We start from the raw sequence: 72,089 nt of genomic DNA, 5'->3' as shown, positions 1-72,089 counted from the left end.
ATCCTATATTTGAAAACAGTAATGTGAAACTGGGAAATATTATCAGGTAGTTTCCATTTCAACTGAACTCAGAAATAAAAGCACTCTATGGGAAACACAAAGAACTTATTTTTCCACATCCTGAGCTTGCATGAATCACTAAAAATTTTCACACCATGTGGGTTGCAGAACTAGAATTGACTTTGCATGTTCTTTATCTTCTGTCCCTAACCCCAAACCAAATTTTGTCAGGTTTCAGCATTTGAATGACTTTGAAATTCATCCAATTTCATCTTTCCCAGACTCAGCATATGATGCGACTCAGTCAGACAGTTCACAGGAAATATTGAACAACAGGTGGCAATTTCCAAAATCTAAGAAACTGTCTAAACATGCATCTCCTTTAGGTTCTCTTTAGTTAAGTCTCCAAAGAATGGTCAATGGATAACACTTAAGCCCATTTTGCCAAGATCTGTTTATTGGTAATAAGAAACTAGGTAGCCAAATTGCAGTCCCCTAGAATGTAGTATGCTTGGAAGAGTAAAGATAATGGAATCATGGAAATTAGTACTTGTGCTGGTTTTAATCTGTTATGGACCCCAGAAGAGCCATGATCTTTTAATCTAACCTTGTGGGGTAAGACCTTTTTGATTAAATTATTTCCATGGGGGTGTGAACCTACCCATTCAGGATGGGTCTTTTTTTTTTTTTTTTTTTTTTTTTTGATTAGTTTTCTGGAGTCCTTTAAGAGAGCCCATGGAAAGAAGGAGCTCAGAGAAGCTAAGCGTGACATTTTGGAGAGAAGTTAAGATATGTAATTCAGAGTTTGCCCCCAGGAGAAGCTAAAAGCTAACACAGACCCAGATGCTTGAAGATGCTAAGCTAAGAGATGAAGCCCAGAGTTTGCCCCGGAGAAGATAAAAGAGGACCCCCAGACCCTTAGAGAGAAACACCCTAGGAGAACAAGCAAGGATGCACAGGAGCTGAGAGAGAGAAGCTAAGACAGACAAAGCCCAGAGACATTTTGGAGAAAGCCATTTTGAAACCAGAACCTGGGAGCAAAGGACCAGCAGACCCCAGCCACGTTCCTTCCCAGCTGATAGGGGTGTTCCAGACACCATCCGCCTTTCTTCACTGAAGGTAACCTCTTGTGAATGCCTTGGATTGGACACATTTATAGCCTTAGAACTGTAATAAATCCCCTTTATAAAAGCCAATCCATTTCTGGTATTTTGCATAATGGCATCTTTAGCAATCTGTATCAGTACTATAGATATTGAACATATCATTGCCATTGATATTCTCTTGAGAAAATTGCCTGGAAAGTATATACTTGTTATATCATTCAGGGTCCAAACAGGAAATGATTTCAATGGAACTATGTAGAAATTTGAACAGGGAAATTTTAACATAAAGAATTATTAACTATAAAAGAGGATTGACATCATGAGGGATTGGTTAGTAAGAAATAAAGAGAACTCAAAAGAATACAGGAGTAGCAGATATAATCTATCTGTAGGGCTGCGGTTACGCTACAGAAGATTCCCCTACTCCACAGCTTAGATCCAAACATCATTGTACAGGACATGACCATGGCTCGCCTGATGGCAGAGAATTTGCCAAAGTGCTGCACCAATCGGACGTTCTGAAAAGCTGTCCAAGGAGGTTCTGTGGGAAGCTTTTTATGGGAGGTCCCTAGGGAGGCACACCAGTGCAAAACCACCTGAAATAATGTCATGGAAAGCTATAGGCTGTTAGGTACTGTTAGCTGTCATAGGAGTTGGATGGTGGAGAATCCATATATAAAAAAGCTAGCAAAGCAACACACACTGCAGAAGCAGATGAGAGAAGCACACCAGAACCAGAACGGAAACTTCTTCTACTTCCAATGTCTCTGGCAAGCCCATTACTGGCAAAGCTTAATGTTGGGCTAGCTAATCAAGGAGAAATATTTACAGGGTCTGTCTCCATTACTGCAGAACAGGCAATGAAGGGTGGTTATGGCTCTAAAAGGTAATAGATTTATAACTGGTATAGTCTAGTCCGTTGGCTACTCAGCTTCCATGTACACTCATCTGCACACAGTTGAAATTTCATACAACAATGGAACAACTTTTAAATTTAATCCAATAAGACGCAATTATCCTTCTTACAAGTGAATATCTCACTCTCTTCCCCAAAATAAGGAGAAGCACAAACCCAAAAGTAATTGTATCCATTGTGAGCTATATTAGTTACTCCTGAAAGTCTGGTAGAATATTCTGTTATCTAAAGAGTAAACTGTAAAGTTAACCAAAAACTTATATGTAAAATAAAAATGGAAAGGAAATATATTAAGAAAATGGTTAACATATATGAAGAAATATATACATAAGCAAAGAGAAAATAGGTGTAGTTACTACAGTCCTTGTTTCTGAAGTTGATTATAGGGCTGAAATGGATATCCATAGCTTCCTTCTTACACTACTAATTCTGCACTTATCACTTACTCAACCAGAATCTCAACTGGCCCAGGTTCTTTAACTGGCAGAGTGAACTTCATTCCTAAAGGGTCTGATTTCTCAGCTGTCCTGTCATTTTATGGTTGCTGTACTTTCCTACTAACCTTTGCTATGGAACATGAAAGTACTAAGAAGCACCTCAGAGAATCTCCTGGGTCCTAGACCTAGTCATTGTTAGTCCCATTGTGTAGCAGCAACCTAATTTTTCTCTTTGGTAATCAGGATCAATAACTCCAGACAGTAGAGGAATATCTTTCTCACCTTTTCGGTTCATAAGAAGTCCAAATGACCAAGTAGCAATCTATCGTACACTCCCATTTAATGAAACCATTGTTGTGCCCCTGGTTGAAGCATTCCTCACTCTTTGGAACCAAGACCTTCAAACCAATAGATCTCAAGATTGTTATGGAATAAAGCAAGAATTCTGCAAGTGGGTTGTGTGTGTGTATTTAGAGAGAGAGAAAGAGAGAGAGTCACTTCTTGATTCCCAGACCTACTCTGGCTATGGAGATGATAACACCATATAATGGTCTCTGATTAGACAGATACTGTCCTTTTAGCATTCTGTCTTCCAGTCTTCAGTAAGCCTTTCTATACTTCAATTCAGCTACTTCTGAGTAATGGGCTGTGTGGTAATTCCATGAGCATGAGCCCATGATTGCACTTCCTTTGCTGTAAAATTGATTCCTTGATCAGAAGCATTGCTACGGGAGATGTCATAATGGTGTATAAAGCAAGCAATGAGTCTACCGATGGTGGTGTTGACAAGAGTATTACAGGCAGAAATGGCAAAGTCTTTTCAGAGTATGTTTCTGTTCTGGAAAGGATGAATCTGTCCCTCACGCCTTCCCCTCCCACTATAGAAGAGGTCTAATATAAGCAAACTGCCACTAGATGGCTGTCTGGAACTTTCGGAGACTAGTTCTAACAATGGGAGCCTAGTGTTGCTCTATGCGGGTGACAGATTAAAACTCTGCAGTGGCACTAGCCAGGCCAACCTTGATAAAGGTAACCCATACTTCTGGGTGACATGTGTAGCCTCCGTCCCTGCTACCGTGGTCACTTTGTCCCTGGGACCATTGAGCATGCACTGGGTGGCCAGGGAACGAGGCTAACTGATATTCACAGAACACATGTTTTTCCACCTGATTAATATGAGCCTCATCTGCAATGGATTTATTTTTGTGGACATTCATGTGGGATACAAATATATTCACAGTGTGTCCCAATTCTGAGAAGTCCATCTACATACTTCTTCCACAGACTTGTTTCTCAACAATCTTCTAATCCTGTTCCAAGTCCTGACTATCCAGCTGAACAATTACTAACTGCCCATGAAACAATGTAGATTTATACCTCTGGTCCTCCCTCTCTCCAGACATAGTGAATAATCAAAAGTACTACTCAAAGTTCTGCCCATGATGGTGGTGAATGGTTTTTGGGGTCACCCCTCAGTGGGAAGGTAGTGATACAGCTATCCACTTTTGCTTGATACCAGAATACCCTGTGGACTCATCTGTGAACCAAGCTATAGTTTTCATTTTCTACAGTCAACTAGTCACAAGGAGTACCCTAGGAAGTCAAAGTCATGAACTGAGGGAGAAGACACAATGAAATAGGAGTTAGTCTTAATGGAGTCTGAACCATTTACTTAGGCAACTTAGTTGTACCTTCAAGGTCAACCCAATTTTGGTCCCTTATATTCCATTTCCATTTTAGGACATATTGTTGCTGCACATATCCAGCCTGATTTTAGGAGCTTTCCAGTTCATGCTAAGTTCAGCTCAGGCTGCAGTCACTTGACATCCTATGCATAAGTGTTTAGTCTCTACCTAGGCGACTAAAAATGAGAATATCTACAGAAGGGAACATACATTTGCTCCAAAATCCTAAAGAATCCTGTGATTCTCCTATAGATGTTTACCACAGATTCCATACATCATACCTATTTGCCACAAATATTTTGAGTATTATTGGAGCGGTTGGATCCTAAGACCCAAATGGTAGATTGGATTGTACTACAGCCTAAACTTGCTGCAGAGCCTTCTCTTGCTTTTGCTACCACTTGAAGCTGGCAGCATAATGGATGACTCTATAGATGGACTGAAGCAGTTCTCTAAAATGTAGTATATATTACCTCCAAAATCCGGTAAGGCCTACCAAACATTGTTCCTCTTTTTTTCTTTTTTTTTTTTTTAGTAAGTGGTATGAGGTGTTTTGCTCACCTCATGAGAAGAGATACCTTAACTTGTTTCAGACTATTGAATCAAGTTAAGGTAAGTGTGTTCAAACCCCAGGTGGTAAACCACTGAGTTTTTGTGGGTTTTATCTTCCACCCTTTAGTTCTCATATATCTTAATAAGGTAATTAATGTACTTGCTACTTCCTACTTATCAGATGCAATCAGAAAAATGTTATCAAGCATTGGAGAATAAAAAGAAGACAATTGCCATAGCCCCAAGGCAAAACTTGATAAGTATACTGATGGCCCCACTAGGTTTAGAATTAAGGAATATATATAGAAGTGCCAATTCAACCTAAAGTGAGTAGGAAGAAATATATCAATGAAACAGAAAATGAATTAAAAATGGAGTAATTCTATTTTTAATAGAATATTAAATTTAGTAGAGGGGTAGCAATAGACAAGATAGAATTTGACAAAGGATTATGAATACTGAATCTCTATATAATTTTCTTTTTCTTAGTTGCTAGGGTATTAGAATAGCTAGAAGGAAAGAACTGAAATGGTGGAACTGTAACCCATAACATTATTTAAAATTTGCTATATAGTTATTTGTTAAATTGTAATTTGAAAGCTATCACCTTTCTGTACATATGTTATATTTCATAATAAGTAAATAAGTGAACCTATGGTACTGTAACCCATAACATTCTTGGAAATTTCCTATATAATTACTTGTTAAATCATACATTGAAAGTTTTCACCTTTTTGCATATATATATTTCACAGTAAGAAAATAACTGAAATTGTGGAACTGTAACCCATAATATTCTTTGAAATTTGCTAACTTTTGTTAAATTGCACTTGGAAAGTTCTTACCTCTATATAAATATGTTATATTCCACAATAAAAAAATAGAGGAATTCAAAGAAAACAAAAGGTGTCCCTTGGAATATTCTGTGAAATCAATAAAACCTTACATAGAATGATCAAGGAGAAAAAGAGAAAATACACATTACTGATATCAGGAATGAAGGAAGTGACATCATTACAGAGAAAATATAATCATCTAATTAAATGCAGGAAAGCATTAGACAACATTGAACATCCTTTCATGATAAAAACTCAGCAAATTAGAAATAGAAAAGAATTTCCTCAACCTGCTGAAAGGCATCTTTGAAAAAGCGACTTATAATATTATACTTAACAAAGAGAATTTGTATGCTGTAATCATTTCTATTTAACATTGTACTAGATGTACTAGCTAGTGCACTAAGTCAAGAAAAAGCAAAGAAAGACATAAACATTGGAAAGAAAGAAGTTAAATTATCTTTACTCTTAGATGCATAATTGAGTACACAGACAAAGCTAAGTAATCTAAAAAGCAACAACCAGAACCTTAAGTGGATTTGACAAGGTTACGGAATACGAAATCAAAATATAAAGAGTTGCTTCTATTTCTAAATACTAAAAATAAACTACCGTAAAATGTGATTTAAGTTTCCTTTTAAAATAAAAACTAAAAACATGTTTTGGGATAATTTTCTTATATAGGTGCAAGATCTGCACACTGAAATCTACAAAATATTGCTGAGAGAAATTAAAGAAAACCTTAATGAAGGCAATAGATACCACATTTATGGATTGGAAGACTCAGTATTCCAAAGATTCCATTTCTTCCCAAATGATTCAGTGCTATACTATTCAAAGATTTAATGCTATTCCACTGAATGTCCTAGCAGGTATTTTGTGTAGAAATAGACAAGCTGATTCTAAAATTTGTATGTAAATGTAAAAGGCCTATAGTACTGAAAAACATCTTAAAGAAGTAAAGCAAAGTTGGAGTACTTACTTTTCCTTTTTCAAGTCTATAAAGCTGTTATAATTAAGTCAGTGTGGTATTGCTGTAAACATAGACAAACAAATGAATGAAACAGTACAGAAAGTCAGTTGATTTTTAGTCAAGATTCCAAAGCAATTTAGTGGAAAGTTTTGGGAACAAATGATGCTTGAACAATTGGAAATACATATGGAAAGAATTAAATCTTGATTCATAACTCACACAGTGAAAAAATTATTTTGAAATATATGCTAAACATTAAAGATAAAACTATAACATTCTAGAAAAGCAAACTAGTAGTAATTTTCACAGTCTTTAGGTACGTGTAGATTTCTTAAAAAGGATACCAAAACCTCTAAACATTACATTGTAAAAGTGGTCAACTCAAGGATGTGAAGTTGAGGTACAGAGAGATGAAGGAACTTGTCCAAGGTTAAGTAAATTGTAGAGGGCCTCAACCCAGGCCTCCAGACTTCCACTCACATCCTAGACATACACAGACTAACCATGAGAACCCTCAACCTTGACACTTCAGGCTCCCCCAAAGTACTTTCCTCATGGACTAGGCAACCATATTTGTAGGATTTGGAAAGAAAAAGAGCAAAAGGGTAAGAATGTTTTTAAAATGACATTAATGTGGTATTTGAACATGAGCAATTTTTTATCACTTAGGTAAAAAATCATCCGCAATCTTTCTGTGGCAGGTGAGTATCACAGGGGCCACCTTAGAAACTGCCAACCACACAGGTTGAAGCTCAAATCCTCTTCAACTGATACTGATAGCTATTTGAGTCAGTATTAAGTTAATCTTTTAAGCTAGAGCTTTGATGTCTCTTCAGGCCAATTTCCAGCAATGGACATCTCCTGGGAGAAAGCTCCCACTATTGGGCCTTTGGGGTAAACAAGTCGTTTTATCATGATAAGCCTCCAGGAACATGAGTTTTTTTACCTGTTCTAGCACCCCATGATCAACAGCTAACATTGTCACAGCACATTTGTCATGATGGGGTCAATGCCAATCAATCCACCTTGCTTCCTCTCATTGTCAACTTTAGCACACAATCATTTAACTGCCTAAACCAAAGCTTAAAAAAATTTTCCACCTGTTTTCACTGCCCATTCAATTTTTTTTTTTTGACTTTTTTTTTTTAATCATCATTTTATTGAGATATATTCACATACCACGCAGTCATACAAAACAAATTGTACTTTCGATTGTTTACAGTACCATTACATAGTTGTACATTCATCACCTAAATCAATCCCTGACACCTTCATTAGCACACACACAAAAATAACAAGAATAATAATTAGAGTGAAAAAGAGGAATTGAAGTAAAAAAGAACACTGGGTGCCTTTGTCTGTTTGTTTCCTTCCCCTACTTTTCTACACATCCATCCATAAACTAGACAAAGTGGAGTTTGGTCCTTATGGCATTCCCAATCCCATTGTCACCCCTCATAAGCTACATTTTTATACAACTGTCTTCGAGATTCATGGGTTCTGGGTTGTAGTTTAATAGTTTCAGGTATCCACCACCAGCTACCCCAATTCTTTAGAACCTAAAAAAGGTTGTCTAAAGTGTGCGTAAGAGTGCCCACCAGAGTGATCTCTCGGCTCGTTTTGGAATCTCTCTGCCACTGAAGCTTATTTCATTTCCTTTCACATCCCCCTTTTGGTCAAGAAGATGTTCTCCGTCCCACGATGCCGGGTCTACATTCCTCCCCGGGAGTCATATTCCACGTTGCCAGGGAGATTCACTTCCCTGGGTGTCTGATCCCACGTAGGGGGGAGGGCAGTGATTTCACCTTTCAAGTTGGCTTAGCCAGAGAGAGAGGGCCACATCTGAGCAACAAAGAGGCATTCAGGAGGAGACTCTTAGGCACAAATACAGTGCCCATTCAATTTTACAATAAGACCCTGGCTCTGAAGGTGATTTAAAAAAAAAAGTGGTATGTCCATGTAATGTTATGTTTTCTTGCCAAGTTCTGTACATTGGGAGCACTGGAATTCATAGTTTTCTATATTCATAGAAGAAATATATTGAGGTGGGACCAATTGACAGAGAATCCACTCTTCTAAGCCTTAAATTGTATTCTTCAAAGTTTGCTTCTTTTTCAAAATAAGTGGAGTCTAGAATAAAATAATTGACAATCCTGTTTACCACTAACTTGTAGTCCCTTTGGGCTACTGCTAGAAATTCACTGTACTCTGTTTGCCAGGTAAGTCAGTCCCAGCCATTGTCCTCAGGAAATTTTATTCAACAGCTATTTTCAAACATTTCCTTTCCTGTTGACACCGTATTAGTTTCTTGTCACATTAGTAGGTTCATTGGGTACAAAAGAACATGTCACCTCCTAGATCACCAGTGCATGGCTTCAATGCCAGATATTGGCTCTAGTGATCCAACCAAGCCATTAGCTTTAGCCTTCTAATCCCCCACTGAGCCAGCAACTGGGATTATTTTTGCAGGGACAGGGTGGACATCCATATAACCCACCTTAATTCTTCTTTTAAATTGCCAAAGAGGTGTCTGTGCCCCAAAATGAGGTTGTTCCTTACTGCCCAGTCATTTAGGGCCCAGTTGCCATTGACTACAACCCAAAGTCTCTGAATACCCCAGAACTCCCCATGAACAGGAGACTAATTCTTTTACAGCTAAGTGATGCCTTCTCTCATCAAAAGCTTATCATCTACCTCTTTTGCCTATTTTCAAACAGTAACATGGCCCTAAATCTGAGAACTCTCTTCAGTGAAAGAGCCAGCTGATTTGCCCCTGATGAGAAAGAATAACAGGGCTTGGACAACAAAGTGATAGGGTAGGGAGGCTCTGCACATATATACGGTGGACTCCTTCAGAAATCCCTTTCTACATGTGCTCAAGAATATACCATTTTCTTGATGGGTTGAGCCCTCAACCACAGCACTTGCCCTTGGGAAGACTGTTGCTGCCAAGGAGAGGCTAGGCCTCCCTATAATTGTGCCTAAGAGCCTCCTCCCGAATGCCTCTTTGTTGCTCAGATGTGGCCCTCTCTCTCTAGCTAAGCCAACTTGGCAGTTAAAATCACTGCCCTCCCCCCTACGTGGGATCAGACACCCAGGGGAGTGAATCTCCCTGGCAACGTGGAATATGACTCCTGGGGAGGAATCTAGACCCAGCATCGTGGGATGGAGAACATCTTCTTGACCAAAAGAGGGATGTGAGAGGGAATGAAATAAGCTACAGTGGCAGAGAGACTCCAAAAGGAGCCGAGAGGTCACTCTGGTGGGCACTCTTATGCACAATATAGACAACCCTTTTTAGGTTCTAATGAATTGGAATAGCTAGCAGTAAATACCTGAAACTACCAAACTATAACCCAGAACCCATGAATCTTGAAGACAATTGTATAAAAATGTTATAAATGAGGGGCGACAATATGATTGGGAAAGCCATATGGACCACATTCCCCTTTGTCTAGTTTATGGATGGATGAGTAGAAAAATGGGGGAAGGAAAAACAAACAAACAAACAAACAAAGGCACCCAGTGTTCTTTTTTACTTTAATTGCTCTTTTTCACTTTAATTTTAATTTTTTTTATTTTTGTGTGTGTGGTAATGAAGGTGTCAGGGATTGATTTTGGTGATGAATGCACAACTATGTAATGGTGCTGTGAACAATTGAATGTACGCTTAGTTTTGTATGACTGCATGGTATGTGAATATATCTCAATAACATGAATTTAATAAAAAAAAAGAATATACCATTCCTACTTCATGAGGGAGCTGTGCTGTTCTGCCTCATTCCTAATTCTAATATCTTTCTATTTGATTGATATTTGGGGCCTCAGAATTATCACTGCCCTTCTGTGTTGTGGTGGTTTCGACAACTGCCCAGTAACAGTTCGCAATTGCCTTCCAAATGGGCTATATTTAGCACCCTCCTCAGACAGCTCATCTAAAACCGCAGAGGCCTTCACTGAGTAGCTCACTAGATTTCTACCAAAGATTCCAACCCACGTTGGATGCTTTTACATCATCTGGGCAGGTGGCTCATAAGGACCAAGTAGAGCAGCCTACGATACTGCTCTCTGCAAATACTTCAGTGCTTGTTTCTGCTCAGAACCCCACTCGAATTCAAGTTCCTTCTGTTGGCTTTGTATATAGGGGCTATAGGATTCCCAGATGAGGAACATGATTTTGTCAGAGCCTGAATGAGGCTGCCACTCTCTGAGCTTCTTATCAGTAAGGTCTATGAGAGATAATAACAAAGTTCTCAAAGTTTGGGATCTGTCTCCAGTTGTTTCAGCAAATGTAATCCCAAGGAATTTCACATTAGGATAAACAGTGAATTTTTGCTGGATTTTTCAGCCAGTAGTCCTTAACTCCTCTTGACCTTTTCCTCTGAAGTGGCCAGTGTTGTGATATCATCAATGTAATTTACCACCCTGATCTTAATGATTATCAAGTCCTAGTCCCGCCTCATTAGAATATGGCAATATTCTGGAAAACTCAAATAGCCTTGGTTTTCATTCCAAGAGAATGAAATTTGTGCTTCAAAAAGGAAATTGTGATCAAAACAAAGATTTTAGCCAGACATAAAAAAGCATTCTAGAGCAATTGGCCTGTAACACTTGCTATGAAAGGGCAATTGCCTCATAACATGAAATGCTGAAAATATCCTGTAGCTCCTATGAAGACAAACCCCACCAATTATCCTATTTAACAGATATTCCCTGAATGTCTACAGTGTAGTAGGCACTGTGCTATGGACACCGAGATTTACAGACACAGATCCACTCACAGACAATTTATATTCTGCAGAGGATGACAGATAAGTGTGCAGTGCTATGCACTATGGCCATGACAGGGACACACACGAGCTGTGGGAACACCCAGGAGGGGCTCCATCCCCAATACTGAGGGTCAGGAAGGGTGAGCGGGCATCTAAGGGCAGAACCAAAGGGCAAGAATTTAGGAGGCAAGCAGGAGGGAGGAGTCCGGAGAGAGGAAAACAAGAGTATTGGAAGGTGTTGGTCTAAAACAGCACCTCTTAAACCATTGCAGTGAAGGATCAGCTTCTTAACTTTCCAATTCATCACAGAAAATGCTTTTATAAAACACAGTAAAAAGGAATTACTGGGAAAAAGAAATGACATGAGACACTTTTTAATTGCCCAGTTCTAATGTTATTAGATTCAGTGGACAGAAATTACTTTATCTAATTTCTGTTAAAGTTTCTGAGAGAGTGTGCCAGTTTGGATGTGTTGTGTCCCCCCAAACGCCATTGCCTTCGATGTAACCTTGTGTGGGCAAACCCATCAGTGTTAATTAGATTGTAATTCTTTGAGTGTTTCCATGGAGATTCACCCCACCCAACTGTGGGTGACGACTCTGATTGGATAATTTCCATGGAGGTGTTAATCTGCCCATTCAGGGTGGGTCTGAATTAAATTACTAGAGCACTATATAAGATCAGACAGAAGGAGCAAGCTGCTATAGCCAAGAGGGACACTTTGAAGAAAGCACAGGACCTGCAGATAAGAGACAGTCTGAAGATGGCCGTTGAAAGTAGACTCGTGCTCCAGAGAAGCTAAGAGAGGACAAATACCCCAAGTGCAACTAACAGTGATATTTTTGAGGAGCAAGCTTGCTAGAGAGGAACGTCCTGGGAGAAAGCCATTTTGAAACCAGAACTTGGGAGCAGACACCAGCCACGTGCCTTCCCAGCTAACAGAGGTTTTCCGGACACCATTGGCCATCCTCCAGTGAAGGTACCCAATTGCTGATGTGTTATCTTGGACACTTTATGGCCTTAAGACTGTAACTGTGTAACCAAATAAACCCCCTTTATAAAAGCCAATCCATCTCTGGTGTTTCACATTCTGGCAGCATCAGCAAACTAGAACAGAGAGTATACTCTATTGTTGTACTTATCTCATCACAGACCAATAACAAACAGTTCATGGATCAGCACCAATTTCTGGACCACACTTTAAGGAGCACTGGCCTATATCATACAAGAAAAGATATATATTAAAGTCTGGGGTTTCCTGGATGTAAGCAGATGAGGAAAAGAAGAATCACAGAATTCTGTTAGCAAAAGCAATTTCTGGGTGTAGCTGGCAATCAAACTGCTGAGAGCTGCTTCCAGAAATTCATCATGCACTGGCTGAATTGCAACCTTTGAATTATCACCATGCCCACTGTCTAATATAAAGGAGTAGAGATGGAAAATGGGATACAGCAACTGGAGCAGTGGAATTGGGAAAATATGAAGGAGGAATTGGAGAAAACTAACCGTCCCTAATTACCCCACCTTCAAAGATTTAATTAGTGAGGTCCATGGAAATCCTCTTTTTCTGTACTATAAACACCTTTCATTTGTTTGCAATTCCTTCCAATTCAATGACTTTTGATGAAAAGGAAAAATAAAAATGGAAATACAAGCAATCAAGAAAACAAACATAAATAGCTTCCACAACAATACAATCTCTCACACCCACCCTTCTACCCCTGCTTGTTTTTTCAGGACCCAATACAGAGGTTACCTTCTCTGAGACACCCTCTCTTCCCTCCTGGACTGGGTTCCGTGTTCCTCCCATAGGTCCCCAAATCAGTGACTTACTGGGTATATACCACGTGCCAGTCTCTGTGCGCCTAACTGAGTTAGGGTAGAAGAACAAGAAAGAAGTCATGGTCTAATGTGGGAGAAATTTGCAGGAACATTTACAGTACAGAGGGATAAGTGCTGATTGGAGTGTGATTTGGGAATACAAAAGAGGGACATGCAACATAGCCCAGGAGGGTCCGAGAGGGCGTCTCAGAGAAGAGAACCTCAGCTCTGAGTCCCGAAAAGCAGAAGGGTTGCTAGGCAAAAAGGCTTGTACTCATCTTGAGTTGCTATGAGGACAGACATGATTAAACCCCACATAATCCCTGCAAAGTCAGTAGGAAACCCAACTTGTTCACTTCCTCCCTAGAGCAAAGGCATTGTGAGTGATGGGCCTGTCCCTTCTTGGAAGCCGGTTTGTAAATGATTATTAGTAAAAGTTTCCTAACCATATTAATGGGATAGTACTGCATTGTAATTAGCTAAACTCAAAAGGTGAGGAATGCATGATATGTGACTTCAGGGCATAATTTATCTAGCTTGAAAATTTGTCACCTCTGCAGTTGTTCTTAAATTCACATGGAGATGTCAGTGGTGAAGAAAACAATGATGATGATGATGATGATGATGCAGCAATATCTGCCCCTTCAGCAAAGCCCCTAAATCTGTAAAGGAAATGATTCAAATTGTAGGTTTATTATGTGCCTTCAGCAGAAAATATTGTTTTTTCTTTATTTTATCTCATTGCACAGCAACAATTTTTGTCAAGAGTCATTTCCTTTGGTAAGTTTAAATCATCTTCAAATGATCTCACCCTGCCCTTGAGCCACAGTCCCAATTGTTTTGCTCTCTAAAAAATAAAATGACTGAGAATTTCAAGGTCTCAGTTTCCTTGCCTCCAATGTAAGAAGGTTTAATGAGGTATTTTTAAAGGGATCTTTCAATTCTAAGAAGAAATAGCAAGCATTGAGCACTATGTGACAAGCATTGAAATAGATGTATATTACAGGCATTACTACATATAACTTTAATGAAAACTATTTTTAGAACATATTATTGTTATTATTCTGATTTTTTTTAGTGAAGGGAACTGATCCATACAGTGGTTAACATGGTTGAATCTATATATGTAGTAAGGAGCAGAATTAGGAGTCAAATCTTTATCTACCTGACAACAAAATCTTAATTTCACATGCTGTCTCCCATTCAACATCCCACTGAGTCCAAGATCATGAAATTATTTGGCATTTGCAATGAAGCTATTTAGAATGTCAATCACTTGGGGGTTGCATCATGCTGTCCTAGGTATTTGGTAGCTTGGTTTATATTCCCTCTTTTTAGAGCAGGAAGATGCTAACCACGAACCAAGGAAATGGGTTTCCATTTCCCTGACTCTCTATATTTACCATTTATTATCATATAATACCTGATAAGAGGGGAAATTTTTTTAATGTCAGAGAAATAATAATAATTTCCATTGTATTACTGTAATTTACAATACATTTGTCTCTATTAGTATACTTATAATAACTCAGTGGTCTGAATATTGTTATTTCTTTTCAACAAGTTAGTGTTATATAGGTTAAGAAATTTGTCCAAGGTTGCAAAGTTTTATTGGTGGAGCTGGGACTCAAACCCAGGTCCTTTGATTCTAATCTTATGCTTTTACAAACATGCTGTTGGAATGTTGAAAAGAACCACCTCCCACACATGTACACACTCTCCTCAGGCCCAACATCCTTATGTTTGGAAGTAAAACACAAATATTAGAAAGGACACTGTCTTTGAAATCAGTTAATCCTGGGCTTAAATCTGAGCTATGTCACCCCTGTCCTATCCTGGGGAGGCTAATCAAAGACCCAATTTTTCTTCATCTGCAAAGGAGATCAAATGATATCTTTCTTCTAGGGCTTTCGTGAGGGACTGACCTTCCTCAACAAGCTACAGATATCCTCAGAGATTTTGATTTCTCACAGGGTGCTGCCAATAAGCTGGAAAATGGAGGAAATTCCCAGCTATTATTGCTTGAAAGAAAAGAGAAAAAAAAAAAAAAAAGGTTAAATCTCAGTACGAACAGTGAGCTTTGTGGTGTTTTTCACTTGACCCATTGCCATCCTCCCCTCTCCAACTGCAGAGTAGCTTTCAAACCAATAGTCCATAATCACGGTGAGCACCACTAGCCTGGCACCACCGAAAGGGACGGAACAGGACTGGAGCTCATTCAAAGCCCTATTTCCATAGAACTGTCATTATTTGACCTTTCTGGTCATTCCTAGACCTATTACAAGGCTGTCTTTATATGACCCAACTCAGAGAAGTTCCAGGGTGAGCAGCCTTTCCCTGGGGTGTTCATAAAAAAAAAAAAAAGAAAAGAAAAAAAAAATCATAGGTAATTGTTTAACATCACAGATGCATGAGATGGTGGAAAACAGGTGGTGCTAACAACACGCTAACCATAAATCTAAAAACAAATGCAAAGGAATTAGATGGGCATAGGAAGCTTTGAAGAGCTCACTTAAGTCTTCTACTAATTATCGGTCTTCCCCTGCTACAGTGGAGGCTGTATGAGGGCAGGAGCCTTTGTGCTGTTTACTGATATAATTCAAGGGCCAACTAGGTACTCAATAATTATTTTTTAATAAATAATGCAGAATTAATGTCAGAGTCCATCAAAGATGGGAAAGCTGATAACAAAGAATGTAGTGAGTCTGACAAGCTTCTGAAGGATCCTTCCCTTCCTACCAGCTTGGAGGCTAGAAAAGTGCAGATATGGCAGCAGACCCCAGAAATGCTCAGAGACTGAGACAACACTCCTGAGAGATCCCTGAAGGGGAGCATCCACTGATGGGGATAAGGAGTGAGAATGGTTGAGTCCAGGTTGCATCAAGAGCCCCACTCTGAGGTGCCACAAATCTGCCCCAGTCCATAAACTCACAAAGCTGGGCGCAAACCAGGACCCAGGCCATCACCCCTCCCATAGCCAGAGAAATGGATAGTTTTATGGAAATGTGAGCTCACTGGGAAAATATGAATTTACAATACATGTATCTGACCAAGGACTTGTATCTGTAATATATAAAGAGATCCTACAAATCAATGATTAAAAGAAAAATTTCATATTATAAAGTGTACAGAAGTCTTGATTAGACTCTTTGCAAAGAAAGATGTATAAATAACCAATAAACACATGACCAATAAACACATGAAAAAGTACTCAACGATCATACAATGGCACACTACATAAATACAAAAGTGAATGATCTACTAGTGCACAAACAAAATAGATTAACCAGAATCACAGTGCTAGGCAAAGGATATTATTTATATGATGTTCAAGATTAGGCAAAAATAATCTATAAGGAAATAAATCAGAACACTAAGTGATTCTGGGGACAGATTAGGATTAACTGAGAAAGGGCACAGGGAACATTCCAGAATGATGGAAATGTTCTATTTCTTGATAGGATACAAATTACATTTGCATTTGTCAAAACTCACTGAACTGCACACTGAAGATCTATGCACTTCACTGTATGTCAATAATATCTCCAAAATATTGAACAGAAAAGGAATATAAAAGAAACAGGAAGTCTGAATCATTCTATAACTACTGAAACAATTAGAAATAAGTGATTTTAAAATCTTCCCATAAAGAAGACACTAGTTCCAGATGGTTTTACTGGTTTGTTTTGCTAAAATATCCATTTCAAGGACTAGGTTATTCCAGTCTTACACAAACTCTTTCAGATAATATAAAAAGAGGTCACATTCCACTGTCACTCTGTTGCACATATGGAGAAACTTTCCTATTAATTCTGGGATTATGGGAAAGATGTCTATCATCATTGCTACATGTTCAACATAGCCCTGGAGGGTCTGGCCAAAAAGTAAGACAAGAAAAATAACAATGGGTATAGGATGCAAGGGAAGAGTCCAAATTACCATTATTTCCAGATAATTTGATCACCTCACAGAAAATCCCCAAATAATCAAAACCCTTAGAACAAGAGATATTTCAACAGTTTCCAAATACATCAACATCAAAATTATTTATGTTTCTATACACTTGCAATTAAAAAGTAGGTTAAAAAAAGAAAATAAAATACAATCACAATAGCAAAATCTATGATCTATGTAGGCAACAATGTAGCAGAAACACAAGAAGACTCTAATAATAACATTTTAAAATGCTATTAAATATATATAAGAAAAACTGAATACCATTTTCATGTATGGGATGACAATACTGTAAAGATAGCAACTTTCCCAAATTAATTTATAGATTTAATGTAATTTCAGTTAAATCCTAATGGGATTATCTGAGACTCTTTACAAGCTCATTTTAAAGTTTTTATAAAGTATCTTAGTTTCCTGGCTGCTATGACAAATACCACACAATGTGTTGGCTTAAACAACCAGCATTTATTGGCTCACAGTTCTGGAGGCGAGAAGTCTTGCTTCCTCCTGAGGTTGGTGACATTCTGGCAATCCTTGGGTTCCTTAGCTTTCCGATAGCTGGTGGTGTCCTCTCCTTTCTCTTCCAGGTGCCCACTGACTTCTGGCTTCCAGCTCCTCCCTGTGCTTTCTCTTTCATAAGGCTCCAGTAACAGGTTTAAGACCCCTCCTGGTTCAGTTAGCCACACCTTCACTAAAAATAACATCTTCAAAAGGTCCTATTTACAATGGGTTCACATCCACAGGAATGGGATTAAGGTTAGGAGCAGGCTTTTTTTCCCTGGGGTACATAACTCAATCTGCCACATAAAGGAATAACTACACACAAGGAGCTAAGAATTTTTGACAAAGAGCAAAGGAGAAAGCCCTACCAGATAACATTGTACCAAGCCACGTGGTTCCAGTAGTGCAGAGTCGATGCAGGAGCAGAGATATAAACTGATGGAATAGAATGAGTCCAAAAATACACTCTTGATATGACGGAGGTGACATTACAAATTGGAGGGAAAAGAATGAGTTATTAAATAACATTTTGGAGAAAATTGGTGAACTATAGGGCAAAAAATAAAGAGGATTCAATCTTACATCAGTGTTAGTGACTAACATTGTTCAACAAACATTACCAGTTCTCCACCTCCTGGGCACATGGGAGGATTACACTTTCTGCCTCGCAGTGGGATCAGGCCACACGACTAGTTCTGGACAGTGAGTTGTGAGTGGAGGCGACATGAGGCTCTTTTGGGCTGGAACATTTAATTGTCACTATAAAACCCTTCATCTTTTTCCATCCAGCATCACAACCAAGAGCATTCAAGGTCATGGCTGATCTGGGAGTCTCTGCTCATCACAGCAGAGCCCCTTGCCAAAGCATGATGGACATGCAGAATTAGTAAGGAACTTCCATGGCCTTAAGAGTGATTAAAACAAGCAGGGCTTATTATCACAGCATAGTTTAGCTTATCCTCTTTGATACAAACCATGTACAAAATTAAACTTCCGACAGATTAAAGACCTCTGTGTGAACAGTAAAACTATAAAAATAACTGAAGAGAATAGAGGAGAATATTTTTGCCACTTTAAGGTGAAGAAGACTCTTTCAAACAATACTGAACCAGTACAAACCATAAGGGATAAGTTTAACTATATTAAAATTGTATTAGAGGAGGGAAATCAAAAACAAAAGCAAAGAAAAGCTGACAGAGAAGAAATTTGCCACATATGAAATTATGTAGTCCATACAAGGAATACCTTCAATTTAACATGAAAAATCTAAGTAATCCAAAAGAATTGCAGGTTAAGGATGAGTTGGCCCTTAATGGCAGGGAAAACTGGGTGGCTAAGAGGACTCAAATTGATATCCAATCTTACTAGTAATCAGGGAAATTCAAATCTAAACAAGATACCAATTTACACATCAAAATGGCAGCAATTCAAAGTTCTGATAATATTAAGCGCTAGTAAGAGCATGGAAAAATGAACTCGCATTCAGTGCTGGTGGAAGTGTTAATTGGTGTAACCATTGTGAAGCAGAACCTGGCTGTATTATAAGAATGCCCAGTAATCCCACTCCTGGGAATTAATTCTGACCATGGTTCCTAGGAGATTTGTAGGAGGATAACCATTACTATTTGTGAGAGCAGGGAACTAGCAGCAGCCTGGGTGTCTTTTGTTAGGTAACTGATTAATAGACTGTGTTTGATGTGTGTATATACATATACACCAGAATAGCATGCAGCAGTCTCTCAAAGAAAACAGTTGACCTGACAAAACAGTTCACTGCACAGACAGACTCTGGTACGTGTTAATTGAACAAATATTTATTCATCACGTTCTATGTGGATATTCTATTTTGGGCATTTGGGAGAATACTTAGTAAACAAAGTAATGACACTTGTCCTCATGAGGCCTACAATTCTATTCAGAATAGACAGACAACAAACAGTAAATATAATTAAGATATGAAGTATATAGAAAGATAATAAATGTTATGGTAAAAAGGGAACAGTAAACAGGATAAGGGGAATGAAGTGTGCCAGGGAGGAATGTTGACAGACTGCTGTAAAAGTAGGAGAGTTAAGTTAGGATTCGTTGAGAAATTGTCACCCAAGCAAAGGCTTGAAGGAGTGACAGTAATTGGCCGAGTGAATACTGGAGGAAGAGTGTTCAGCAGAGGCCAGTGCAAATCCCTAAGACAGAGCGTGCATGGTGTATTTAGGAAAAGGCAAGGTGGCCAGTGTGGCTGCAGTAGAGTGATGAAAGGGGTGGGTGGTAGCACTTGAGGTCAGAAGGTGACAGAGGGGCCAGATCAGAAAGGTCCTTGTAGGCCATTGCAAGGACTTTCACTTTCACCCTGGGTAAAATCAAAATCAGGAGCCATGGTAGGGTTTTGAGCAAAGAAATGTGTTATGTTGAGCATACTTGTAGAGAAGCAAGAATATAAATCAGAAGACCTCTGTTCTAGTTTGCTAATGCTGCTGTTAAGCAAAATACCAGAAATGGATTGGCTTTTATAAAGGGGTTTTATTTGGTTACACAGTTGCAGTCTTAAGGCCATAAAGTGTCCAAGGTAACACATCAACAATCGGGTACCTTCACTGGAGGATGGCCAATGGCGTCTAAAAAACCTCTGTTAGCTGGGAAGGCACATGGCTGGCGTCAGCTCCAAGTTCTGGTTTCATAATGGCTTTCTCCCAGGACATTCCTCTCTAGGCCACAGCTCCTCTTCAAAATGTTGCTCTCAGTTGCTCTTGGGGTGTTTGTCCTCTCTTAGCTTTTCCGGAGCAAGAGTCTGCTTTTAATGGCCATCTTCAAACTGTCTCTCATCTGCAGCTCCTCTCTCAGCTCCTGTGCGTTCTTCAAAGTGTCCCTCTTGGCTGTAGCAAGCTCGCTCCTTCTGTCTGAGCTTTTAGGGCTCCAGTGAACTAATCAAGGCCCACACTGAATGCGCAGGGCCAACCCTCCATGGAAATTATCTAATCAGAGTTATCACCTACAGTTGGGTGGGTCATATCTCCATGGAAACACTCAAAGAATTACAATCTAATCAACACTGATAAGTCTGCCCATACAAGATTGCATCAAAGATAAAGGCATTTAGGGGGACATAATACATCCAAACTGGCACAGCCTCTTATCACAGAAAGAGATGATGGTGGGTCACACCAGGGTAATAGTGGAGGAGATACATGATAGAAATCATTTCTGTTTCCTTCCATACTGTGCTCAAATGCTAATTATCTCCCGGGTTCTTCTGGACCTCTTTCCTGTTGAGGGCTGGTGGTCATCAATTAGGCCTCAAGCTCTTAAGATCTTCAACTGTTTGGCAGACTTAGTTTTGTTTTGTTTTTTCCTTTCACCATGCCCCAAAGCAAATTATGGCATGTTGCTGTCTGGACTTTGAGGAGCACCCCATCCCCCTCCCAAAACAGATTTATCTCCAACCCATTATCCATGGAATTTGTAGAGATGTTCTCAACTGAGAAGGCTTCATGTGTTGGCGCATGTCTGGCTGCCTTAAGACCACTCACAAATAGTTGTAGAACAAGCCCGAAGCATATTCAAGTGAATTGTGTGATGACTACCTGTGTGAAAACACATCAAGTGATCTAATATTGCCACCCACGACATGACATTAAGAAGATGCTCTTCTGTTAATGGAGGACAAACTCTCATGCTTAGGCCACTCTGTAGCATTTCTCATTCTATAATCTCACCTACAGAAAATAATCAGTTTTAATGAGCCTTGGCTGAGTTTCTAATGCCCAGTTCTCCAACTAACCTACCTCCCTCAACCTGTGGGCCCATCCTCACTAAAAGAGATAATGGCCTTTTTCTGCATTTACTTTTCCATTTCAAAGCAGACAATTGACCAGTTGAGAGAGTTCACTGTCCCAGTGGACTCTGGCGTCCCCTACTGGTTTTATATAGGCAAGACAGCTACCAGCATGACTAAGAGCTTGAGAGATTTAATCTTCCTTGATTTGAATAAGAACAATTGTTTCTTCCCCTCTATGCTAGCCTAACCTTTGAGTTTCTGAGTTGAGTTATACACTAGGGCTGCAATATAGTCCTAGAAACTTCTCCGACAGCTAATAATTTTTAACCTTTGGCAATAAGGCATAAAAAAATATTTGGACAGTTACACATCAAAATGTAAATGGTCACCTCTGGAGGCAGGGAATGAGATGGACTGAAGGGTTTAGGAAGCTTCACACTTTTTGTTCTTCTGATTGTTTGAAATTGGTTTTTGTTCTGTTTTACAAATTAGCATGTATTTCAGTTTTACTAGAGTATTTAAAAACAAATATTTAAAAAATAAAATAAACCCTTTGAGCAGCACTATAATTTATTAATTGCATTTTCACTTATCATCTCATGAGAACCCACATTGTCTCCTGTGAGGTTTCATATCCAAATGTCAGGAAACTATAAGTCCTATCTGTTGTTTTGCACTATGTGCTAGACCATGTACTAAACACATTCCATGCATATCCTCATTTAATATTTACCACATTCCTATGGTGTAGGTGCTATTGTTACCACCTTTTTATACATGAGGAAATTCACTTAGGGACATTAAGGGAATTGCCCAGGATCCCATATCATTAAGTGACCAGTCAGGGATGTGAAAATGAAGGGCAGAGAGATGAAGGAACTTGTCCAAGTTTGAGTAAATGGTAGAACAGGATCAAACCCCAGTCTCCAGACTTTAATCCACGTTAGAGATAGACTGGCTGCCTGTGAGGGTCCTCAAAGTTGCCAATTCAGGGTCTTCCAATATTCTTTCCTTGTGTTCTAGGAAACCACAGTTGGTAGAATTTGGAGGAAGTAGGATGAGAGAATCCCAATAATGACCTTAATGTGACATTTGAATTAAAGAAGCCACTAAGGCAAAAGGTCAACACCAGGTTTTTCATCACTTTGTTGAGCTTTAATGGAAAGACCTTTAAAGTCCAAGTTGGGAAATCTGATTTGGATCCTAAATACTCCACCTCACCTTAGACATCTGTTAGCTGTGTGACCTCAGACAATTCACAATCATTTCTAATCCCTACTTTGCGTATGCTTTAAAAAAAAGTGTTATCTATGTAGTGCGTAAGAATGTCCACCAGACTGACTGGGAGGGGTCTGATTCCCTTTTTTTAAAAGGTAAGTGTTGGCACTGCCCTCCCCCCTACCTGGGACCTGATGCCCAGGGGTATAAATCTCCCTGGCAACATGGGACATGACTCCTGGGGATGAATCTGGACCTGGCATCATGGGATTGAGAACATCTTCTTGACCTAAAGGGGGATGCAAAATGAAATGAAATAAAGCTTCAGTGGCTGAGAGATTCCAAATGGAGTCAAGAGGTCACTCTGGTGGACATTCTTATGCACTATAGAGATAACCCTTTTAGGTTTTAATGCATTGGAATAGCTAGAAGTAAATACCTGAAACTATCAAACTCCACTCCAGTAGCCTTGACTCTTGAAGACGATTGTATAACAATGTAGCTTACAAGGGATGACAGTGTGATTGTGAAAACCTTGTGGATCACACTCCCTTTATCCAGTGTATGGATGGATGAGTAGAAAACTGGGGAAAAAACTAAATGAAAAATAGGGTGGGATGGGGGGGATGATTTGGGTGTTCTTCTTTACTTTTATTTTTTATTCTTATTCTGATTCTTCCTGGTGTAAGGAAAATGTTCAAAAAATAGATAGGGGTGATGAATACAGAACTATATGATGGTGTTGTGAACAGTTGATTGCACACCACGGTGACTGTATGGTATGTGAATATATCTCAATAAAACTGAATTCAAAAAAAAGGAATCAGACCCTATGTACACATAATTTTCTATATTTTTACTACTTTTTGATGTAATTAATATATTCAGTGTATTTTTCCATGTAGATCTATTTATTCTTTGAATTATTTGCTTAAACAGAAAGGGCACATCTGTCAGCAAACTGATCTGAGCAGGAGGATGGAAAGGGGTGAGGGTGTGGAGGGCCCCCTGGAAGAAATGATCCTGTGTGTGGAGAGAGTCGAGGACATTCATCTGACCTTGGCAGGGTCCTCGGTCCCGTCTTCCCTGTGAAAGGAGACCCTGGAAATCCAGTATCACTCTCTGTGTGCAGAAGAGGAAGTGAGTAATGGAATAAGAGTCCCAAACAAACAAAAGCAACCAAGTCCAGGCTACCCAGAACCAAGCAAGTGCTCATGGGATGACAAAGGCAACATTTAAGTTGGGGTTTGGAGGATCCTGGAATAGGGATGCAAAACGTGACCCCTGGCATTTTTGCATATTGTTCCCCCTGAGTCACCTAGTTACTTGATTCCTACTCATTCTTTAGCCCTGAATTAGAGGTTACTCTTGATCAGAGCCTTTGCTATATGCTCTCTGAGAGTTCATTTCCCTTTCCTTGGAGAAATTATCTCACATTTATTAGTATGACTCCATGACTCCACACTTCTCAAGAACAGAAACTGTAGCCCCTTTTGCCTTTTATTGCATCCCTAATATCTCCACAGCACCTGGCATATAGTAGATGAAAATAAGTAGCTGTAGACTGAAATAATGAATTGGGCGAGTGGTTCCTTTGGATCACTGGAAGAGCCACCAACTTTGGGGACTCTAGGGTCTTATTTTGTAGGACAAACTATTGAAAACCTTACCTAACTTCAGTATATGAAAAAACAGCTTTTGAGAGCCAGCACCACAACTTGCCTTGTCTCCAAAGATTACCTGTCATTGACCCATTGCAACAAAATTCAAGGCAGGAGTCATCAGGGGGCAGAATAAGAGTGGCTGACCCTCCCACTCAGAGCCTTGGTGGGAACATGCCTGGAGGATAACAGGGGATGGACCCAGTGAGCAGGGACTTAATCACCACTATTCATGCCTTCAATAATTTGCTCCTGGTCTCTCAGCTACCAAATGGTACATTCAACATTCGAAAGCAAGGTTATCAGACTACAAAGCATGCTTTTTGTTGTATATCCTCAATCCTCTCTTACAACAGAGATTCTCAGCTCATTCTCAGAGTCCCCGGAGGCTTTCTAAAACTGTATGTGCCTGGGCCTCACCCCAGAGATTGTCATTCACTTACCTGTATTTTTAATACAAATTCTGTTGTAAAGTCAAGACTGGAAACCATTGCCTTATTTTGAATTTGCCCTTGCTGAGGGAAAAAAGTGGTTACCAGGAAGGGTAAATGAAAAGGTAAGTTTGAATCAAATCTCAGAATCACAGTTTCCTTATCTTCAAAATGGAGATAACTCCCACTTCCCTAAGTTGTTATGAAGCATAAGGGAGATAATAGGTACTGAACATCTAAGACAGAGTCCTACAGGGTGTAGACACTACTCATCTGTTTCCCTCTCGAGAGTAGAGACAGCCAACAAAGCACAGTGCTTAATATATAATGGTTTGTGCAATTCGAACTTAACCATTATGCTCTGTGTAAAGGGAGCACTGGGTACTGAAGGAAGTGCTGTGGAAGTTACTTCATCACTTGGTGGCTTAACTTTGAAGCACTTCTCTTTCTGGAAAAGGGGACCTTTTAAAGATTGCTAACATTCACAGAATGGTCACAAGGAACTAATACGGCCCTAACTTCATCACATCCACAATATAAAAAGGATACCTCACTTGAGGGTTTACACAGAGCTTTTACATATACTATCTCATTTAATTCTCATGATACCCACAAGGGAGATGTTAACATATCAGTTTTATAGATGTGGAAGTTCTGTGGAGCTTCAGAAGAAGTTAGAAGATTTGCTAAAAGTTGCATACGTAGGAAATGACAGAACCTCAATGAGAACCAGCTAGTCCAATCCAATGCTCTTTATCCTGCACTACAACTGGCCCCCAGAATTACCCTAACTTGATCAATATGTGTAGACATCCATTCTAACTATTGGAGTTCAAAAATGCATAATACAGAAGATATTTTTCCTTGGTTTATATTAATCAAATTAGCCATATGCTTCACAGGGTATATTTCTGTATTTAGCTCATGTTATTCCCTCCTCTGGTTCACATTCCCCTTTGGCAAACTCCTACTCTTCCTTTAAGATTCAGCCACACAAAAACATCCACAGGCAGCTTTTCATGCTACCTATGCCCACCCTGGCTGGTTGAATGCACTCTTTTTTATTTAAACAGAAAAGAGAGTATCTATACAATCAGTTTTATCTCTTTAGGGCATAAAAGTAAACTTAGCTATAAAAAATACAGCCTTCCCTTTCTCTCATAGCTGACTCTGCAATGGGACAGCCTGCCAGGTAGTCAGGCTAGAGTATTCCCTAAGAGGTGGTATTAGGGAAACAGGGAGATCTTCCACGGCCTTGCATTGTCTCTGTCCAAGAATAAATTTCTTCTACCATCTTACTTGCTCTGAAACTCATGTTACAGGGAATAAAGCCACTATGTGTGTTTAAAATTTGTTTGCTCAGTTTGATCTTTTTAGTAAAAACAGACTTAAATGCAAGCAGCCCCTACATTCACACTGCCACAGGGCTGGATCTATTGACAGAGGCCTCTACCCAGCAAGTCCACTTTTTAACACAGCATTCACACAGGAGAAAATAGGATGGATCTGCAAACAAGTCAGTGTCAAAATAACTTAATGCACAGTGGATAAATGTTAAATCACTTGCCTTCAATATAAAGGGTATTTTCACTAATGACCTAGCGTGAAGGAAGCCACATCATAACTAAGTGGTGCACCCAGGGAAGACAAAAATGATCAAGATGAGAACAGCTTGAACAACATGGGGGAAAAGCTGCCACATTCATACAAGGAATTAACTGCCATGTCTCAGCATGTTCACATTCTACCTCTCCTCCAAGAGCCATTCAAAACCACTCCGTCCCTCATGAAGCCTTCCTTGTCCCTCCTCCTCCAACCACTGTTCTTTCCTCTGGACGCCACGCATTTTCTCTCAATTTCTATACCTGACACTTACCACTTTCTGCCTGATGTCATAATTCATCATATAATTATTACCTCCAATAAGCTAGTACCCAGCACAGTACTTGACACATGATAGACAGAAGGAAATATTTGTCAAGTGAATGCAGAGACCTATACCATGAACATTAATCATGCTGTTCAAATATACTCTAGCCCAGGACACATTTCTCTGGATATTTACAAAGCTCCTGAGAGGCATCAGGAAGGAACTGAACTCCTTACTGTAGCATCTCAAACAAGGACATTATTTATTCACATATTAACACATGATATATATCATGCAGGTTGACTTGTATTTATACACAAGAATATCTGCCTTTGCAGAGAATATGTACATATATGTAAGTGAATGGGCACAAAGGCTATTTATGAAAACATAAGCTACATGCAAGTAGAGTCACAATAAGTGGGACAGGTGACATGATTTTGAAAGCATGCTCAAGGGGTGCTGAGCAACACAGCCCTCTATATCGCCACACTGTCTGAAAATCCCCTCAGCATCTTATTCCTTTGGGAATATATAAGACAGCCCTTTCTCCCTCTCTCTTGTCTCTCCTCCATGAACGTTAGCTGAGGTGTCCCAGTGGTGCAGGTCTTGAGCTGCTGCTGGCAGATCAAGTAGAGACTATACAGCAGAGCCTGATGTGCAAGACCAGCTCAGTCTCCATAAACATACACCTGGGGTTGAATCCTGGCTCCTCTACTAACTAAGCACATGCCTTGGACAAGTCGTCCATCCTCTCTGAACATGATTTCTCTGTAAAATGGAGATGATAATAGCATCTCTATGCCATGACTGTGTGGAGATAGACCAAGGTAATATATGTACCTCATGTCTACCCAGGATGTAATAAATATTCAGCAAATGTTTATTATTATCATTGTCAGCACTGTTCTCTTTGTCTTCCCCATGGAAAATCCAGCTTACAGACCAAGGCTTTTCTAACATATTGATGCCAAAATCACATTCTCTAGAGGCCCCTGCTAGACCCCAATACGAACCATGTTTGATGACAGCACGTCCAGGCACACAATCCCTTCATATACAACCAGGCTGGGCGAGTTCAGGGATTCTCCAGTTGGACTCCTTGGTCCCAAGATACCAACCGCTAATCCAACAATACGCCCCATGCATAAATTAGCATAGCCTCAGCATCTTACATAACCAGAAACCTGCTGTTTGTCCATGTAACGTCAGGACCAGTCTCCTATTGTGTGTTCCTTTTCCTCGACCAGACAATTTTGCCAAAGTAAATATCTAACTAAAAGCCCCAAAAGCAAAGTGCAGCAAAGTGTGGTTTTTTGTTATTGTTGTTGTTGAAAAGTTCCCCCGTTTTGGGGTAATAAATCACGTTATAAAGTTGCAAAATCGTCGGAGTGTAATTAACCTGTGTTGCTTCATGTTCCTGATGCAGCAACTGTTTAAGACATAGCTTTATAAGGGGCCAAAAGAGAGCAGGGACATGATGCTGTGTATTTGGGCACTTCCCGCCAGGGGAAGGTCCCGAACCGGACGGGCAGAGGAGGAGGTCGGGGGAGGTTGTGTTTGAAAACAAGGTCATGCCAAATCTGAGGATTCTTCCACTTCTGCTCTTACTCCACCTGCAGCTTTCCAAGGCCTTTCCTGTCCCTCCTGAAGACCAAGATGAGAAAAATGCCAAAGTTATTCAGGTAAACCAATTACCAGTCACCTGGGGTGGTAGTTTGATTTGCTGATTATAAGGAAATCATGTGGGTTGTTTTTTATTTTAAGCTAAAATAGTCTGAAGGAAATAATCTGGATGATTTGCCTGAGGCTGAACATCTTGTTTTGGTGACCTGGAGAGTTCCAAGCTGGCAAGGAGTAGCCCCTCCAAAAGTTGAGGCACGAAAATAAGTTGTATTCTTCAAAGCCTCGGAAAGTACTGCTGCCGAGCTGCCTCCAGCTTAGGAACCCTTTTAGAGGGAATGGTTTTAATTATAAAAGTAAATGATTTTCTTTCTCAGTTACCTATGATTTTTCGTTTCAGTTTATCTGTGACCCAGCCACCACGTCTGGTGTTCCCTATATAGACTCTCCTTTATGGCCAAAAATCCTTGGGTGCAAAAGCAGAAATCTGCTCATTATGTAATCAGATTTCCCAGGCACCAAATTGCAGGGCTGTTTATAAACTCTCAAAAACACTATAAAAACAGAGCCAACAGCTTTTTCCCATTGTTTTACAGTATGAAAGCCAGACCAAATTTTTAAGAAACAAAAGGGAATACTGTTACATATTTGCACGTGCAATTTTTTCTTCACATTACACAAATGCATTCTTGTCACTTATTTTTTGTTATCTCTTACAACAATAATAGTAACCCCTGGGGCTAATAACTAGAGTTCATTGAGTGCTTACTCTGTACAAGGCACTCTGCTAAGTGTTTTACAAACATTACTGCATTTAATCCTCACAACAACCCTGTGAGGTGGGTATTATTATTATTTCCATCTTAGAAATGAGAAATATGAACCTTAAGTTAGTTCACATGCCCAACATCTCACAATTAATCAGTGGCAGAGCTAAGATTTGAACCCAAAGCTGTCTGATTTCAAAGCCTGTGCTCTTTCAGATGTCACCTAAAGGTGCAGGTGCTCACAGGCTGCATAAGGTGAGATACTGAGTCATATATGATGGACTTGTCAACACCCTTCAGCACCTTTACTTCCAAATGAGCGTTCCCCTTTCCTAAGAGTTGCCTTGGTGAGTAAAATGCCTTTACCAGTGATGCTACCATTGTCCAAAAACACATTTGGAGTTCCTTTTTTGAAATTGTCAATTTCATTTCAGAGGCAACACGGTGAGTTGGGACCTGGCTTGTAATCTTCTCTCTCTGAGCCTCCATTTCTCCTGGAGGATTAAAAGAGATGATCTAAATGATGCAGCTAATACTTCAAGAGAAGTCAGTAAATGCTGGCTTTAATTTATTTTATAAAAATAACAAGACAGTTTCCTGACATACAGCAGCATGTTGTATATCTTACTTGGTCCTCATCCCTTAGGAAACTCTGATATTTATGCATGAACATTAACTAGAGCACTGAACAGAGAGCATCTGGTCTTCCTAGTTGGAACTGTTCTCAGTGCCAGCCTGTGGCTGTGTCAGGCTATCAGTCCTGGTTTGATATCTGGAGTAACTTACAAAGGAATGTAAAATTTCCGGAGAACTGAAGGTAATTTCACAAATACCGTTCTGTGTTTGTCTTTGTCCAGAGTTATCTAGAAAAGTTCTACCAATTGCCAAAGATCCGACATATGTCTGAAAGGAAGATCATCTCTGGTGTGACTGTTGAGAAGCTTAAGGAAATGCAGCAATTCTTTGGGTTGAACGTGACAGGGAAGCCAAATGCTGAAACCCTGGAGACGATGGGAAAGCCTCGCTGTGGGGTGCCTGATACGGGCGATTTTATGATAACCCCTGGAAAACCCTGGGAAAAAACTGACCTGACCTACAGGTGATGTTTCTTGAGTTTCAGAATTCATTCGTTCAGTCAGTATTTACTGAGCTCTTATGATGTGACAGACACTGTTCTAGGACTTGGGATACCCCAGGGACAAATGGATAAACTCATGGAGTTTACATCCTAGTGAATGAGTATGACAATGAAAATGCAGGGATTCCTTGGATTCTTTCCACTCCAAGTCCTGCCAAGTTTCTCTTCCTTCTCCAACTGTCTAAAGAGAACACTGGCATTTTGAGGCTGTCTCTCTATGCATTCACTTTAGGATCCAAAAAAGGTTTAAACATCCCAGAGAGGATATAGTTCAGGGTTGTTCATATTCACTGATTATAACAATAATAGTCAATAAAATACTATTATTTGCTGGCTAGTGAACTAAATGGTTTACATGTAGTTAATCCTCACAGCACTCCATGAGAGGTACACTATTGATTATCCTCATTTTATGAATAAGGACACTGAGGTTTAAAGACATTGAGTCACTTGTCAAAAATCCTAGAGTTATGAAGGGTAGAAATCCAGACACGAACCCTTTTCTGTCCTCAAGCTGGAATCCTACACCCCCTTCTAGTAGTCTCTTCAGTGGTAGCACGTCACATAGGCAACTCACTCCAAAGCACAGCAACTCAATATGTTGATAGGCTGCAGTCCTATATAATAATGAACTCTTCACACATCTTCTCGTTTTGAAGGATTATAAACTATACCCCACAGTTGTCACATGCTGATGTGGAAAGTATATTTGCAGAAGCCTTTCAACTCTGGAGTCGTGCATCACGCCTGACCTTCACCAGGATCTCAGAGGGCGAAGCAGACATCAGGATTGAGTTTGCCCGAGGAGGTAGTCTCAAAGCAGCCATGCTCAGTTTTACCATCTGTGATGAACCTGTGGATAGGCAAGGGCCTAACATGAACTGTTTTTTTTTTTTTCCTTCAGATCATGGTGACAATTCTCCATTTGATGGGCCCAATGGAATCCTTGCTCATGCCTTCCAACCAGGCCCAGGTCTTGGAGGAGATGCTCATTTTGATGCAGATGAAACATGGACCAAAAACTCTTCAAGTAAGTTAACCAAGGCAATGTCTTCATGCAGCTTTTGAACTCACTTTTTCCACATTAGAATCAAGCCCACATTCAAGTTATTGTGACATTTCAAACTCACTCAAACTGAACATTTAAAATTTTTGCTGCCTCAAGATATTACATCAGTTTAGGTTAAAAATAATTCTGAAGGTACTTATTGACCTTGTTTCCTAGGGCAGGGGATTAGAAAACTATGGACCATGGCCAAATCCTGCCTGGCCCCATTATCATAAAGAAAGTTTTACTGGACCAGAGCCCTCACATTTGTCTGTGATGGCTTTTGCGGTATAATGGTAGAGTTAAGTAGTTGTGAGAGTGACCAGATGGCCCACAAAACCTAAAGTATTTTCTATCTGGCCCTTTAAAGGAAAAGTTTGCTGTAAAAGGGGGTCTTTCTTTTAATATCTTGAAATTTAATGGTTTGGAAAAGTTCCCTGCTTTTGCAAATCCAGAAATAATTGGGTTAATTTAGAAAATGCCCTATTTAGAAAAGAGCAGTTGCCTTCTCCTTCATCCAGTTATTGCATCTTCAGAGTTCTTTTGTGTATGTTCCTACCTAGCAAAGCACTCCTTTCTGGAGAAGGCTCATAATAAGATGGGCTAGGCCACCTGAAGGGAAGAAAAGAGGCTGAGGACAAGTATAACCAGACCCTGTGACACTTCACAAGTCACGGACCACATAGCACCCTTTAGATAATAATCCAAGAGGCACCTTTTACCATTGTTCGGCACCTGTTCCTCCTGCCATTTTCCCAACATATATGTTGTAAGTTTCCATTCCACTTATGTTCCTGTTCTAGCAGCTGCATGTACCCCAAGATAAATAATAACTCTTCACGAGTTCAGATGGTCATAATCTCTTATCTGAACTAAATGATTCAGTTTCCTAACTGACACTCCACCTCCAATCTCAGCTCCTCTAAGTTTTCTGAACACAGTGGCAAGATTCGTCTTTAGAAAGCCCAGCTTGGATCATGTTATTCTCCTGCTTGAAATTTTCAGTGTTTACATATTTTTTACCAAATAAGGTCCAAACACATCACTTGGCATTGAGGGTTATTGGTGATTTTCCATCCTCGTCTTTCTTGGCTTGTCTTCATATTCCATAAGCACCACATTGGGCCATTCACTGTTCTCAGATCACACCCTGTGCTTTCCAGCTTCCCCTAAGTTTGCTCACATTGCTTCCCCTTCCCAAAATGCCCTTCTTCTTACCCCAAGCCCCACCTTTCAAAATCTCTCATCTTTCCATCCTATGTCAAATGCCACCTTCTGCCTTGTCTTTTAGTGGAAATGAGGCCTCCTCCTGAGAATCCCAAAAGAATAAGTTCCTCCTTCTCTAGCTGCTTTCCCTTCATTATTCTGTGCATTCAAGTTTTTTGCACATGCACCTCCCCTTCTAGACTATGCGATCCTGGAGAGCAGAGAACTGTGACAAATCCCCTACACCCCCCAACACACAGTACTCCACCCACTCAAAGATGTTTTTTGAAATGCACCCATGATTACATAAATGAAAGGATGTGAGGATCAGTAAAGCAAGCCTTGGAGGATGGGTAGAATTTTAGTAGGCTAATTATCAACAGGAAGATGAATGTTGTGGTAAGAGTGTCAGTTTTGCCATTAGACATGCTCTACAACTTACTAGCAGCCAGACCGAGAACAAGATACTCAAAATGTAGGCCTCAGTTCCTTCACTGTAAAAATATTTCTAATAATATTTACTTAACAAAAATACCATAAGAATTAAATGTTACAAATGGATACTACCAAGCATGCGGTAGGTACTCTGTAACTGTGTTTACTATTAGGAAAAGTGAGCATGTAGAAAAATGCAGTGTTTGGGAGAAGGCACACCTACTGGCTGGAGGGAAGGAGCCACATTAGGGAAGCAAGAAGTCAAGCCCTGAAATGTGTGTTTGGAGCCAGGAAGTGGGGGTCTTGAAAGCCAGGAACAGGAGCTTGGGCTTTATTTCATAGGAAGTAGGAGACTTGGAAGTTTTTAAGCTCCCAATTGTGAAAGGCACTAAGTTAGTGGATGTTAAAAGATGGGGGAAGAGAGAGATAAAGAGCATTTCAGAGCTGGCTGGAGAGTTCAGAAACAGGGAAGAGTAGATGCTAGGCTGTGAGTGATAAGTTGCTGACAGGAGTCAGCCCTGTCTCTGGGCTCCTGCACTGCCTGGCAAAGTCCTTACCTACCTGCTCACTAACATTCTACTGATGAGGCTGAGGCCCCAAGACTGAAGAGGGGTGGGTGTAGGGGCACAGGAGGAGTTGGGTTCCTGGCATCGTGAGACCTGTGATGGCTCTGCCACCAACTAGTCTTATGGCCATCAATTCTCCAAGCCTCAGGTCACATATTAAAAAATATGGGAACTGGAATAAAGACAGCTTTTCTTGAGTTCTAAGATTTGATGAGAAGCTCATACTCACCAAATCCCAACCTTTGACTCCTAGCTTGACTCCTCCCAATCTCCATTTCTTCATGTACCTCAAGGAAGTGTGAAAAATACGTGGGTGGGGAGGGCTCTTTCTCCAGGCAGTTTTGATTTGGAAGCGGCATTTCTTGAGGTCATATTTCCAAAGACCCTTGGCTCCACTGGAAGCCATTCAACACACACGCTTGCCTTCCAGATTACAACTTGTTTCTTGTTGCCGCTCATGAATTTGGCCATTCTCTGGGACTCGCTCACTCCTCTGACCCTGGTGCCTTGATGTATCCCAACTACGCTTTCAGGGAACCCAGCACATTCTTGCTCTCTCAAGACGACATCAATGGCATCCAGGCCATCTATGGTAAGGTCATCTGAAGGGCACCATGGTGTGTGGTGGGACCAAGAGAGAGGCCCAGCAGGCCGAGGATCTGGGCATACCTCCCTTTGCTCTTCTCTCAGATTCTGTCCTCTGGGCAAGCTCAAACTGACCTCTGCAAGTTGCCAGGAGCTCAGGTAGCCTTAGCAAAGGAGGCCCAGGGGCAGGGGGGTGGGGCTGAACCTCTATTAACACCTTAGGAAAAGATGAGGAAAAAATGCACTATAATGGTTTCCAGTAGTTGTTTCTATGTGGTGGTGGTTTTTTTCCCCAACTCCTTCTTTTCTGCACTTTGCAAATTTTATATAATTTTAAAAGATGTAACTTGAACTTTTGATACAGCAATCCTGTTCCTAGATATATTTCCTAAAGGAATTCTCACATGTTCATAAATATGTCAAGGATGTTGAATGAAGTCCCGTTTGTGGTGGTGGAAGTTGAAGGGCTTCTAGGGATCTAGCATGAGAAGAATGAACAGATAACATCTGATGGATGCCCACCTCAGAGTACTGTGCAGCAGTCAGAGTCATTGCATTAGATGTACCCATAGTGACAATATGGATGGATCTTTAAAACATTATGCTTAGTGAAAAAGAAACAGAACGATACATAAGACACAGTATATAAATCTACGCAAATTTAAAATGCATATAGGCAAAACAAGCCTTTTCCAATAATACATACTAATAAAAAGTTATATATTGAACAATTAAAATTGTCATCTATAGAGGAGGGAGGGGACTGGAAGTGGGATATGGTGAGAAAAAGGAACACTTCTTTAAAAGGTCTGATTGATTGGTACGGTGTTTCTTTTTGGAAGGATGGAAAAGTTTTGATTACGGAAGGTAGTGATGGTGACCCAACATTGTGAATGTAATTAACACCAATGAATTGTTTAATTGAAAGTGAATAAAATGGGAAATTTTAGGTTGTGTATATGTTATCAGAATAAAAATATTAAAAAAACAAACAAACAAAGGCATGACATACTTTTCGGGGAAGAGTTTGGGATCTTTGCCTTGTCATAGAACTACTGCCTGGGTAAGACCACTGCATCTCTCCTCCCCTGCCTCCTAGTGGCTGTGCAGACGAACAGGAAACTAGAGAAGGGCTTTAGTGCTCCATGAAACAGAGTGGAATGGAATGGAATGGGATGGAGTGGAGTGGAATGGAGTGGAGTGGAGTAGAGTGAAGTGGAGTGAAGTGGAATGGAATGGAATGGAATGGAGTGGAATGGGGGAAAGCACTCTCCTCACTGTGGTGGGACAGGACTACAGAACAAGGAGGCTAGAGTACCACAACCAGGGAATTGTTTTCGTGACAGCAGAATTTCTAGGAATAAGAAGTCCTACCTTAATTGCCTTTAGACCCCAACTCCTTGTCTTCTGCCACCCCAACACCTCCTTCTTCTGCAATGTTTTAAATTCTCCCAACAAGCAGCATAGTCCTTCATCTACAATGAGAAAACAGATTAAAATATGAAAACTTATAGAAAAGATATTGCTTAAATGTGACTTAGATTTACACTATGGTGTAAAAGACTGATATCAGATCCTTTCCTGAAAGTAGATTTTGGTAGGGAAGGAGGAAGTGGATACTGAGTGCCCCCAAAAAGGGGAAGGAGGCACCAAGAAGGGGTAGAAGGACAGGATTAGGCTAGAAGAAAGAAAATACAGGAGTGGAGGTAATGAATTCAAATGTCTTTACTTCACAACCTTACCTGGAACTGGCTGTGAAGTCCATCAATACGCTTATTTTTTTTTTTTAAGTTTTAAAAAAAATTTTTTAAGAGAGCAAAATTTTAATGCCTCTTGAGATAGTCTGGTAGAATCTCTCTTCACATGAAGACACTTCCCCTTCCTGAGAAGTGTCTGAAGTACCCTAAAAGTCATGCTGGATTTATGCTTATAAAAAATTCTTTTTTTTTAAGGGCCTTCAGACAACCCTGTCCAACCCACTGGACCAAGCACACCCACGGCCTGTGACCCCAGATTGACATTTGATGCCATCACCACACTCCGTGGAGAAACACTTTTCTTTCAAAACAGGTAAAAGATTGAATTCTTCCTTTCATTGACTTCTCTTACTGGCATAACTTAAAACTGGATTCTAGTTAAGTCACAGATTACTCAGCTTTTGCTCTGAATTCTACATATATGCATTTAATTGGGATTTATAGTGTTTTCTGGGTAACTGAAAAAAAAAAAACAGGAAAAAATGCAAAGATTCACAAACATTCAGATGTTTGTGGTGATGGAAACAGACATGGCTCTATCTGTTTGGGTATGCCTTGGCTGGGTTTACTTGATACCAAAACATTCAATTCCATCCAAAATCAGTTAAGTAAATGAAAACTATCACTTAACTAGCTGTGGGGACAATCACCTGTTTGAATTTTTCACTTTTCCAGTGGGTATTTTGTGATTGTATAACCACAGGCTGAGTGTATTTGCTATTGACTACTGTCAACATTTTATGATCCTCTGGGAGCAGTAATGGGAGATACTAACAAAGCAGGATTTGCCAATGTGTAAGGAGGGAACAATGCAGAGTATACTGGCCAGATGGACATCGCCATGAGCCCTGGCCATGTGCTGGCCACTGTCCTAGGAACTTTGCCTGTGTTCTCTTGTTATATCCTCCCAACAATCTTACAAGGTACCATTTCTAGACCAAGACTATTTAAGCTTTTGTATGTGTGGTTCTTTCTTTGTGATCCATGAGGTTCTTCTGGAGAAAGCATCCTCAGCTACCTACCGTCGAACTCGACTTCATTTCTCTCTTCTGGCCATCCCTGCCAAGTGGTATACAGGCTGCTTATGAGGATTCTGAAAGTGACCTAGTTTTCGTATTTAAAGGTAACTGCCTGAGGTTTTCACCTTATCTTGGTTCTGCCTGAAGAGAAGGGGCAAGGCTTCTTTGTGGTCACATCCAGGTTCCAAAGAGGTGGGCCAACGAGAGAGGATTATACTGGTCAGGCTTTTGTCAGGAGACCTGTGCTGAGGCTCATCTCTGCCACTAACTGCTGTGTGACGTTGAGCAAACTGTACCCTGCTCAGGCCTCAGTTTTCTCATCTACAAAATGGGAAGACAACATTAGACCATCTTTAGTGTTCCTCCAGCCCTGTCCCAGCTATAATATTCTAAGATTCCCCAAGGCCATAAATTAATCTTTATATAAGTCATATGAGATGAGACAAACAACAGTGAGGCCCTAAATGACAGACTAAGAAGTTTGAATTTTTTTATAGATGATGGGGAACCACAAGGGATATCATAATCCCATAGTCTTAACTTCAGCACTTTGTCTTTCAAACACCACTTGTTCCATTTTAATTTCTATGATGAATTTAGGTAAGAAATGTTGTACATTATTTTGTAGGAATAGAACTTTAACACATAACCTGAATTATTGACAGGCAAACAATACTGGGCTCTGAATGGCTATGATATTCTGCAAGGTTATCCCAGGGATATATCAAACTATGGCTTCCCAAGTAGTGTGCAAGCAATTGATGCAGCTGTTTCCTACAGGGGAAAAACATACTTCTTCATAAATAACCAATTTTGGAGGTAAGGTAATTTATTTTTTCAATTAAAGGTTGAATCTGTGTTTCTTTTCCCTGACTATAAACCACTAAAAATCTTGAAAAATTCAGGCATCTGAAGATTTAAAAAATACATATTTGATAGGTTTAAGTCAGAATATATTCTTTTTCATAAGATGTTTGGTGTTGCTATGGCTTTTGAAAATTTCTTTTTTATAAACTAAAATGCTTGCTCAGTAGTATTGAGGATTCCACAACATGGAACAAAACTAACTTTAAAAAGCACTAATATGGGATGTAAAGAAAGTGTTAGACTAAATCTCCTTTAGAAGTAAAATTCTGACACACTCAAGCAAATGTTATGTAACTAGCCTACAGAACTTGGTGCCCAAAATGAACTTATTATTTATAGTTTCTCTCTGTCTCTCTCCCCCCCTCCCTCTCTTTCTCACACACACACACACAACACAAACACACACACACAGAGTTGTACTTTGTACCAGTTAAGTAAAAGCCTTAGAAAATATAAGCTTTTATTTTGGAAATAACATGCTTTAGGAATCAGAAACCTGTTTTAGTATTAATGATACCCGTATATTATATAAATACATATGTACCCTTAAGGATATTAGTTTACCACTCTTAACCCCAGTAAATAGGACATTGTGAGGGCTGAATGTAAAAATATATGTGAAGCATTTTAGAAAGTACATTCAGAAAGTATGTAAAGAAAACTGCTAGCATTTTACATTGCATTCGTCTTAAAACAGGATATTTTTTCCTCATCAGATATGACAACCAAAGACATTCCATGGATCCAGATTATCCCAAAAGCATAGCAAGTGTCTTTCAAGGAATAGGAACTAGAGTTGATGCAGTTTTCCAGAAGGATTGTAAGTAGATAATAAGACTAGTAACAGATTTGTTTAAATTTTTATTTTAAAAATAACATGTTTGCACTTGAATGTTACATTCAGATGGGGGGGCGGTTAATTGAAAACGTCTGAGATTTTGCCTCTGCAAGCTAATTCAACAAATTCTCTTTTTTATAGACTTCTTCTTTTTCTTCAGTGGACCAACATATTATACATTTGATATTGATGCTGGTAGAGTTACTAGCGTTGAAAGAAGCAACAGATGGCTTAACTGTTGATAAACTTTCAGCAAAATCGAATACATTTGAATCCATTTTCTGAATATCAATGGTAGAGAAGTCCAATTTTCATGTTCATTATTTTGTGTCCTCCTTATCCTTTTTTTTAACAATAACTCAGGTTGTTTGCCTTCACTGTATTCATTGGGCTTATCCTTAATGAAAATATGTTTGAAATACTCCACTGTTTGCAGAGGCTGATTCAATTCTTACATATTCCATTCCAAGTTAGTGAATCCAACAAAACAGAACCACAGGAGAGTAAGCCCTCTTTGTCACCTCAATATTCAGAATTTCATTACTTGCTTATCCAATTTCTAAAATGCTCATACAGTCCTAAGTGTCTTTAAACATGTCTTAAGAATATCTGCTATACACAAGTTAGCCCTGGATTTTGGTTTGAAGTAAGGATTACAAACAACATAGACGGTACCTCTTTGCTGTATAGAAAATGCCGTGTTGTTTTCCACTCTTAGAAAGAAATATGGCTGGTACTTTGGCACTTAAGAAAATGAATCAACACAGAATGCCAAAGTCAGACCCCCGTGAGATTATGAGGCATCTTACCAGGGGAGCAGAAAGAAGTACCACTTCCTGTCCTGCCTCTTCCCCACCCTCACCTTCTAGAGGCCAAAGGAGTGGACTAGTTGGAGCTGTAGTTCCTTATTTCTTTATTTCCTGGGTATCAAGAGGGCACACTACAGATTATAGTGGCTTACTGCACAAGTAGAACAGAGAACAGTGCTGAGAACAAAATTCAATAAATTTCATTGAATTGAATTAAACTGGTAATGATTCTTTTCTGTTAGGAACTTTAGATGTGGTACCAATGATGCACCATCTAACATCAAAATCATTATAATGTCATATTTTCAGTTGTTAGGCTATAATGCAGCTTATTACACAATAAATATGTGGATTGTAGAATATGTTTCTCATTAGCATGTACTATTTTCTTTCTCTAAGTTTTTAAATCCCACAGATAATTAATTTACTATAACTTGGTGCCTTATTCTGGTCCAAAATTCATATATTAAATGGGTTTTAAGTAAATATTTTATTTTAAAATGACTGGTTTGTGACCTCATAATTTCTTAAAATATCACAACATAATTCATCTAAGGTATAAATAAGAAATAGCAAATTTTAGATATATTTGTAGCCATTTATTCCCTCATGAGAATTCTTTTACTATTGATAATCAATTTTTGGATATTGCTTAACAGTTTATGAAATATTTTATATCCAATATCCTCAAAACATTCCCTTCACTATGTCCCCACATTATTCTCAACTTATTTCTAAGATGAGAAAATAGAAACTAGTAAAAACTATCATTTCCCTCATTCATTTATTTATTCAACAAGAATTAATCACCTACATGCTCCAGGGCTGTGCTAGGGAAAGTGAAATGGATGCATAAACAACTCATTACATCGCTTTAACAAGGGCAAAAGGGATTGTAAGAACTGGGAATTGCATTTTTGACAGTAGAATCAATTTTGGACTATCCTGTTTTCTCAAACTTCCCATAATGTCAGTGTTTTCATTCACAAAAATGAGAGATTTGTCTTCTCACAACACGTGCTAGTTGTTCCAGGTAGTTACGATGCACTCTTGGCCAAACCTCATTTAAACATTTTTTGATATTAGCACTGAGTTCATTTTATTTCTTTTACCTTATTGTACAGTCATAGAAAGTACACTGCAATATCAATTTGAAAGATTGGTTTTTTCCTTAAAAAAATTCTTTTCTTTAATAATGTGGTATTTTCCGGCTTCTACATTGAAGTTTGATATGAGTTCAAGAAATGTAAGTATCTATGCTTAGAATTAAAATAATGAGATTACTTTTAAATCTTCGATTGAGTCTCTTCAAAAGCAGGGCCCAAGCTAAGGCGTTGGTGCAGTTATTTTATTTGGGACATGGCCCCAGGAAGCAAGACTGAGGTAGCAACAAGCAGAGTGAGACAGGAAAGGGGGAACGCCAATGTAAGAATGTGTGGTTGAGTTTACCGCCATGGGCAACTGGGACTCAATTCCACCAGGACCTCCTGGGCAGCCTCCAGAACAGTTTCAGTAGTCCAACCAGTGGAGAGGAGGAGAGGGCTCTCATACAATAGCTCCTACCCTGCATAAATTGAGGATTGTCCCTGGGAGTGCTAGCTCTCTTATACTTCAGGGCTGTCCTCAAATGCTGACCCAGCAGGCTCCCATGGCATCTCCATGCCCTGTGCAGAAAGTGTAAGAACACACAGCATGTACTCAAGGTTGGACTTTGTCAGAGCAAGGTGAGTCTGAGATTACACCAACCTGTCCTCCACCGCTGCTACTAAAATCAGAGGTGTGCCCAGGGGATGTGACACAGGGCTCCAGAGGCATCTCCTACAGTTTTTGTTGCTGAGAGATTAAAATGTGAGGATATTGGAGGAGTTTCTCTGGTGAAATCTGCCAATCCAAAACAAAAGGTTTACGGATACAGACACTGGGGAAATTGCAATGTGGCAGAGGCTGCTGGTTGTCTACCCTAATATCTATTGTCCCCTTCCTCCTCTGCAATGAAACCCCAATTTCACTTGAGGTATCATGCATCCAGCTAAAAAATGATGTTTTATAACCTCATTACAGCTAGATGTGGCCGTGCGTTTAAGTTCTAGCCCACATGCCACCACCCCCCAAAAAGAGTAAGCAGGATATTGTATGGGGCTTCTGGAAAGAGACTGGGAGTTTACTTCTTCTCCACCTTCCTACTTCCATGATGCAGATGAAATGACAATAGCTAGAGCTTGAGACAACATAGCAAGGTAGATGTTGCCTCCATCCCTGATGACATGAAGTCGCCATGCAAGCCCTGGACTGCCAAATCTGTACTTCTTTTACGTGAGGAAGAATAAAAATATTTTATTTAAGCATCTGTTATTTTGTTGTTTTCTGTTATATTCACCCAAATCTAATTTGAACTAATGCACACCTCCCTGCAGTGAACCTAACTCGCTGCAGTGAAGCTGCCGGTTGGCAAGCCCTGACATGCACACAGAACTTCCAATCAGCTTTATTATGTCTCATTCTTAAATAGATTGGATAGTCCCAAATCACCACACTTTTGGAAAAAGTTTCTAATGTGAAAAATAGAGGCCAGAAAAAGAAACTTTGAAGAATAGGGATACTCTTGGAAGCAAAAGAAAACGTCAGAATAAACTAACAACATTAATGTTCTCAGAGAAATGAGAAGGCATATTTCACATGCGTAAGACACTAACAAAATACAAAAAATTAAAAATATATAAATAAGAGATACTCAGGTCTCTTAGATATTAAAAATATGACAACTGAAATAAGAAAACTAAACAAGTGAGTTAGAAAATAAAATTGATAGAAAATAGTAAATACATTAAAAACATAGACTCACTCCCAGAGGCCCAATATATTCCTAAAACAGAAAGAGAGAAATGGATGGGAAGAAATTATAAATAATAATAATAATAATAATAATAATAATAATAATAATATAGGACAGTTTTCTCAAATTGAAGCTTCCAAAATGAAAGGGACCACTCACTGCCTAGCAATATTAATGCAAAGAGACCCATATCAAGAGACTTCATTATGAAATTTCTGAATACCTGGGTAAAGAGAAGATTTCCTAAATTTTTCAGAAGAAGAAAAGAAAAATATCAAGAATCAGAGTAGAAGACTTCTTAACAGCAACACTAGATCCTAGAAGACACTGGAAAAGTACCTTCAAAATTCTAAGGAAAATTTATTCCAGCCTAAAATTCTATATGCAGCCACACTATCAATCAAATGTGAAGATAGAATAGAGGGCATTTTTAGGCATGAAAATTTACCTCTGGGGAGCAGGACTAATGGTTGGGGCAATGGAATGCTGTTTTTCATTATAAGCAGGATAGCACTATTTGATTATTTCTTTAACTACTTGTGGCTTTAAAAATTTATTCTGAAATATTTTCAAGTAAAGAACAATATAAAAAGAATAATACAATGAGCATGCATGAACTTACACCCAGCTTAGAAAAATAAAACATTATCAACAGAATTATAATGCAAATCTTGACCAGGTCTGCCTACTCCCCTCCAGCCCTCTCTCTCCAGTGCCTAATTAACTGTCGAATTATATGCATACATTAAGTCAATAAATATAATATGTTTTTTCTAAAGGAGGATTTATAATGAGGATGAGCTTTAAATGCAAAGGAATTATACATCTATTTAGGGTTAATATTGCACTTTTCAGCTATGTTATAGAATTTTATTCAAGATACAGCCAAGGAAGATATGGAAAGGTCTATGAGTTGAGGAGTTAACATTTGAGAAAAGAGAGGGGAGGAAATTTTAGCAACTGGTAGAAGAAAACCGGAGGAAAAGGAGGGAGAACGTTGCTCTAACTGATAATGCTGCTCCTTCTAAAATTGACCCAGGTAAAGAAGGAAAGGATAAATCAAAATGAATCAAAAGGGCTCTCTCTTCTTTCCTGGGAAGCCCATTTTATTAATGTTGGCCTTCAAAATGCTTTGTAATAGTGCTTCTGTGAGCTCTTCATCTTCCCAGAGTGTCTTCTCCATTAGACCCTCCATCTCCAGCTCCCGTGGCTAGCTACACATGCATTTATTCCTGGTGCTCCAGGGTTCCTACAACTCATTTCTGCTGTGATACCTGCTTCCTAAGGTTGCCCTCCATTCATACACCCCCTCCTTCCTCTGTGCTACGCAAATCCTTCCAGACCTAGCTCAAAGCTTCTGGGTCACACCCATCCCTGGTGATCTCTACCTTTCGGCCCTTCTCTGTCCTTATAATCTGCACCATGCATTTTATCACTTGCCTCCATTTTGTCTTCCATTAGTCTCTGTACATGTCTGGATTCTCCCACAAGGTCAGAGCATCTTAAACATGCTGGCATCCACAGTGACAGACATATTGTAGGTGCTCAATAAACAATTGATGAATTAGTTAATTAGGGTAATCTGATTCCTGATTAATTCTCTTTTCATGACACTACACTACCAAGATATTTTGTGGTTTCATTCAAAAAAAGGATTTTATAAATGCTCAAGTATTTATGAATAGAAAAACCTTCAGCTTTGCAAGGACAAAAGTAACTTGGAAGCTCACTTAAGTGAATTAAGTGCACTTAATTCAATAGTGAATGACTGTGCTTACTAAACAATCACAGTCCAGGATTGCAAAATCAAGTCAATCCAGAAAAAAAAAAAAAATACATCATGACACACTTGATGGCAAATGTTCTTTCCTGTTCTTAATTAAATGATGATACAAACCAATTCATGCCACGTCTCACTATTATTTTCTAAATTCTGCACAAACAGTATCAGGCTTCAGCTGTAGAGAGAGGAATGAACAGCCTTTTTTTTCTACTTTTGCTCTTCAAAACATTTTCTTCTGCCCTTCCTACAAACCAAAAGATGGAAAATGAAGAAAACATGCAACTGGCTCAGGTACTGTCTCAAATGTTATTAATAGACTATTAGTAAAAAGTGTAATTTTTCAATTGCCTCGGAACATAAAAAGACAGCAAATTCCCACAGAAGAATCCTCAACATTCTTGTGAGAAGTTGCTGCTTTTCATTTCCCTAGCTCTAAGAACATCAAGGAACTGAGTGTTCTGATGGGGAAAAAGGGCAGATTTGCTACAAACTAAGCAGTGGTCATAAGTGAAAGAATAGTTAGTGAGAGAAGAAAGGAGACAGACAGACAGCCCTGGAGAAATGGAGATCTCTAGAAAAGCACTTCAAGACCAACCAGGAGAACCCAAATCTGTGGTTTGGACCCTGTTTCCATAAATGTCTGAAAAAATACACTGCTTTGGAGATTCCCTCTAAAAATCAGCCTGGTTAATTTTCCATATTTGACTAAATCGATTAAATTTGCAAAATGGCTAATCTAGAATTTGTTTCAAGGAAACACCAAAATGAAAGCAACAGCAAAAAAAATGTTAAGCTGTATTATCATTTAACATGTAGAAGTAGTTTGATTCTCTTCCATGGAAGTTTGGAGCTTTGTGGACTCTGTGATTTGGCTAATTCTGGTCACACAGACCTCAACCAATTCTTCGAAATTGTAAAAGCAAGGTGATTCTTTTCTTCCCTCTTTGCTGCCTTCCCTTCTTCTTTTCTCCCTCACTCTTTCCTTCCCCACATTCCTTATTTCCTTTTTTCCCCTCCCTACTGCCAAAAAGGATATTGGGCAACTTTGTTTTATTTTGAGATGGAAGTTTTGCTCTCCTGTAGTCTGTGCCTCTTTTTTTTTTGTATTTTTCATTAGGCATATCTTGACCAGTTCTACTCTCTTGGAATAGAAGGGAGTCCTCTTGTCGAAAGTAAGAACAGGAGTCTCACAGATGGCAAAATTCGGGAAATGCAAGCATTTTTTCGATTGACAGTGACTGGAAAACTGGACTCAGACACTCTTGAGATCATGAAGACACCTAGGTGTGGAGTGCCCGATGTGGGTCAGTATGGCTACACTCTCCCCGGATGGAGAAAACACAACCTCACATATAGGTAAGGCTTCTGCCAATGTGACTTCCCCGCTAATCCAAAGGAGCATGAATACAATCTCCAAGGAACAATCAAAATAATAGCTTATTTTACTGAGAAGATCTTATGTGCATGGCACTCACAGATTTCATTTATCTCATCCTCCAAAAAAACCTGTGACATAGGTATTACTGTTACTACTACCTTAAGCACAGGAAAACTGAATTAAAATGCTCTTTACTGTAGCCAAGCTTGCACGGCTGTCACCAACTGGCTCCAGCAGATGGGCTCTCACCTCTAACCTCTGCTACGTCCGTATAAACTTGGGATTGAGGCACTGCCATCTAATTGCAGAAGCTTGAAGGCCCAAAAGGAGTGTGCTCAAGGGGAACCCTCGAAGACCAAGCAGTTTGCCTTAGATAAGTGGAAAGGTCCCTGACTCTAGGAGTTGTCAAATCTCAGTGGGCCTCTGGAGCAAAATATGGAGTTTGCCCTCACACATCTCAAGGAACAGGGGGCCGGCTCATTAGCAGAGAAAGGATGAAATGTGGCACTGATCTTGACCTTATCAAGTTAACTTGATGACCACTCTAGTGCTCTCCTGGCCCTAGAAAGTGTTTCTGAGGGTTTTTCCTCCATCTCATTGAGTTCTAGGAATTGAGATAAAAATAGGCTTAGCAAGATAGGGAATGTAAACAAAGGGGAAATCTTTTTTCTGAGTAACTCATTCGTGACTCAAATAAGACTCTGAATATGTGATACATGCATAAAACATTTCCATAAACCATTCAAGAAAATAAGTCCCAATTCTTTATCAAATGCATTTATGATATGTTCATATACACAGCAAACACATACACACCTTAGTTAGAGTGTGATCTTAGGGAAGTCATTTCACCTCTTTGTGGTTATTTGTTAGTGTTATAATACCACCTGATTCACAGAGCAGATGAGAGGATTGTATTATACAGTATATGTAAAAGTACTTTTAATAGTACAGTGTTATACAAAGGTAGAATAATACCACCATACCAAAAGTTACTGCAGCATATGATTGATAAGTTAGAAATGACTTTTTTGTAGTGTGTGTGTATATATACATGCATGTATAGCCACCAATGGATAGATTTTTGTTAATTTTCAAGAATAATGAACTACACCCCAGATATGCCACGAGCTGATGTGAATGAGGTGATTCAAAAAGCTTTAGAAGTGTGGAGCGAGGTGACCCCACTAAAATTCACCAAGATTTCCAAAGGAATTGCAGACATCATGATTGCCTTCAGGACCAGAGGTAAGATTTTCAACAGAAGAGGAGAATGTGGCTGTTTTCATCTCAGGAGGTTTGATGAGGCTGATTTTCTCCTCCCTGAATTGTATCTTAGTCCATGGTCGGTGCCCTCGCTATTTCGACGGTCCCTTGGGAGTCCTCGGCCATGCCTTCCCTCCTGGGCTGGGACTGGGTGGAGACACTCACTTTGACGAGGATGAAAACTGGACCAAGGATGGAGTAGGTGAGCCCAATTTTCTTTATGGACAAAATTTTATTTTAAAGAATCTTTGAAAAGAATAGCTTTGCAATCATAAATTTCCCAGTTGCCCCACCATTTTCCATATTCCAAGATGACATTGATGGAAGTGTTCAATATCTATCCAGACAATTATGCTTGCACAGTTCAATGCCCTCATAAGGCTGCTAATCTATTCATGATCAGAGCATTGTTCTCTTAGTTACACTTTCAGTTACACAGCTGCAATACCTGAGAGTCCATTAGGTGCCTGGAACTATGCAAGGTGTTGCATGGACCACAAAGTTGTACTAGAAAAATTCCAGCCCTTGAACGGTTCATGATCTCATGTAGTGTAGAAGGGCTTGGCCCTTATGCCCACCATACAAGGTGGAATGTGCTGTATGTTGCATTTTGCAACAATGTTAGAATTAATTTGTGGCTCAAGGATTGGAAGAAGACACTAGGGAGGTGGTTATTTGAGTTAGCAATTGAAGGATAGTGTGTAGGTTCATCCCATAGAGAACTATTAAGCATGAATTTTCTCTTCTAACTCTTGCCAAGGAATTAGACCCTAACCTTATTTCTTCAGACCAAGTGGGTTGATTTTATTTCTCTTAATGGGCTTACCTGGCACCTAAACAGCAGATGCTTTATTATTTCTAAAACAAAAAAGCAAAACTTTACTACAGTAACCATGTGTGCATCAAAGGAGCAGACTCTGTAGACACTTAGATTCCTTCAAACACTCTGACTTCCAGAGTCCCAGAAAAGCAAGAGGCTGTAGCTCTGCTGATGGGTAGCATACAAGGTTACAGTTCATTCCATACCAGATAACTCCAGTAGTTTATTTGGGTCAGTTTTATAGTGTCTGCAAGATTGAAAGCCTGAGATTTAAAATGGTCCATGGCCACCCACAATTGTATCATGTGATGCAATTGTTCTTCCAAGTGCTAGTGAATAAGGAGGGTGCAGAAGTCAGCTACTGGCTGGACTTCAAGTACCAGGGGAAATCAGGGATCAGTTGCTGCCATTGACATGAAGGAGGTAGGAGAGCATTGTCATCCAAACAACCCAGGTGTCTAATGTACTATGTCTGCTGTGCATCTTCTGATAAGACATGTCCCAGTATTTCTTTATACTTGGCCTAAGGATAGTATGGATGTGCCCTGTCAGGTGTTATAAGAAATATCGTAGCACTTGACAAAAATCAGAATGGCTCCCCCTTTCCCGGCCAGGCTTTCCTTTCATATCCAGGGATTGAGTGTGTTCAAAGATTTCACTGTCCTTTTATCCCCCATTAAATCCAACACCTAGCAGTAATTGCTGTTATCTACACTGCTTCAAGCTCTCTGCCAAGAGGTGTGGGGTGGGGATGATTATTAAAAAAACCAAAGAGTTCTGGGCCCTGACTTGGCAAGGCTTGCTTGTGCAAGACAGGGGATAAATACAGCCCTCAACTAAGTTTTGTGTGGACAACCAGGCAACAATTCCAAAAAGAGTTGTCTTCTGACCTCTTATTATATTCCCTCAGGATAGAAATTCTGAACCCTTGGTGATGCCCAGTGGTATAACTCTTGCCTCACTGACATTAAAGAGAAAACATCTTCTTGCTCTCTCATAAAAACATAAAATATCAAGTATGTGTAATCTCTGATCAATTGGGATTTGGCAACTGTATATATATTACTATTATCTCCCTTGTTACAAAATGAAGGCTTTCTCCTGTGGAAGAACCACAAATGTCTTAGTGTAACCTGCTAAAGAAATATAAACAATTATCTTCTGTTAATCCCACTGCTTCCTAAGGGAAGGGCAATCCCTTATATGGTGACATCAGAGGGTTAAACCCACACAGAAGTTTTCCCAAGAGTCTCTCAGAGCAAGGCCAATACCAAACCTATGTGTGAATGTGCATGTGCCATTAAACAAATGAAACAAGCTTTGCAAACCACTACACTGGCAGTGTCACAACATGGAAAGAGCAATGGTTAGCAGTCTGGTAGGCTTTGGTTCCTTTTGAGGCTTCCTATTTACTAGCTGAGGGACCCTGTTCAAGATCATTTTCTTAGTCTCTCTTTCTTTAACTGTAAAATAAGAATAATAATACCCTTTCTGCAGAAGAGTGACACAAGTTACCTATAATAAAGGTGAAAGCACCTTGCAAAGCACTTGCCCATAGTGGACTCAGAAAGTGCCCGACATTGATGATTATGTTGGTGATTACTAATATTAATGGTGATGATGATGATGATGATGATGATGATGATGATTAGGACAGAAGGCATTCCAGGCAGAGGAAAAAATATTCATGAAGGTACAAAGGTACAATGCATAAATTCATATATTCAGTCACATCTCCAAAAAGTCAGAGAGCTGTCATATTTTTCTGTTAGTCTCTGAGGGCCTATAATACTGCTGGCACATGACAGATGTTCCACAAATATTTGGTAAATGAGGTCATTTGACAACTATTTATTGAACATCCACCATGACCAGACTCTGTATTAGAAATGGGATATAACTTGGTATACAAGACACAGAGCCTGCCCTCCAAGGGTTTTCAGTCTTAAGGGCACACAGTCAAATAGCAATTAAACCAATATGATCAGTACCAGGCTAAAGGGAACCATGTCAATGTGATAGGAGCACACATGAGATATTCCAACGCAGACCCAGAGGTCAGCAGAAGAGTGATGCCAAAGCTGAGACCTGAGGACTAAGCAGGAAGTAGAAAGGCAAAGTGGAATAAGGAGGGTATATAAGAGTGTTTTAGACAGAATAATACAGATGAACTCCAGTATGAGAATTGTGGTGGAAGAAAAGTCTATAGGATTCAGATCGTAGAGGGTCTTGAAAGCCAGGGGAAAAGTTTGTACTTTAGAAAACTTGAGTTGAATTATGTTTTCAACTTGTCCAGTCCCTCAACCAAAGGCGCAGACCATGATACAGCCAGCCAGGCAAGGGGCAGCAGCAGCAGAGGCTAGAGCAGAAAACCATCAAAGACCATGAAATAATCCTTTGCCATTCTCTAAAAGTGAAGTGCTTTGTGCAAAAATCACTATGCATGGCTCCATCGTGAAAGACAGCCTTTTTCTTGGGCTCCTTTGGCTTAATTGCAAATCTATAGACAGTCTTTAGGATTAAAGAGAGGGACAAATAAAAAAGCAATTCCAACATGCATGGTTGGACTTCTGATATGAGTAAGTACAACATACGATGGTTGGGTAAAGGATGCATCTAACCATTGTTTCATCCAAATAAACACCTAGGCATTGAGTAACTATTATTAAATCCCACTATTGCCAAGCACTTTAACAGTCAGTAGGAATAAAATATGATTAAGACACGGTCCTTGTACTCAGGGGGTGCATGGCGTGGTGAAAGAAGTAGACAATGCAGTTCCTTATACGCTATGACAGAATTGAGCACTCAGTCTGTGAAAGCCCTGAAAGGTGCATTGGGCTCAGCCTGGATAGCAGGTAGGAGGATAAGGGAAGGCTTGTGAAGGAAGTGACCATATAATGGAGTCCTGAGGTATAAGTAGGATAGCTAGACAAAGAAGGAGTGGAGGAGACAATATTCCAAGCAGGGAATTAGAAAGAGCATGACACAGATGAGAAATTGCAAGTGATCTAATATGACTAGTTCATGGAATATGAAAACAAAATATGAGGCTGAAAAAAAGACAGGGACTTAATCATGGAATGCCATGTTCCTACAGTCTACCAACAACCAAAAAATGATTGCTTCTATTTTTAAAAACACTATCCATTTCTGAGACACTCGGTTCCAGCCATTTGCTCTCTCTGGGTTATATTTCTCTATGTATGTGACTAAATCAATTGCAAGTGTTGGAATATTTCCCAAATAAATAATGGTATCAAGTTGTAAGCAATATCTTCTGTATAGCCTTTCTCCTTTCTCTTACTTTCTAATATCAGATACAGCCATTCTCCTTTTGATTGACTCATGTGCTTTTATTTCCCTGTTTTTGTTAAGGATTCAGCTTGTTTCTTGTAGCTGCTCATGAATTTGGTCACGCACTGGGGCTTTCTCACTCCAGTGATCAAACAGCCTTGATGTTCCCAAATTATGTCTCCCTGGATCCTAGCAAGTACCCACTTTCTCAGGACGATATCAGTGGAATTCAGTCCATCTATGGTGAGCAAAATTACAAATCTGAATATACATGAACTCCACAGGAAGCTTTCCAGAAAGGAAGTTGAGAAAATCACTTCTTGAAAGATTATCATGAAGAAAATATTCACTTGGGTAAGATCCTTCCGTAGGCTTATTTCTTCATTCCTTCTTCATTCACTGTGGTATTTCTTTTTTCATCAAAGGAGGTTTACCTAAGGCAACTGCTAAACCACAGGGAACCACTGTGCCCCAAGCCTGTGACCCTGATTTGACTTTTGATGCTATCACCACTTTCCGCAGAGAAGTAATGTTCTTTAAAGGCAGGTAAACCTTAAACTTCTTGATTTCCTATGAAGATTTTTCTTTTCAAAGGATTTAGGGAGGAAAGGGGAATCATGGGGCTGGTGCAAATGTGTGTCTTTTACTTTTTCATTTTATAACTTCCCATAGTGTTTGAATGTTTTACCATTTACTTGTTTGATAATTTGTGTTTTAAATATTTTTTAAGCAATTTTAAAATTGCCATTGTATAAGAAGGTGAAGTAGAGTCTACTTTCAGTGACTTCTTAGCCAAAATAATTCACCATGCCAGTGGTGTTCTGGAGCCACTCATGTCAGCTCAAGCACCGACTGTTAAATTTTCAAGAATTTTGCAAGCATCACATTGGTAGCTTAAAACTAGAAATGGCAGGAGTATTTACACCCTGGAAATTGGCAAATGGTAAAAGTCATTTCCTTTTCTCACCTGGAGAGCCAGTTGTTAAATCTTTATCAGCATACCACTGACCATTCCTTAATGTGGCATCAATAAAATGTTAGTGATAGCAAGAATTACTTTCTCTCACTATGTATAATTTATTGGATCTAAATTTCAGCATAGTGAGTTATTTATACCATGACTATATTTTCAGAACAAATTATCAGGACATACACCATCTGGCAGGTATATAGGGAAAAAGGAAAGAATATTTGAAATTGGACTCCTACCCATCATTGTAGTTACGTGCTCTCACCCTTGTGTTCCTAACAGCAGGAACAGCAGAGGCTGAGAGACCACTTATTAGGTTTATCAGATACAGGTTGCCTGAATGGGGAGGGAAATGGAATATAAAGACATTTCATGTCCTGTTCATAGACTCAGAATTTTATAGCCAGAAGGGAAGTTCTAAGGGAATATTTTGGCATCCAATGCTATCAATTCTTCATGCCAGTAAAGGTCAGCATCCAAAAGTTCCTCTTAGAGTACCACTGCTTTGCTGCTTTGGCAAAAATAAAGCCATTAAGCACTCAGAACTATTTACAAGCTGTCCATGCATCATTTGCTAATCTAAGTACTCAAGAGAGTGGGAACAAAGGCATCTCCTGACCTTGGTAGTCTAAGGGGTAGAACTGAACTCACAACCACCCAAATTTGCTGGGGAAAATTGTGTTAGTGCTGAAATTATTTGAGGAAAACACCAACCAATTAGATCAAAGGCAAGCCTAAGACTGTAATGCTTTCATCAACATAGGTAGACGTATAAACTGTATGTGTTAAGTATTTTCTTTTTAACACAGGCACCTATGGAGGATCCTTTACGATATCACCAATGTCGAATTTGGATTAATTGCTTCATTCTGGCCATCTCTGCCAGCCGATATTCAAGCTGCGTATGAGAACCCCAAAGATAAGATTCTGTTTTTTAAAGGTAACTTTGTCCATCGATTCTTCTTTCCTTCAGATGCCTAAACTGGATAGTGGGTATTTTAGTGGAAGGAATATAATCTTCATGTGTGAACCAAACTGATGGGGCTTCTGCCCTGACCTTAGGCTCTTGTTGTAAAGAAAAACTATCAAGGGACTCTCCATGCCTGTGAAGGCAAATCCATCCCAACTGCACAGGGCTAAATGAAACCTATGTGGTTAAAAAAAAAATAGTCTTCTTTCTGCCAAATAAAGGTACTCTGTCTCTCTTTTCTGTTCCCTTTTTGCTAGGGCTGTCAGGTTTAGCAAATAAAAGTACAGAACATCCAATTAAATTTGAACTTCATATTAACAACAATTTTTTTTTAGTTAAAGTATGTCCCACGCAATATTTGGTATATACCTATACCAAAAATTATTTGTTGTTTATCTGAAACTCAAATTTAATTAGGCATGCTGTATTTAATCTAGCAACCCAATTTTTTACACGGCTTTCATCAGATTACTTGCCTTTGAGAGCACTTGGGGGCTGAAGTTCAGGAGAATAATCCAAACATACTTGACTGTTTTGACAGATATACCAAGTAAGAGCAATCAATATGGTTAAACCAATTGGTAAATTATGCACATTATTGATTATAGGTATATATGTATAATATTAATGATAAGCAAGAATAAATGGAGACATAGGATTACTAAATCTCCAAGCATGGAAGCTGAAGTTATTATTAAACTTCTTAAAGCATCTATTTCTCCCACTAGAAATAGATCAGAAGATAATTACTTTCTGTCTTCCTAGATGACAACTTTTGGATGATCAGAGGATATGCTGTTTTATCAGATTTTCCCAAATCCATTCACACCCTTGGTTTTCCAAGGCAGGTAAAGAAAATTGATGCAGCTGTCTATGACCAAAATACAAGAAAAACCTACTTCTTTGTGGGTATTTGGTGCTGGAGGTAAGTTTAACAAGAACCTGGTTTTATCCTGGAGAAAAAATGCCCACATAGCATCACACTGACATGGGGAAAAATAAAACTAATCTATGGTCTGAGAATTATGTTGAAGGCAATCTCTGGTGGATGACATTTACCAAACCAAAATTTGTTTCCATGAGTCTGAAGATCTTTCTTCAACTTACAACATAAAGATAAGATAAAATTTAAAAATTGGTGGTGCCAAACAAATTGCTAATGACATTACACACTTCCAGACAAAATCCATGTAAGTTCAAAGATAAGCCCTTATTTTGATTTAACAATTCCTCAGAAGAGCACTGTTTTAGTCTGCTAAGTTGCACATAGCAGATACCATGAAATGTGTTGGCTTTAGCAGTGGGAGTTTATTGCCTTACAAGCTTACAGTTTTTAAGCTGAGAAAAATGCCCAAATCAAGGCATCATCAGGTGATGCTTTCTCCCAAAGGCCAGCTGCCTGCGATGCTGGACTCCGCTGTCATGTGGCAAGACCCACGGAGACCTTTACTGGCCTCTCCCTTCTCTTCTGGGTCTCCTTGCTTTCAGCTTCTTCCTTCCGACCCACCCTGGACCACACCTTAACTGAAGATCCTACTTACAATAGGTTTACATCCATGGGAGGGATGAGCTTTAAGAACACGATTTTCTGGGGTACATACAGCACCCATCTAACAAATGATGTGGCCTTTTCCCTGACTATTTCTTGTTTTCAAGACACTGTAAATGATTCAGCCAAACATAATCTTTGCCACATTTTTCTTACTGATAAAATTACTTTTCCTCTACAAGGCCTACTTATTCCCCACAACCTTGCCTGACTACAAGTTGGGCATTAAAAAATTAAGCTCCTCAAAAAAAAAGACACTCTGGAAACCATTCAAATCCGCTTACGCAGGTATGATGAAATGACCCAAACCATGGACAAAGGGTACCCAAAGAGAGTGGTAAAACACTTCCCAGGAATTGGTCTCCGAGTTGATGCTGCTTTCCAGCATAAAGGTAAGCCTCAGTGCCAAAACTATGAGGACACTTTGAAGACTTTGTTGACTGTGAAAAAAAAACAGTGCAAAAGCTTAAAAGTTTTAATTTTAATGTAATTTTACTACTCTTAAGTACATGTAATAGATTTTGACCCAGCAGGTATTATCACAAACTGAATCAGTAAGTCCTGAATTCTATCCCCTAAATTATACTTCTTCAAATCTATGTAAAAAGTACCAAAAATAGTTTTACTCAACATTGATCCAAGATATCCCTCCAAACAAACCCTTGAAGAGTTTTAAATGTGAAAAGTGACTAAAAACATGAACTGAAAAATGATTTGCAAACTTTAATATACATAGTTTAATATGCATAGCTTGGGGTTTGTGTGTGAAAAGTACAAATTTTTCAACCCTAGACTCAGAGTTTCTGAGCAGTAGGATTGTGAGACCCAAGAACCTACAGTTTTAAAAGAACTTCAGATAATCCTAATGCACACAATTCAGCTATTATATCTTCACAGACATTAGCCTAGATCATATGGTAATCAAAAATTTAAAAATAATTTTGAGTGACACAGTCTTTTTTCCAATGATATCTAACCCAGAATCTCAAAGTGTAAAATGGGTAAAAAGCATAACAGCTCATCATTGATCCAAGATACCCCCCAAATGGAAGTGTAGGACCCACAGCCACTCCCACAGAACTTTCTCCTCCCCTTCACGAGACACTTTGATGGACCCAAGTTTGAGAACCTCTGGCATAGGCCGGTGACCAGAACCTCTGGTATAAACTGGCTAGAAAGGTAGTAAGTCCCTTGCAACTCATGCTTCACACCTTGGCTTTCTCCTCGAGGAAATAAAAATAATAGGATTGTCCATGTTTCAGCAGTAAAATGAAATAAATCTACATAATTCCAGAACTTCCTTTGCTCTCCATAATGTTGAATTATTTTATTCTATCTTCATAAAATAAAATAGTGTGGAACCATTATATAGTTGTGCAAGAAAACTAATGATGTTTCTCTCTCTCTAGGATTCTTCTATTTCTTCCGTGGATCAAAGCAATTTGAATATGACCCTAAGACAAAGAACATTACCCGAATGATGAAAACCAATAGTTGGCTTCAATGTAAAGAGCCATTAAACCCATCATTTGGTTTCGATATCAATGAGGAAGGAGTACATTCAGCAGCAGTGGAGGTGTTTTATCATGAGAGTCTAAACTTACTTGTTTTCACTATTGTTCATCTGCTGAAAAAAATCTACAGTTATTAATAAATTGATATACTTGAAATAAATGTCAAGAGTTCTGACTTTAAGTAGAATGGAAACATTCTCTAATATCAAGTTTCCAGTCCTAGTTCTAAGTATCTGTTTGATAACGATTCTACAGTCATTTTGAGCAACCCGGTTCTTTTAGCTAGAAGTTACCATGTCTCAACAAAATCTCTCATTGTACTTTAAGCTTATCTCATGCCTTTGGTGTCTCAGAGAAGACGTATGCTTTACAGTAACTAAATACTGAAGACATTTATTAAACCAACCTTTACATTTCATTTTGTCTGGACCTTTGGAGTCTGAGAAGCCCAAAAAACCACATCCCTTGTCCCTACCCATGTTTTGAACCTACTGAGAAATAACATAAAATAATAAAGCAGTTGGAAGAGAAAAATATCACTTTTATTACTGATAATGCTTATATTGGAGAATGTATTTGTGGACAAGCAGATTTCCTAATATCAAACTCCAGAACAAATCAGACTTATCGACAGTCATGGCAAGAACTGGAAAGCACTGGGCCTTCCCAAGAATTATCTAAGAAGAATGTGAGCTTCCTATAGGCTGCCAGGAGCCCAAAGAGAAAGATGGGAGGATGGAGCTCCAAACCCACCAGTCACCCAAGGGAGGGGTGAGAGCCTGGATAGATGCAGAGAGTGCTACACTAGGGGTAGTCTTAGACAATTAAAGAAATATCAGTAGTAGGAGAGAAGAGTTCCTCACTAATCCCCTAAACATAGGCCCATACATTTAATCATCTTAGAGTTAAAATTCAATTTTGTACACACTTTTCTTACGCAAGAAAAACAGGGATTTTCTATGTTCAAGATATTTATGGGCATCACCTGAACCTAAGCCTATGGGTGGAAATTTCCTGTTCTCTTTATTCCACCATGTGTTTGTTGAGTTGCCGAATTCTTATATTTAGGTTTTACCTTTACATATTCAAAGCTAAATGCTTAGCAAAGCTCTTAATGAATCCTTTGACCCAGAAGACGCGAGACTGGCGGTTCAACTTGGTGCCCATGAAGTGACAGATTGAACAGATGTCAATAGCCAGACCCTCCACCCACATTTTCCCTTGATTTCAGTGTTTCTAGGTTCCTAGAAATAAAGAGTACATAAAAGTATTGCATGTTTTGAAATAGAAGGTAAGTTTTAAGAAGTAAATCTTAGTGTCTAGCATGCAGTAAATAATAGGTTACTGATTGCAAAAAAAAAAAAATAGTGCTGAAACAATTGAATATCCACATGCATTTAAAAAAAAAAAAAACCTCAGTTTTTACCTCACACTGTTCACAAAAATGTACTCAGTGTGGGCCATAGACCTCTAAATATAAAAGCTAACAATATGAAACTTTTAGAAGAAAATATAAGAAAATTTTCTGACCTTGGACTAGACAGTGATTTCATAGGTGGACATAAAAATCAAGAAATATAAAAGAAAAAAAACTGATGAATTAAACTTCATCATAATGTAAATTTTTTTTTCTTCAAAAGACAATATTGAAAGAATGGAAAGTCAAGCCACACAGTTGGAGAAAATATTTTCAAACAGAAATCTGATAAAGAACTTATATCCAAAATATATAAAGAATTGCTGTAATTCAAAAATAAGAAGACAAACAGCTTAATTTTTTGAATCGCCAAAGTATTTGCTATATGAGTGGCAAATAAGTACATGAAAAGATGCTCAATCTTATTAGTCATTAGAAAAATGCAAATTAAAACCACAATGAGATATCACTACATACCCACTAGACTGGTTAAAATAAAAAAGACTGAAAACACCAAGTATTGACTAGAACATAGACTAATGAACTCTCTTACAGTGCTGGTGAGAATGAAAATCTGTGCAGCCCCTTTGGAAAATGGGTTGGCAATTTCTTATAAAGTTAAACATATGCTTATCATGTGATCCAACAATCCCACTCTTGAATATTATGAAAACATGCCACATAAATATTTGTCTATAAATGCTCATGGTAGTTTTATTTATGTTAGCTAAAACCTTGGAAAAAACCCCTAATATTTATTAATTAGTAAACGGATGAACAAATTGTGGTACAACCATACAGTGGAAAATTGCTCAGCAAATAAAAAGGAATACATGACTGATGCATGTGATATTATGAATAAATTTCAAAAGCATTATGGTAAGTGAAAGAAGACAGACACAAAAGACTACTATCACATAATTCTGTTTATATGAAAAATTAGGAAAGGCAAAACTACAGTGACAGAAAGCACATCACTGGTTGCTGGGCCAGGAGTAGAGAAAGGAGATTGACTACAAAGAATTGTCAACAAAATTTATGAGATATGAAAATGTTTTATATTATGATTGTAGTTGTGGTGGTGGTGACATTAATATATATATATTTATAAGCTGTATACATAAAATTAGTGAGTTTTATTATATGTTGATTATACTTCAATAAAGCTGATTAAAAAAAGAAGTAGGGATTGCTATTTAGCATGCAGTAGATTTTCAAATGTTGGCTAAATTGTTTTGTATCCTTCCATGTCTTCTCAGTTCAGTGCATGAATACCTGTGACACTATAATTTAGAGAACATTTGAAATTACACTCAGATTTGTTTATGTCCCTGATTGGGGGGTGGCGGGAATCATAGGAGTGGACAAGATACAACTATGAAAATAATCCTATATTGACCCAGCAGAATATCTAGAAATGCAGTTTTCCAAGGCTATATGTTGAATATTAAAGTGATATTAAAGGTTTATTAGTCTAACCCCAAAGTTGGGTGATTTCATGCATACTTTGAAATTTAAATAAACTTGGCTTCCAAAATCTTACAAGGATTCCAAAATCCTCCACAAAGCAATTGGGGGTGGGGGGTGGGTGGTGAGGGACTGAAATTGAATGTGAGGCATTCTTATTTTTAAAGTTCTTTAGGCAACCCTCATCCAAAAACACCTGCTGGCCTCCTGCTTATCTGTCTGACCTCCTCTCTTCTCTTCCCTCTATAAGTGACCCAAGTTCCTTTTTATTTAAAAACCCAATTTTTCAAAAATGTAGAGCAGTTAAGCTATATCTTGGTTTTATTGTTCCTTTTAAACATCTGGTCAGGATGTCCCCTTCCTTGGAAAAGCAGCTTATCAGGGTATTTTTTTCTCCTAGATAAAGAGCACCAAAAAGCACTTTTCAACTTGTTTCATAAAGAAGACCTTCTAATTCCCATTTGATAGCTCAGACGGTAGGTAAGTGTGTGGGCTCTGGACTGTTGTTCAGTTCCTCTACTTATTAGCATGGAACCTTGAGAGAGTTACTCACCTCTCTGTGTCTCAGTTTCCCCATTTGTGAAATGAAGACAGTGAGTGCCCAGCTCATAGCACTGTTCAGAGCTGGGACAACTAGTCACGAAAAGCGCTTAGAATCAGTACTTCACATATAGTAAGTGTTCTATAAGCATAAGCCATTACTTGTAATTACTTATAATTAGTTACATTAAGACACTTATTCAAAACTACAAACAGCTGGAAAAACTGGCAGGTGAATTCAAAGTTTCTCAAAATTGGAATCAAATATGAGTCAGTTCTTTCCCTGTCGTACCACACACTAACTGGGAATAAATTAACTGGAACAACAAGAATAACAGACACTTCCTTTGTCCCTATGGTTTTCTCAGAGGCTTATGACCAAGTCTTAAAAGAAAGCAACGTCTTTTAAAACAAGCATGAACAGACTATGTTGACACTAGTCAGTCATTTCGGAAATTTGATCAGCTGAGGTGGAACAGAAATGAATTCACACAGAGAGGATGCATTTGAATTTCTCCTTGCCTAAGGAAAAAGTGAGAAACTCATCATTATTCTTCTGTTGCTCACTGTGGACTTTCTTAAGACACTCACCTGAATGAATCATTTGTCTCACAGACAAAAACAAACTGATTTTTTGCCTTGAAGTTATTTTAGACGCATACCATATTATTATCTTGAAATTCAGTCCCTTGTTTGTCATCACGTATAGAGAACCTTAAAAAGAAAGATCAGTAGCTAAAAAATATCTTCAATTTATTTAAACTTAAACAAAATCATAAACTTTAATTCTATATCCACTTACTACCCAAAAATCTATCCAAAGCCACAGGAAAATAAAAATCTGTTACTGATATGAATCAATTAGAATTTGTTATCTAGAGGAGATATGAACAAGGTAGTCAACAATTTAAATTAATTCCTTAATTAATTTAATTAACTTTAATTAAAGTTAGTTTAATTAACTTTAATTAATTAACTTTCTTAATATGGAATGTTTGCACAACAGAGAAATGTTTCCATATGACCACCTATTTATAATTTCTTATACTATTTATTATTTAACTGAAAGGGTGCCAGATTTGGTTTTATTCTTGAGAGTTAACAATTTAATGTCTTTTTGTCCATCTTTTCTGAATTATAGTGTTCAATTTTATTAGCACTAAAAAGTACTAACATTTAAGTACTAACATTTATTTTCAAGCTTTTTATTTTTTTTTATTTTTTTATTTTTTGGCAAATTGATTTCAGAGTTTAAGAATTCAGAAGCAAAAAGAATTAAATGGAGAGCATTTCACCTGAACAAGATCATGAAGATGAAATGGAAATGTCTGTGTCTGAAAGGCCTCAGAAAATGTGATCCTGGAGTTTCAAATGGAATCACATATGAACATGTATAAAAAATTATACATTTCTGCAAATGGAAGCAATCTTCTCAGGAGGCTTTATGTGTTATAAACTCTTTTGAGAGAGGTTCCTGCTAATATGGCCCCCTATTGTTTTTCACATAACATTTACCTTGGTATTAAAATTGTTCTTCAGCCTCATTCAGTTAATAGATATTTTTTCAAAACCTATACACAAGTCAGACACATTGCCCATTAAGGCATATTCCTTTATCCAACAAATATTTAATGAGCACCTACTACATGCTAGGAGACATTCCAGGACTTGTGGCTATGGCAATGAACAAAACAGCAAAGCCTCTGTCTTTATGGAGCTTGCATTCTAGTCAGGGAAGAGAAGTAACAAATAAACTACAAAGTAGAAATTTGTCAAGGATGAGGGATGCTCTGAGGAAAAACAGAGCAGGCTGTGCCAATGCTGGGCTTGTCTGTCTTCGGGTTCATGCCTCATTCTCCAGTGGTCTGCTCAGAATAACCCCCATGGGCTGAGTACCCAGGCAGCCCAGTCAGCCAGCAGCTAGGTGGGATCGCCCAGTGGGGGCACTGGAGAGACAGGCAGGCAGGAGGAAAAGAAGTCAGGATCTCTCTCTCTCTCCCTCTGCCTCAGCAGCACCTGTAGCAGTGACTGTGTCTCTTCAGCGTTTGCGCTCTTGCCACAACCACTGCGGTTTCAGTGTCTGTCAGCTGTTATGGGTCCCTTTTTCCTTCCTTCCTAGGGAAAGGGTGAGGGGGCTAGTGGTTTGCTACTGTTTCTAACCTCTGAAATGCCTCCCTGACCTCTGGCTACTCAGCTTCTTCAATCACTTGTATAATGAATTTCCTGTATTAAATTCTCTATTTCAAATGCTCAGAGTGATTTCTGATTTCCTGGTTGACACTTGACTAATAGATTGAGTAAGGGGATAGAAAGTGACAAATGTGGGGTGATCTGGGTATGAATTTACATAGAGTTGAAGACCTGAGACCTAAATCTGAGGTAAGTCAGCAAGCAAGACATATGGGGATGGAGGGGGAGTGCTCCAAGGAGAGGACGGTAAGTGCAAAGGCCCTGAGGTAGGAACATGTTGGGCTCAGTTGAAGAATGGTAAAGCAGTTTCTATGGCTGGAGAGAAATTAGGGCAGAAGAGTGAGGGAGAAGTTGATGAAGTCAGAGATGTGTCAGGGAGCCAGATCACGTATGGCCTTATAGCCACTGTATAGACTTTGGATTCTAGAAAGTCATAAGCAGAGAATGACATTATTTGACTTGTATTTTAAAAGAATCACTGTGGCTGCTCTGAGGACAACAAACCATAGGAGCATAAGGCTAGAAACAAGAGGATCTGTTAGGAGGTTATTGCAACAATCCAGCCAGTAGATGATGGTGGTAGCAGTGATAAATTGTCAGACTGTGGGTCAATTTTGAAGGTCAAGATGACAGGATTTGCTAATGAATTGGCGTGTGGTGTGAAATAAAGTGAGGAGTCATGGATAATCCAACTTTCGTTCTGAACAACCAGAAGAATGGAATGTCCATTCACTGAGGTGGTCAAGTCTGGGAGAGGAACAGTCTGAGAAGAAAATCAAGATGCTCCACAGGCAGTTGGATATACAGGTCTGGAGTTCAAAGAAGAGACAAAGGCAAGCCTAGAGATATAAATTTGGGAGTTGTCACTATCTAGAAAAAAAAAAACAACTGGATTAGGCCACCTAAATGGTAACATAAAGAGAGAAGAGAAGAAATTGAGACCTGATCCTTGGGCACGCCAATGTTTGGAGGTTGGCGTGGTGAAGAGAAGTTGGAACTACTGGGTCTCAGCAGGAGTTTCTCCCTTAGATTCTGGAGGCAGGGCCTGCCCAGGCTCTGTATTGTTGGACACTTCACTAAAATTTACCAAATGAATAAAGGAATGAAATATCATCTATTTGAAATTCTTTACAAATCCTCTTTGAATTCCATTCCAGTTATGTTACTTTGATTAATACGATTAATTGAGAAAAAATGACCTCAAATTAAAACACAGAAGCATGGTTGGGAATCCTTTGCTTTCATTGCTTTGTGTGCAATGCCTTCATTGAACATACACAACACACAATACACACCACATCTGTGCCCAGCAGATGACTTGCTAAGGTATTTGTAAACAAATAACCCATATTTTTACAATCATAACTAAGTTTCATTTCAAAGACATGTCCCAGCTGTTGAATGTGGACAAATTGGAACTCTCACAAAGTGCTTGTGGGAAATGTAAAATGGTGCAGCAGCTTTGAAAAGCAACTTAGCGGTTCCTCAAAAAGTTAAACATAGAGTTACCATATGATAACAGCAATTCCACTCCTAGGTATATACACAAGATAATGGAAAACATAAATTCACACAAAAATTTGTATATAGAATCTTCATAGCAATATTAGTCATAGTAGCTAACTGAATGTCCACAAAATGATGAATGGATAAACAAAATGTGATACATACATACATACACTGGAATAATTTTTCAGCCTTAAAAATGAATGAAGTACCAATTGCATGCTACAACATAAATGAACCTCAAAAACATGCCAAGTGAAAGAAGCCAGGCACAAAATGTCCAGAATAAGCAAATCTGTAGAGCCAGAAAGTAGATTATAGTGTTGTCAGAAGCTGGGGACGGGGGGGTAATGGGGAGCGAATGCTAATGGGTATGGAGTTTCTTTTCAGGGTGATGAAAATATCATGGAAGTAGATCGTGGTGATGGTTGCACAGCTTTGTGAATATACTAAAAGCCACTGAATTGAACACTTTAAAAGGGTGACTTTTATGTATGTGAATTATATCTCAATTTAAAACAAACAAAAACAAAAACAAAAACTTTCCCTAAAGAATCAATATTTTCTTTTTCACCTGACTCTTTCATTACTTAGTGTTCTGTTAAAGAGGAATCCCTTTTCCCCACTCTTGGTTTCCGTAAGCAGAGATTTTTTTTTTCAGTACATTGCTCCTGATCTCTCCCTTCTCCTGGGGCTTGTTGGGTTGTAAATCTAGAAAAAGTCACTGCTCAGCTCAGCTCAGCCTTTTTTCCCTCCCCTGTGATGAAGAGGAGATCTGCCTAACAAAGACTGCAAATCACTGGGTGGATAAATATGCTAATTCTAAGTTCCTTCAGGTAGGCCCACCTGGTTAAAAGCCTAAAGCCATATCCTCCAACCTGACCTCTTATCAGTAATAAAAGTGATATATTAACTTCAATAGTTACTGTTCTTTTTATTTATCAATTTCTCCAGAATTCACAAGGGTGTTATTCATTGGGAAAGCACACAGATGTCCCAAGTGCAAACATAAAAGGGCTTTGCTCATAGCTTCTACTCTTTGTGAGCAGATAAAGATGGCCAACAATGGGCGCCTAAAATTTGAGAAGCTGGTCTTTGCTACCTCCCCTTTTAGCCTCTTTTTCCGCTTGGTAAGATCTCCCTTTTCTCTCATCTCACTATCTGCCCCAGCCTGTCCCATTTCTACCCTCTGGTGGTTCCAAAAAGACTTCCAGTTTCAGGAAATTCAGAACTCTCTCCTCCACTGTGTCATCTTCCCATGCCATATGTTGTCACCTGCCAAACCAAGTAGTATACAGTTTCCTGGCCAGAAGTTTTCACTGCCTCAAAAATCCTGGCATCTTGAAAAGCCCAACTGAGGTCAAGAGCAAGAAACAAAGAGCAGCTGTTCAAACATTGTCCTCAGGTTGTAGAAAAAGATGCTGAAGTGATCATACATCAGTTTCAGGCAAGAAACCTTTGACCTGGAGGATAAAGAACCAAAGAACAAGAAAAGGGAACAAGAAAGTCATCTGTTTTAGAAATCAGAGTCTCATTTCCCAGGTTATCATGGAGAACCAGAGAAGCAATAAAAAGAAATATGAGAACTGTTCTATCATTTATGTCAAATTACCCCTTGGCACAATAATTACAAGTCATTATTTAACACATTAAAGATAAACTTTATTATCCATTTTATTTGAATACCACAGCAATTCCATTTATGCATGTGGGCACCATCTTCCTGTTAGTTGTTCATTCTCCATGCTGTGTGCTGTTTAGCTCACTACTACACACTACATGATGTATCAGGACTCTTAGCCCCTCTTACGTATTCTCCAACCCAGAACATGAACGTATCCTGCAGGATGGGGGGGGGGGGGTGTGGGTTAGGAGGGCACTAGCTCCTAACTTCTCAAAGAGCAAAGTAGAACTCTCTAAATTACACATGCATCAGCAGATGAATAGACAAACAAAATGTGGCATAGGCATACGATGGATTATGACTCACCCATAAAAAGGGATGAAGTTCTGATACATGCTACAATGTGGATGAACCTTGAAGACAGCATGCTAAGTGAAATAAGCCAGGCACAATAGGACAGATAGTGTACAATTTCATGTATATGAAAAAACTAGCATATGCAAATTCATACAGACAAAGTATCTTATAGGTTACAAGAGTGGGGGAAATGGAGATTAAATGCTTAATGGGTGCAGAGTTTCTGTGCAGAGTGATGGAAGTTTTGGTAATTGATGGTGGCAAAGGGAGAGCAACATTGTGAGTATAATTAATGCCACTGAATTGTATACTTAAAGGTTAAAATGGGAAATGTTATGTTGTATACATGTTACCACATATGTACAAAAATATATATGATATACAAAATATACAAAAAAACTTTAAAATCACAGGAAATCATCTGTGTCAACAATGTAAGCCATTGTTTTATTCAGTAACTATTAAAAAATATTACTAACACTATAAGTAATAAAAGATCATGAACAAGGGGGGAAAAGATCATATATTTTTCATTAATGTAGAAAAATGTATAAAACAAAGGAACTTTAATAATATCATTTTGAAGAGAGACCTATTGCCTTTGATGTAGAACTCTGCCTCTGCTGCTAAATGCACTGGGACGCTAAGTTCCTGTCCATGCAGGCTGGTGGGACTTTATTTTAATAAGAATTATAAACATTATTGACATCTTTTTATTTTTCCATGAGAAAAGAAACACCGAAATGAATTAGCCCCAAATTTTAAAATTAGAGGCAACATTTCTAAGAACAGGATAAAAACCACTTGACCATTCAAATGAAGAAAACACTCCGCTTTCCAGATTTAACTCTGGGTGGCAAGAATGGCACATTGTTAGATGGAATGTCTACCTTGTATGTAACAGACACTCAAGTGGAAGATAATGAGTTCCCACATTTTTATCTTATCTTCACTGTTAAAAACAGTTTATCTCCAAGCTAGTTCTTCAAGGACTCTTTAAATAACCGTAATAGTGACCATTTTCTGAACACCTACAATATGCTAGTTACTTTATTTCATTTATCCTCGTAACAATCCTTCAAGAATGAGTTGTTTTTGTTGTTTTGTTTTGTTTTGTTTTGTTTTGTTTTGCCATTTTACAAATAAAGAAGCAGGCTTTACTTGCCCAAAGACACATAACAAATGTTAGGGTCCAAATCCTATCTCACATATTTATATTTTTCTTCTCAAAGAATATTACGGTCCTAAGGCTCTATTATATCTTTTACTAACCACCACCATGCGAAAAAAGAGAACAGAAATCCATTCTACACCTTTATCTGTTTACTGATAAAACCTGATCCTCATAGTAACCCCCAAACTTGCAGCAGCACCAAGCAGGATCCATTACAATGTTTCCTGGTTCTTCTGCAACATGTTTCACCAAAGTTCTGGTTTCATGATTGCTGTGGTTTATTTTCTCAATGTGTGTAAAGGAAAAAGAAAGAAAGTAGTACATTCTATTGTTAAGCAATCCTAATGTAGAAGGGGAACTTCCCAAATCTGGGTTCGTCGCTCAGTGTGGCCAATAGAAGTCACACCGGCTGAAGAGGAAAAGATGGTTCATTACGCCCTCGGAAGGCAGGGGAAGCTTTCCCAAATCTGCCTCCCCGAAGTGTTTCTTCAATTGGGTTTTATACCCAGGTTCAGAGACAAAGAGAAATAATCATTTAATTAACATGCAACAAGAAGGATAGACCAAAGGCTTGTCTGTATCTGGGAGGTTTGGGGCAATCTCCCAGAGATTCTCTAATTGGCTAAACCCATTAGAGACAAAGGGAGTTAATCAATTTAGTTATTTCCTGTTTTCCTGTTTCCTTCAGGAGCTAGGTGACACCTGTGAAAGGTGCCAACTTTACATTTACATACTGCTTCAGATTTTACATTTACATATTGATCCTTTGTGAGAATAAGAGCTTCCATTATAGCCCATTTCCAGCTTTGAAGGTTACATTTTAAGGCTACTTTACAATTTCCTGCTTGCTTATAGTTTTAAGATTATATTTGAAAAGTCACTGTTACACTACAGTGAACCAAGAAACACACATTAGTAACCCGGGTTGTGCTGGACTCAGTGGCAGCTGCTGCCGTCCACCAAGACCTTCTTGCAGAATGCAATTGCCAGAGACTCTGGGAAGTTAGGAGCTAGTGCCCTCCAAACTGCCTCAGTCTTCCAGCCTCTCAGCCAGGGACTCTACTTCACAGTAATAAAAATGACTAAATCCATTGGCTTGCAAGTTGTTTGCACAGAATTACATGAGCAAGCTATGACAATAGTGACAATTAGGAGTTTGTATTTCGCTAATTGCTTTCACATCCATGATCTGAGTTGGTACTCAGGATAACCATAAGCAGTAAGATCACCATGTGGTGATAAATACATTTTACCCTTTGCAGGTAAGGTTCACAATTCACTGATAAAAAAGATGGGATTCACAGAGACCCTGGCCAAGGTCTGTGTTCTTGTTGCTACAATTCTTCTCTGTATAACATTCTTCACCTTTCCAACTTCTATTTTTTGTTGATGGTTACTTGTTATACTCTTAGCCAAGCCCTTTCCTAAATGGAGGGACCACACCTTACCCATCTTTATATTCAGAATATTGTCGAATACTTAAGAGACCTCAGAGAACCCACTGGATTGGAATAAATGACTTCACTGCCATACTTCCATTATCTTGTTTGGGCCTAATGTTCCCTGACTTTATTCCATAAGACTACAGTCTGAGGTGCCACTGGAGGTTTTGGGGATATTAAAACATAACTCATGCCTTACATAAGTCAAAGAAGAGGGACATTGAGTAAATTTAAATTTTAACTCCCAAAGACATAATTGCCAATCATACCAAGGATTATAAGAGGGTGGAAGCAGGCTTTAAGTGAGCAGAGGTGTCCACAAAATCACAGAGCTGCGTTCCTTAAGATATCACATAAAAACACAGTTCGTTTAGCATGAATGCCCAGTTGGCTGGGACAGTTCTGAAGCTCTCCGGGAGGTACTGCCCTTCCCTCCACCAGAGCTGGTTCTGTCTACTGGCTCCCCTCACCTCTCCTCAAGCAGAGCCCAGGCAAACCATCCCAACACCTCTTCTCTGAGACTCAACCACCTCTGCTCTTTGCTTGCAGACTCTGGGCCGTTGACACTGGCCTGGGTTGAAGCTGAATTTGGACTTCAAGTACATTTTTCCACACTTCAGTTTTTCATGACTTTTTGTCTCATACTGGCAGGAGCTCGATCTAAGCTCTTTGTTCATTCCCCTGAGGGAACCCGAAAATATCATTGGCTGAGGTTATGCCACTTATACCTTTGGACCTTCTCCTACCTCTGAAACTTAACTCTCTTTGGAGAAAGGTGGGATAACTGAGCTCTTCTAATGGCACTCCAGTGAATCTGCAAAGAAAAATTATTTACACCTTTTAATTATAAGTGACGGAAGGACGCCACTGGAAAACATAAATATATTTAACAATTTCTTCCTAGAGCACTCAGCCTCAAGCCTGGGTGCACAATTAGAATCACCTGGGAAGCCTTTTAAATTTCCAATAACTGGCCTCCTCCTTCCCAGACCAACTAAATAGAATCTCAGGAAGGTAGGTTCTGAGAGTATATTTCTAACAGGCTTCCAGAGGATGCTGGCATGCAGGCTTCACTTTCTGAATCAGCGGTTTCAAATGTGAGCGGGCATCAAAATCACCTGGAGGGCTTGTTAAAACATGGATTGTTGGGCCACACCCCTAGACTTCCTGATTCAGTAACTCTGGGCTAGGGCCTGTGAATTTGCATTTCTAATAAGTTCTAGGTGATGCTGATGCTGCTAGGTCCGGAGATCACACTTTGAAAACAACTATTCTGCCCCCTACCCAAACTTTCTTTTTGTTTCTTCTAACCCTTCACTGGCTACAATGGTGAAGAGCTGGAAACAAAGAGAGCAAGACCAAGGAAAATAGGCATGAAGCCCCTCAAGAAGAACATGGAAGCAGATGACCTTCTTGGGTAGTCCTTGGGTCTGGTTACTCAAATTCAACTCCCGGATTTGGGTGAAGGCAGCAAGCTACAACCAATGCAGATGTCTCCATCCAACAGACCCCATTTGCATGCCATGTGTTTACCAAATCCGTGCAATTCCATAGGGCTTCCTAACAAGCCACTCAATCCCCAAAGAAAATAGGCAACTCCCTTGGCTGGCCCTCAGGGTTGAAACTTTGGAATGAGTGATTAAAACCAGCTGGGAAATATCTTTCCCAGAAAAGACCAATCCCAAGCTGAACTCTGGGGCTTCAAGAATCCATAGCCTCAAAATCATTCAATTTAACAAACTACTTGGAAAAGGAAGTTGCTCTCTAACATAGTCTGAGGTCAGAGAGGGCACTTTTTCTCTCTGTAGTGATAGCTGGTCAGGGGAATTGAGGTGCCTATTTGTGAGACAATTCCTGATTTATTAGTCTTGTCCCAGGAGGGCTGCCAGTAATCATTTCCTCCGTTTCCTTAGGCCTTAGCTCTGGAGGGGAGGAGAGGGCAGAGTAAATACATCTCCTGTGTTCATGGGAGCTCAGGGCAGTGAGAGAAACTAACTTGCAGTCCAGGCCTTGTGTAGCTTGGAGAGGGTGGTTACTAAATGGGAAGATTCCATCAGCGAAAAGTCAACTCCACCCCACCCCACCCCACCCCACTTTAAGAGCTTTATAGCCACCAGTCGGGTTCCACAAATCTCCAAAGGGTTGTTAGGTAGAAAACATCAGGCTTGGCCAATGAGAGAACATTCAAACCAGTAGCCAGGAGGGATAAACTAAGATCACAGAACTGGGCATTCTGAGGTCACTCACTCCTAAGCAGGGCCCTAGATGAACTCTCTTTTAACCTCTCAGTAAATCAGTCCTTAGCTGAGGGGGCCTAGAAGGTAAAATCTGGTTTACACAGTTTTCTGAATTTAAATCCTGGAATGGTAAGCATTATTTAAAACCTCCATGCGCCACCTAGTGAAAACTCCAGGGAGCTGAAAATGTGTTTTTCATCTCTCTGGTACAGTCTGGCCATTTTTTAAGAAAGGGAAAAATGCAAACATACACAAACTACTCCAGTGTTGCTCTAATTTTAGTGTGCATATGAATCACCTTGGGATCTGGGTTAAATGGAGATTGGGATTTGGGATGGCCTTGGGTAAGGCCTGAAAGCTGCTTTTCTAAGGAGCTCCCAAGTGGTGCCCGTGCTGAGGTTCTCCCAATAATACTTTAAGTAGGAAGGATTTATTCCATTTGAACTGGTGTTTACATTACAGCAAAACTGTCAAAGTACCAAGAGAAAACTTCGGAGAATTTTTTTACATTCTCTCTACATATGTCACAAACCCAGATGTCACAATGGAAAAACTGAAAAATTAAAATTTCTACATGACAAAAATACTATAAACAACACAATCCAGGAAAAATTTTTGCACATGGAAAGGGATTATTTCCTTCCTTAATGTTGAAAGCACTCAACATCAATAAGGAAATGATCAACATCTTAGAAGAAACAGTGAAATGACAGTAGCAAACAGGTCATGACCAGTGGAGGGAGGGAAGGCTTACATATAAATAATTAAAGAAGATACAAAATATTGAGGTAACTTTTTTAGTCTCTCAGATTATCAAAGTTTATATATATATCTTAAAATATATTATTGGTGAGAGAAGGGATAAGAGGTGTTTTTCATGTCCTGCTAGTGCAGATGTAAACTATTGCAATGTATCTAGTGGACAATTAAAATACACATACCTTTTGATCAATTTAGTAGCATTTACAGGAATTTATCCTAGGGGTATATTTGAACACACACACAAAGTCAAATATACCAGAAAATCATTGCAGCATTGTTTTTAATCATAAATTATTGGAAATAACTAAATGTATATAAACAAAAGGACTGATAAAATAAATTATTATACATCCTTACAAATAAATATAATGCTACTTTTAAAAAAAGTAACACAGATGTATATTGCTGGTATAAGATCTCCAAAATCTTCAGCAAAATTTTAAAAATACTTTTGCTCTGTGAGAGACCCTGTTAAGAGAAAGACAAGCTACAGACTGGGAAAAAATATTTGCAAACCACATATCCAGCAAAGGACTTATATCTAGAATACATAAAGATCTCTCAAAACTCAACATTAAAAACACAACAATCAGCTGCAAGAAGGAATGAAGTCGTGAGACATGCAACTAGGTGAATGGATCTTGAGGACAGCATTTTGAGTGAAGTACACCAGAAACGAGAGGACAAACATCATATTGCCTCACTAGTATGGACTAACTAAAATGTGTAAACTCTGTGAATTGAGTCTTAGAGCACAGGTTTGGGGGAACACTTACTGTAAAGGTCCCTCAATTATAAGCTCTTACAGCAGTCACATCTATTCCTGAGTTGTAACGGTTATCTCTAAATTCAGAGATGCTGAGCTATTTGTGTATAACCTGGTCAGTCTCTGGAACTTTGGGTATCTGTGTGACACATGAGACTCAGAGCTTGAGCTCAGCAGCCATGAAAGTCAGTATTACCTCATATGGCAACTGTTAAAAAAACTGAAAAAGAGTTCAGAATTCAATTAGAGATAGAAATGAAGCAGATCTGGTTAGGACTAAGGCAAATCAAGCCAAAGGGTAAAGGGAAATATTGACTATGTTATAAAACTTCAACTTCTGTGTGAGACTAAGCGAAGAAATGTTTGTTTGGTGCAGGATTTATATTTTCTGCAGCACACTAAATAATTTAACTTCTACGGTCAGTTTATTTAAACACAATAGTTACAAGGAACTTTGAATAAGAAGTTGAATGGAACTTTGAACAGGTTAGTGTGAAATAGTGATACATCCCAAAGTAATTTGGGCAGAGAATAAAAAATGTATTTGCAGGGTCTCCCCAAGGAACTGGGGAAAAATGCAGAAATATTAAACTTCCCCACCTGGGTTATTACTGATGTTCTTGCAAACATTGAGGACTACCAATTTGGTAGGCTGAGTCCTCAATATTGGGGCTTGCCCTTATGAAGCTTGTTACTGCAAAGGAGAGGCTAATCCTACTTATAATTGTGCCCAAGAGTCACCCCGAGAGAACCTCTTTGTTGCTCAGATATGGCCTCTTTGTCTCTAGGTCCACTCGGCAGGTGATCTCACTGCCCTCCCCCCTACATGGAACATGACTCCCAGGGCTGTAAATCTCCCTGGCAAGGTGGGACATGACTCCTGGGGATGAGCCTGGACCTGGCAAGATGGGATTGAAAAAAATCTTCCTGACCAAAGAGGAAAGCAAAATGAAACAAAATGAAGTTTCAGTCAGTGGCTGAGAGACTTCAAATGGAGTCAAGAGGTCACTCTGGAAGGGCATTCTTATGCATTATATAGATATCCCTTTTTAGTCCATAGTGTA

At 39.1% G+C, this 72,089-nt stretch overlaps 2 protein-coding genes across 2 annotated transcripts; both read left to right on the top strand.

Annotated features, from left to right (window-relative positions):
• Window positions 1–28,000: 28,000 nt before the first annotated feature.
• MMP8 (matrix metallopeptidase 8) lies at window positions 28,001–38,617 on the top strand. The gene is made up of 10 exons (XM_037841235.1): window positions 28,001–28,190; window positions 29,753–29,994; window positions 30,693–30,841; window positions 30,938–31,063; window positions 33,719–33,880; window positions 35,826–35,943; window positions 36,620–36,753; window positions 37,315–37,468; window positions 38,233–38,336; window positions 38,496–38,617. The coding sequence occupies exons 1-10, from the start codon at window positions 28,080–28,082 to the stop codon at window positions 38,594–38,596; spliced, it is 1,401 nt and encodes a 466-aa protein (XP_037697163.1). The 5' UTR covers window positions 28,001–28,079; the 3' UTR covers window positions 38,597–38,617.
• Window positions 38,618–43,968: 5,351 nt separating this feature from the next.
• On the top strand, window positions 43,969–55,680 carry MMP27 (matrix metallopeptidase 27). Its single transcript, XM_037838835.1, has 10 exons — window positions 43,969–44,070; window positions 44,897–45,135; window positions 46,257–46,405; window positions 46,497–46,625; window positions 50,622–50,783; window positions 50,969–51,086; window positions 52,320–52,450; window positions 53,246–53,405; window positions 54,318–54,421; window positions 55,439–55,680. The coding sequence occupies exons 1-10, from the start codon at window positions 43,969–43,971 to the stop codon at window positions 55,678–55,680; spliced, it is 1,536 nt and encodes a 511-aa protein (XP_037694763.1).
• Window positions 55,681–72,089: the final 16,409 nt, after the last annotated feature.

Source organism: Choloepus didactylus, chromosome 6 (assembly GCF_015220235.1).
Source record: "Choloepus didactylus isolate mChoDid1 chromosome 6, mChoDid1.pri, whole genome shotgun sequence".
NCBI classification, from domain to species: Eukaryota; Metazoa; Chordata; class Mammalia; order Pilosa; family Megalonychidae; genus Choloepus; species Choloepus didactylus.
Note: the sequence above shows the minus strand (reverse complement) of the source record. Positions and strands in the feature narration are given on the sequence as shown.

Excerpts from the sequence above, each read along its gene's own strand:
- MMP8 (XM_037841235.1), top strand. The coding sequence starts at position 28,080 with ATGCCAAATCTGAGGATTCTTCCACTTCTGCTCTTACTCCACCTGCAG. Across the intron at positions 33,881-35,825 it reads TGGCATCCAGGCCATCTATG|GGCCTTCAGACAACCCTGTC; the intron begins GTAAGGTCATCT and ends TTTTTTTTTAAG. Across the intron at positions 35,944-36,619 it reads ACACTTTTCTTTCAAAACAG|GTTCTTCTGGAGAAAGCATC; the intron begins GTAAAAGATTGA and ends GTGATCCATGAG.
- MMP27 (XM_037838835.1), top strand. The coding sequence starts at position 43,969 with ATGAACAGCCTTTTTTTTCTACTTTTGCTCTTCAAAACATTTTCTTCT. Across the intron at positions 46,626-50,621 it reads CTGGACCAAGGATGGAGTAG|GATTCAGCTTGTTTCTTGTA; the intron begins GTGAGCCCAATT and ends GTTTTTGTTAAG. Across the intron at positions 50,784-50,968 it reads TGGAATTCAGTCCATCTATG|GTTTACCTAAGGCAACTGCT; the intron begins GTGAGCAAAATT and ends TCATCAAAGGAG.